This window comes from Lutra lutra, chromosome 8, assembly GCF_902655055.1.
Source record: "Lutra lutra chromosome 8, mLutLut1.2, whole genome shotgun sequence".
In the NCBI taxonomy this organism is placed as follows: Eukaryota; Metazoa; Chordata; class Mammalia; order Carnivora; family Mustelidae; genus Lutra; species Lutra lutra.
The window spans coordinates 133,819,343-133,883,129 of NC_062285.1; the positions used below are offsets into that span (position 1 = coordinate 133,819,343).

Genomic DNA, 63,787 nt, shown 5'->3' on the forward strand with positions numbered 1-63,787 from the left:
TATCCCCCCTGTAAAAGGGCTCTGTCCTGTGCCAGGCCCTGGCCATGCACTGTCTCAGGCAATCCTGACAACGGCCTCTGTCGGACGTGAGCGCCGGGCTCTGACAAGTCAGGAGCTCTTTCCAGGGACCCAAGCCCAGTGTGAGAATCCCCTATGGCTGTAGAGTCCCTTGTTGCTTCTAGACTACAAACCTGCGCTTGGATTTTCCCCTGCTTTTGCTGCAGCTTAGAAGCAATGATTCCTGGGGGGAGAAAGGGAGATGACTGCCTGCTTCCCAGAACCGCCACCACTAATGGTTTGGATTTGCAAATCTGGCCACATGGACAGTTCACTTCCAGATTAGGCATCAGCTCCCTCAACTAAGACTCAAGTTTCTTGTCTGTAAGTGGAGCTATGGGTGCGGGGCAGAAAAGGCATGGTTAGAGAGATGTGACCTAAAGCTCTCAAGGTCCCCTCAGCCTATACCGCCTGGATTTATGAAGGCCAAGTACTCAGCCTGCAATTTAGAGACACTGCCACCAGGGGGCGAGCAGGACCGAGATAATAGCCAAATGAGGTTAGAGCCCCAGGTTGCTTTTTGGTTCCCCCTCTGGCTGGGTATAAGAGAAACTATGAAGATGGTTCTGGTCACTCTGAGCAAATGGGATGGCGTGGATTAGGATGGATAACAGGATGGATAACTTTTCCACCATGTGAATTAATGCTACTTAAGACCTGGTCCCTGAACCTCCTTGAAACTTTAAGAATCACCATGAATTCCACCATCTTGGGGCTTCAGGAGCATGAGGAACAAGGAACAGTGTTGGAAACGGCACCAGTGGGATAAAGGACTTGAGTTTAAAAAAAAAAAATCTGTGCATGTCTTATTTTGCCTGTATAATGGCTTCTCTCTCTCTAGAATATTCGATGTTTAATCTTAATGTTCTGGGGTCAAATCTTAAGCGGAGGCAATCATGACACCTGTTACCTTCGCTCGCTTCTGTCAGAAGTGAGGAGGATTGAAATCGTCGGCTTGGCGCTCAGTCAGCTCCCCTTCGGGCAACTTTCTTGTGATTACAGAAAGCAAGGCATCTGAAGAGAGCTAAATAAATACAACATGAAGCTGAACGTCTGCCTCCTTCCAACCCGCCTCCGCTACTCGTCACGGCTCCTGACAGCGATGGAGTGGCTCTGTGCGTGCCTTTTGAAGGTGGCCCAAATGGTGCTGTTTCATACAGCAGGGCTCGTGCTGTAGATTGTCCTTTCCAGACCCCACACTGCAGTGTGTCGTGAGATCGCTCTAGGCTGGCATCTGGTGACCTGGGTCATTCCTTTCCCCTGCTGTAGATGACCCGTTTGCCCAGTCTCCTGCTGGCAGACACATACGTGCACACAGCATGGCAGTGGGTGTCTTTGCGCAGGGCTCCTCGTGTTTATGTAAGGGTTTCTCCAGGGTACACAGAAGTGCAGATTCTAGGTTCTGAGACTTCAGTTTTGCTTAATTCTTCCTTGTTGTCCTGCATTCACAGTTCACAGAGCGTATGAGAGGTCCCACTTCCCACCTCACCTACCCTTGCCTTTTCACGTTTGCCAACCCAAGGAATTTGTTTTAGTTTGTGTCTCTCTGATCATTGGGGCATCTTCTTGATGCCTGAGCATCAAGGCTGAGCATCTTCTTGATTCTTCTGTTTGGCTTCTCCGGTCATTATGAACCCTTCTGCTCTGGCTAAGCTGGGAGGTTCTGGAGGAAGGGGCTGGGTCTCACCTGTAAGGCTCTCCCAGGGCACAACCCCATCCAGGCACAGATTTTTCCATGTGTATTTCCCACCTGATCTCTGTGCTTTACCCTTCAAACTTAACAAGAGCCCTGGGCTGTATGGGGGGCCAACTATGGCATGCTGGCTTTTTATTCACATTGTGTCCTGTCTCAAATGCTGTGCCCCTTCCAGTCCACCTGAATTTACCTATTGATGTGTCAAGACTCAAGAGCTGCCTTCTCCTTGAAGGCCTCCATGACCACCAGCCCCAGACCATCCCAGGTTCACCTTTGTGCTTTCTCTGTCTTGAACTTCTCGTTGCACGCGCAAAACCTCTGAGCGTCCGAATAGGGATGTATCTGTCTCTCCACCAGACTCTGGGCTCCTTGAGGATATGCCTTGTCCTGTTCACCTCTCAACTCCCAGTCCATTGGGCAGTGCTGGTCAGAGGGTGGCAGCACAGTACGTGTTGGTCTGATGGACAGATGAGCCCCAACGCCAGCCTTGTCCACATCAGTCCTCTGCACACTGGAACATCCTTGAAGACTAGGACTGTATTGGATTCACATCCCTGTCCTTCATGGTGCCTGACAGGGCTGAGTGTTTGTGCCCCTCAGTATCCATTTGTTGACAGGACAGTATGACTGTCTGGTGGAGTAGAAAATGGCTTTGGTCAGAAATTTCTGGACTTCTGATCCCAACTTCCTAATGGCATGAATTTGGGCATTTACTTGGTTTCTCCAAGCCTTGGTTTTCCCATCTTCAGAAAGATATAAGCTCTGAGGACTGGTGTTGGGGAGAAAGAAGACTGGTGTGTAAAGCATTTTGGCATTTAATCATAGGCACCCGGCATATTATAATTTCTAGGTCAGAAGAGTATGAGGTCGTTATTGCTACAACACTCAGGATGGGTTTTTTTTTAGCTGTAAGTTTTGATGAGCGGATAATAGCTACTCAGTAAAAGTGAAGTCCAGTTTCCCAGCCCAAGAACAGTGCCTTGTAGAAATTACGAACCCAGTAAAGAAGTTGAGCTGAACTTAGCCCCTCACACATAATTAGGTACCCGATCAATATTAAATGAAGCCAAACTCACTTCCCCCAGCTGCATCCTGCTCCAATCCTATCTTAAAGAAGTCTCTCCCTTTTGTGATTCCCCTCTTCCTGACAGCAATCTGCTTTCAGTTTTTCCAAAGCATGATGGTGTGCTAGACTGTTATTGAACTTGAACTTGAAGTTGTCCTGCCTATAGTAATACTCTGGTGCAGTCTCTTGCTATGAGTCTGGGCTGGACCATATGTCCCTTTGACCACAGAGACATTAACAAGCCAGTGCAAGGTGTGATAAGCTCTTCCACACTAGAGCCTTGTCCCTTTGGAAAGCTGCTTCTTAGGATGTGATCACCATGTCAAGAGGAAGCCCAAGCTAGTCACGAGGGAAGGGAGTGATGCCCAAGCAGTCCCCGGCTACGGTACTCATCCCCACTGGGTACCAGGCGTGGGAGGGCAGCAGTCCCTCTCACAGCAGATTCCACATGGGGCGGAAATGAGCCACACTGAGCCAAATCACATCACCACCAGCAAATAAATGATCACTGTTGTTTCAAGCGTCTGGGATCAAGGGCGGTTTGGAACATCAGGGGTAATAACGTCATGGGTGGGACTTGTTTGGAGGACGCTGTCAGTAACCTAAGGGGTGGGGTGTGCTGCTGGCTTGGAGACTCACCAGGTAAAGCCCTTCAGGATCAGCTGGTAGACTTGAGGGTCTAAAAACAGGAACCCCATCTCTGGGGGACTCCTCCCTGGGAACCCAATTCCCAGGTACCTCCCCTGTTGTTACTAGGAATCTTGCCTGGCTAACGATGACTATCTTCAACAGTGAAAAGTTGCCCAGGCTTGCATTATACGAAGTCCAGCGGTGGTGGCTTCTGGCCAGGTGGATGGAGCGGCTCAGTGAGGCCAAGAACCCAGATTGTGCCCCAGCGTCTGAAATTCCACCGGTCCCAGATTTTCTGCCAGGAGCCGTCTTCACTGCATCATCCTCACTCAACACAATAGGAGAGGAGGATGCTTCCCAGCTCCCCCAGAGGAGAAAAGAATTTCCCAGAAGGTTCCACACACCCGCACCTCTCCTTGCAAGTCATTGGCCCAAATTGAGTCATACGCCCATTTCTGAACCAATCAGTTTGTGTGCACTGGGAGAGAGATGAGAATTACCCCAAGACCAATCAAACCCACTCTTGTATGGGGGGGTGGGGTGCCTGATTCCTCTGAAGTCCATGGGCTCCGTGGAGGGGGGCAGGGAGGAATTATGTCTAGAAGTAATTGGGGTTCAGCTAGAGAGGTCATGCAAGGTAAGCTCCACCGTGAGACCCCTCCCATGGGACGTGATGGGGAAGCCAAGCAGCGCTCAGCTCCCACATCCTGTCCTGGGATTGTGAGGGAAGGGGTGTAGGTCTAGGAGGAAGATCTGGGGAGGGTTTGGGCTCTTGGGGCTTCTCTCCTCCCCCAGCTGGTCTTTCCAGCACCACACATCCACCCCCACCCCAACAGGAAGGGAGGCAACAAGAAGAGGAGAACATTCTGATGTGTTTTTCTTTATTATTGGCGCTCTCTCTGAGTGGAGGGCGACTCTTCCCAGTCATATCTAGGACTTCGAGCTCCTGCTTTTGCTCTTTTCTCCAAATTTCTCATCCAGTGCTTTCTGTAAGTTCATATTCATCGCGTTTTTCTGGTGCCACCGTCCTGCAGAGAGCAGGGAAGGAGCCATCCCAGATTACCCAGAGGACTTCTGGAGTGTCTGGTTCCCAGTGGTGACCCATGTCTCTCCCAGGCCCAGCCCAGAGCTCTACCTGCTGCTCTGGTTTCTCTCTGCACCTTGGAGCCAACACATTCAGCCCGGGTAGGGGAGCACCCGCCTCCCACAGCCCAGCATCCCCACGTACCTAGATCGTCCGTCTTCCTGCCATGCCAGTGCTCTATGTCCCTCACTGATTTCTCAATCACCTCGGGAGTGTAGGAGGCCTTCATGAGGCTCTTTGTCTCCTCGGGGGCCCCTGTGGAACCCCATGAAGAAATCCCCAGAAGCCCCAAGTCAACGGAGGTCAGACACTCAAGGATTCATACCTGGGTGTCAGTTTCCCCGAGGGATGGTGGCTTGTGGGAGGGCAGGGCTGTGGCGAGGTGGGCCTGGGTTCAATCACCAGCTCTGGCATTTGTGAACAGTGTGGCCTCGGGCAAGTATTTAACCTCTCAGAGCTTTGGTCTGTTCATCTATTCAAAGGAATAAAATTTCCTTGCAAGATTGGGAAGATTACGTTACTGGAAATTTGCTGGAGCATCTGGCCCAGAACAAATAATATCTTTTATTTTCAAGAAAATTTATTTCTAGGGACACCTGGGTGGCTCAGTCAGTTAGGAGTCTGCCTTTGGCTCAGGTCGTGATCTCAGGGTCCTGGGATCAAGCTCCGCGTTGGGTTCTCTGCTCAGCGGAGAACCTGCCTGCTCATGCTCTCTCGCTATCTCTGTCTCTCTCTCTCAATTAAATAAATAAAATCTTTTTTAAAAAAAGAACATTTATTTCTATATTGCATTGTATGTTGACTAAAATTTAAATTCAAAAAGGAAAATGTATTTCTATGTGTACAGTTAAAATACACACACAAAGAAATAAGTTATCAAGGTCAAGAGTCAGCAGAAATATCAGAGAACCAAATCCCAAAAGAGAGTAAGGATTCAAATGATCAGCTATGGAATATAAGTGTATTTAGTGTATGAAGTGACGAAAGAGAGAATAAAAGTATCAGTAAAGAATAAGAAGTTACCCAGGGGTGCCTGGGTGGTTCAGTGGGTTAAGCCTCTGCCTTCGGCTTGGGTCATGATCTCGGGGTCCTGGGATCGAGCCCCATATCGGGCTCTCTGCTCAGCAGGGAGCCTGCTTCCTCCTCTCTCTCTGCCTGCCTCTCTGCCTACTTGTGATCTCTGTCTGTCAAGTAAATAAAATCTTTAAAAAAGAAAAGAAAAAAATGGCATCGGAATGTTTAAAAGCAAATTTAGGGGACAAGGAAAATAGCAGATTAGATGCAACTAAGAAAAAGGTGGTCAAATGGAAAATATAGCTAAAGTAACTAGCTGCGGGTCAGGGGGGGACACCTGGATGGCTGATTAAACATCCGATTCTTGATCTCAGCTCAGGTCTTGATCTCAGGGTCATGAGTTCAAGGCCTTCACTGGGCTACACACTAGGCGTGGAGTCTGCTTAAGAAAAAAAAATATGAAAACGCTAAGATGAAGTTCTGAGACATGTGTAAGTGGAGTTCTGAAGGTGAGACTGGAGAAACCAGAGAGACGGCATTTGAAACGATAATCATAGTGGGAATTTTTCCAGAATTGGTGTAATATATGAATTCTCAGATTCAATAATCAGCTTCCCAATCAGCATATGTAAAAAGAATTCTTTAGCTAGGTACATCCAAGTAAAACTTAAAATACCAGAAACAAAGAAATCTTTAAAGTGGCCATACCTTGATGTATATTTACATCAATACATATCTATATACAGAAATTATACATAATACACGTGGGTTATAATTTATGGGGCAAAATAATGACAATGATCTCTAACCATCTTTGAAGATTTACTATGCACCAAGCACATTCTCAGAGCCTGATAGAACTTGCTCATGGGAACTTCTCAACAACCCTGAGAAGTATGATTATTATCCCCCTCTTACTGTTGAAGTCATGGAAACACAGAAAGGTTGAGTCACTTGTCTAAAATCACACAGCTTGTAAGTGAAAGATCGAGGGCCCAAAGCCAGACCCTGTGTACCCAGAATCCACAGCTTAAATTACTTTGTTGCTGTAGAATTAAAATTCTGTAAAATAATAACATGTAAGCTGAGATGGTGGCAGAGAGAATAAAGCTGACGCTTGTTAGTGATCTCACATTATTCAGGAAAGCCTAAATATCTTGTTCAACTTTAGAATGTATTAGCTATGCGTGTGAAAATGTCAAAGGTAACCACTAAAAAATAGAAAGATTAAAGACACAAATTGGGGAAAAAAAAAAAGAAACTTCACTCAAATGCAAAACAAGGAAGGAGGAAAAAAGCAGCACCAACAGAAAACAAAATAAAGTCACAGAAGTAATTCCAAATGTATCAGGGGGGTTTGTGTGAATATAAATAGACTAAGCCCTCTTGATGAAAAGCACATGATCAGGCTACAGAAGACATTTTCTAAATATACAGCATGTAAAGCATACTTAAAACAAAAAGACACAGAGAAAGGATAAACATGGAAGTATAGAAAAAGATGTGCCAAGCCCATACTGACCAAAAGCACTCTGATCGCGTTTTATTGATATCAGGCAAATAGACTATAAGGCAAAGGCATTACGAGATAAAAATATGAGATAAATAAAAACTACTGTAATTCATTCAGGCGATGTAATAGTTCTGAACTTGCCGCATTAGAAAAATCTTATTATTAAATGTAAATGGCTTAAAACAGATAAAGCAAAATTTCCAGAGCTCAAGGAGAAATTGACAAAGCTACTGTCTTCGGGAAAGATCTAAAGGTACATCTTTAGTAATTAATAGATCAAGCAAGGAAAATTAACAAGACCTTAGAAGACGTGCATAGGAATACTTAACAAGCCTCTAATAGACAAACATGGAACTCTGAATGCAAGAGATTACTTTCAAATACATATTGAATATCTACAAAAATTTTCCGCTGGGCTATAAAGCAAGTCTCTAGCAATTTCAAAGGAGAGAAGCCATGACAAGCCACTTTCACTAATGAAAACACCATCCAGCTATAAATCCACCATTGTAGAGCAGTTTTCATTGTTTGGAATATATGGCTTTAAGTGCTTACATGACAGAATGTTAAGTTAGAAATTTGACGGGTGCCTGAGTGGCTCAGTTGGTTAAGCGTTTGCCTTTGGCTCAGGTCATGATCCTGGGGTCCTGGGATCATGCCGTATGTTAGGCTCCCTACCTGGCAGGGAGTCTGCTTCTTCCTCTGCCCCTCCCCCTGTTTGTGCTTGCTCTCTCTCTCAAATAAAATCTTAAAAGGAAAGAAAGAAAGAAAGAAAAAGAGAGAGAGAAAGAAAGAAAGAAAGAAAGAAAGAAAGAAAGAAAGGGAGAAGAAAAGAAATTTAGACTGAGGGGGCACCTGGGTGGCTCAGTCAGTAGAATGTGCGACTCTTGATCTCCGGGTTGTGAGTTAGAGCCCCATGTTGGGTGTAGAGATTATTTTTAAATAATATCTTTAAAAAAAAAAAAAAGTGTTTATCCAAGGGAGTATTACTCAGTCATCAAAAAGGATGAAATCTTGCCATTTGCAATGACGTGGATGGAACTAGAGGGTAGTATGCTAAGTGAAATAAGTCAGAGAAAAACAAGTACCATACAATTTCATTCATATGTGGAATGTAAGAATAAAATGGATGAATACAGGGGAAGGGAAGGAAAAATAAAATAAGATGAAAATTGAGAGGAAGCCAAACCATAAGCGATGCCAAACTCTAGGAAACAAACTGGGGGTTGCTGGAGGGAAGGTGGTGATGGGGTAACTGGGTGATGGGAATTCAGGGGGGCACACGATGTGATGAGCGCTGGGTATTCTATGCAACTGATGAATCACTAAATTTTACCCTTGAAACTAAAACTATATGTTAACTCACTAGAATTTAAATAAGGAAAGAAGAAAGAAAGGAAAAGAAAAGAATAGAAAAGAAAAGGAACTTGGAGTGAAAGCCTAAGCATAACAGAGATCTGAAAGCAAGCTGTGAAGCCCACTCCTCTAGATTTCTCCATGGAAATTCCAAGTAGGCTTCCAAAAATCTGAGGAAGGATTCACCAGCATTGAGGTATCAGCTGGTCTGATTTGGGAAACTGGTTAGGATATTTCTGAGAGGACTTCTTTGGCTGAGTCATTGCTCCCCACCACTAAAGCCAAGATGAGACCCACCTCTTATGTTAAATCTAATTAGAGGCTCCACAGTGGGGTTACCTGGGAGCTTGACGTAGAGCCTAGGAGTTTGGGTGGGTGCCAAGGCTTGGAGCAAAAGGCACTGGCCCAAGATGGCAGGGCAGAGAGAATGCACAGGTCAGCCCTCCTTCTACAAAGTACAAAGGTGTTGCAAAGCCCAGGTGTGGACTGGTGGAGAGAGGACCAGCCTGGAGCCATTTACATGAAAATCCTACCTTCATCTGGTCTCCCTGCTACACTAATCATGCCCACTGTGTTCTTCTGTCCAGCCTCACAACATAACAGCCAGATGGATCCTTTGAAACGTATGAAACTCCACAATGGCTCCCAGTAAAAATCCCAGGAAGAGCCAGTGTACCCAGCATGGTCATGGTCCCTCTGCCTGACCACTCTTCCCTAGCAATCCACTGGCTGACCTGCTCCCCGCCTATAGGTCTTCACTCAAATGTCACCTTCTCTGTGAGGTCCACCCAGATTGGTCTATTTAACATTGCTTAGGGGTTCACATGTAGGGGCTCCCACTATAAAGACAAGCAGAGGATCTGTTAGCAAAAGGCAGGTACTACAGCAGGAGAAGTGCCCGAGGGGCTGTGAAACCTGACCTGAACCTGGCAGGGGGCAGGAGAGGGAGCTATTACTATTATGCTTTAAATAGCACACGTAGTTGGGGACACCTGGATGGCTCAGTTGGTTGAGCATCCAACCCTTGACTTTGGCTCAGGTCATGAGATCGAATCCCACTTGGGGCTCCAAGCTCAGTGGGAAGTCTGCTTGAGATTCTCTCCCTCGCTCTCCTTCTGCCCCTCCCTCCACTTGTGCATGCATGCTGTCAAAATAAGTAAATCTTTTAAAAAAATAAACTGCACACATGGATTATACATACTCTTCTACATGGATGATAGTTTTCACAATTAATTTTTTTAAGATTTTTATTTATTTTAGAGAGAGAGTGAGCACGACTGGGAGAAGAAGAGGGAGAGGGAGAGAAAATCTCAAGCAGACTCTGCACTGAGCGTGGAACCTGACATGGGGCTCGATCTCATGACCCTGAGCTGATGACCCGAGCTGAAACCAAGAGCCAAAGGCTCAACGGATTGCACCACCCAGGCACCCCAACAGTTTTCACAATTTAAAAAGAGAATGCATCTACATTTGTTTAAATGCAGGTTGATAAATTTGGTGTTATTAGAAAATTGGCTAATATAAATTTACCACATCAACAGATCAAAGGAAAAAAATCATTAAAATGTCATTTTTAAAAATACACCATTTGTAAGAAGCAGCAAAAACAAAACAAAAAACAAAACAAACAAACAACAAAAAAACTAACATAGGAGTTTAAGACCGCCAGAGAGTAGGAGGACCCTAAGCTTAGCTCCTCCCTCCAACCCCGCTCGATGGTCACCCAATCATTCTGAGCACCGGAGAAGTCAATCCGAAGTCTGAGAACAGAAACTGCAAGTCTACAAGTAGAAAAGCGATCGCGCTTTGGAAGGAGGATCGTTGACTGGGAGGAGACAAGCTGAAGACTATCGTGGGCGGGGAGCCCGCCCCCCCCCCCCACACGAGGCTACCACAAAGTATTATCAGTAGTATAAGCCTCAGAGGTCAAAATTGGAACTTTGAAGGCGCCTGGGTGGCTCAGTGGGTTAAGCCTCTGCCTTCGGTTCAGGTCATGCTCTCAGGGTTCTCGGATCGAGTCCCACATCGGGCTCTCGGCTCCGCAGGGACCCTGCTTCCTCCTCTCTCTCTCTGCCTGCCTCTCTGCCTACTTGTGATCTCTGTCTGTCAAATAAATAAATAAAATCTTTAAAAAAAAATCGGAACTTTGAGAAGTCTGCTACTGTGGGTGACGAGCTTGGCTTAAAGAGGCTCAGGCGGTGATGTGGGGCAGAGTCCCAGCAGTGACAGGGTGGTCTGGGGATCCCTGGGGTCACAGGAAGAATGAGTCGTGCCTACGCGCTGTAATGAACCCCGGGCACAGGAGCAGGAAGCCAGGGAGCAGCAGTTTAGGCTCTGCCCTTCTGCTCCATGTTGCCATAAAGTTGCAGCTCTGTGCGGTCTTGCAACGGCTTTCCTGGGATGGGTCAGCAAATGGCAAAGGCCCATGAGGACCGGCCCACTGGGGACCACTGAGGGTCTGCTCTGCAGGAGTCCCTAAAATTTGGAGTTCTGAAACCCATCTCTTGCCTGACATGAAACAGCTCAGACAGAAGCAGGATGAACACAGAGTTCTGATGGAAACGGGGGAGCCAAGAGTGATTGACCGCTCTTTGGTGAGGGCTCCGTGAAGGATAGGGCTGCAAAGTTTCAGCTCGGGGACTAGCGAGCTGGGGGACATATTCATCCCATCCCACCTTGAGGGCTCAAAGCCTTCAGGGAGCCAAACAGCGCCACCTGGTGAAGACTGGAACTGTTTACATTGAGCCCTGGGCTCCCGAGTTGCACTTCCTCCAAAACAAGCCTGAGAGTCAGCGGGCCCCTCCCCCAGAAGACAGGCACAAACAACTCCTTGGCACCAAGTCACCTGCTGATAGGCGGCTGCAAAACTTCAGCTCTAGGGGAAAGAGGATCTAGCTGCCTTTTTATTTTTGTTCTTTATTTTTTATCATTATTTTTTCATTTGCTTTCTTATTTTTTCAATTCCTTTTTAAATTTTATTATTTTTTTAAATTGTTAGTGATTTTATTTTATTTACTTTTGGATCTAGATCCTTTTAACAAGCAGACCAAAACACCTAGGATCTAGGGGTTCTTTTGCTTTTTTGTTTTGTTGTTGTTGTTGTTGTTGTTGTTTCTCCTTTTCTTTTCTGGACAAAATGACAAGATGGAGACATTAACTCCCTTGAAAAAAGAATAGGAAGTAGTACTCATGGCCAGGGATTTAATGCAGATATAAGTAAGATGCCTGAACCAGAATTTAAAACAATGATTATAAGGATATTAGTCAGGCTTGAAAAAATTGTAGAAGACACTAGAGAATCCCTACTGCAGAGATAAAGGAACTAAAATGCAGTCAGGCTGAAATTAGAAATGCTATAACCGAGATGCATTTTATGGATGCCATAAAAACGAGGATGGATGAAGCAGACGAATGAGTCAGACAAATGAGTCAGTGATATAGAAGATGAAATTATGGAAAATAATGAAGCTGAAAAGAAGAGGAAAAGAAAGGTAATGGACCACGAAGTCAGACTTATGGAACTCAGTGACTTATTAAAATGTAATAACATTCATATCATAAGAGTTGCAGAAGATGGAGAGAGAGAAAAAGGGGCAGAAGGTTTATTCTAACAAATTAGAGTTGAAAACTTTCCTAATCAGGGGATGGACACAGACATTAAAATCCAAGAAGCACAGAGAACTCCCATTAAATTCAACAAAAGTTGACCACTGCCAAGGCATGTCATAATCAAATTCACAAAATACACAGACAAGGGAGGAATCCTGAAAGCAGCTAGGAAAAAAAAAAAAAATCCTTAACCTACAAGGAAAGACAGATCAGGTTCACAGCAGATCTGTCCACAGAAACTTCTCAGGTCAGAAGGCAGTGGTAGGATATATTCAAAGTGCTGCATGGGAAAGATATGCAGCCAAGAATTCTTTATCCAGCAAGGCTGTCATTCGTAATAGAAGGAGAGAAAAAGAGTCTTCCAGACAAATAAAAACTAAAGGAGTTCATGACCATTAAGCCACCCTGCAAGAAATTTTAAGGGGGACTCTTTGAATGGAGAAAAAAAGACCAAAAGCAACAAAGACTAGAAAGGACCAGGGAACATCACCAAAACCACCAACCCTACAGGTAACACAATGGCACTAAATTCATATCTTTTGAATGTAAGTGGCACTAAATTCATATGTTTTGAATGTAAATGGACTAAATGCTCCAATCAAAAGACACAGAGTATTAGAATGGGTCAAAAAAACAAGATCCATGTATATGCTGCCTATAAGGGACTCGTTTAGGACCTAAAGACACCTGCAGATTGAAAGTGAATCTTTGGAGAACCATCCATCATGCTAATGGACATCAAAATAAAGCCAGAGTAGCCACACTTATATCGGACAAACTAGATTTTATTTTTTAAATTTATTTGAGAGAGAGAGAGAGAGAGAGAGAGCGAGTATATGTGGGAGAAAGGGAGAGAATCTTAAGCAGACTCCACACTGAGTGTATAACCTGATGCAGGGGTTGATCTTATGACCCTGAGATCATGACTTGCACTGAAACCAAGAGTTGGACACTTAACCAACTGAGCCATCTAGGTGCCCCACAAACTAGATTTTAAAACAAAGACTGTAATAAGAGATGAAAAAGGGCATTACATCATAGTTAATGGGTCTATCCATCAAGAAGATTTAACAATTGTAAATATTTATGCCCCAAACTTGGGAGCATCCAAATATATAAATCAATTAATAATAAACATAAAGAAACTCATTGATAATCATGCAATAATAGTAGGGGACTTTAAGCCCCACTTGCAACAATGGACAGATCATCTAAGCAGAAAATCAACAAGGAAATCAACAAGGAATGACACACTGGACCAGATGGACTTAACAGATACATTCAGAACATTTTATCCTAAAACAGCAGAGCACACATTCTTTTTAAGTGCACATGGAACATTCTCCAGAATAGATCTCATACTGGGTCACAAATCCGCCCTCAACAACTACAAAAAGATTGAGTTCATACTATGCATATTTTCAGACAATGCTATGAAACTTGAAGTCAACCACAAGAAAAAATTAAAATACATGGAGGTTAAAAAACATCCTACTAAAGAATGAATGTGTTAACTAGGAAAGTAAAGAATAAAAAGAAAATACATGGAAGCACATGAAAATGAAAACATGACAGTCCAAAACCTTTGAGATGCAGCAAAGGAAGTCCTAAGAGGGTAGTATATTGTAATAGAGGCCTTCCTCAAGAAGAAAGAAAAGTCTCAAAGAAGAAGAAGAAGAAGAAGAAGAAGAAGAAGGAGAAGGAGAAGGAGAAGGAGAAGGAGAAGGAGAAGGAGAAGGAGAAGGAGAAAGAAAGAAAGAAAGAAAGAAAGAAAGAAAGAAAGAAAGAAAGAAAGAAAGAAAGAAAATTTTCTCAATACACAACCTTACACCTAAGGGAGCTAGAAAAGGAACAGCAAATAAAACCTAAAATCAATAGAAGAGGGGATTAGAGCAGAAATAAAGGATATAGAAACAACAAAACAGTAGAACTGATCAATGAAACTAGAAGCTGGTTCTTTGAAAGAATTAATAAAATTGATAAACCCCTAGCCAGACTTATCAAAAAGAAAAGAGAAAGTACCAAATACAAGATTATGAATGAAAGAGGAAAGATCACAGCTGATGCCTCGGAAATATGAACAATTACAAGAGAATACTATGAAAAATTATATGTCAACAAACTGGGTAATCTGGAAGAAATGGACAAACTCTTAGAAACTTCCGAACTACCAAAACTGAAACAAGAAGAAGCAGAAAATTTGAACAAACCTATACCAGCAAAGAAATTGAATCAGTAATGAAAAATCTCCCAACAAGCAAAAGTCCTGGGCCAGATAGCTTCCCAGGGGAATTCTGCCAGACATTTAAAGAAGAGTTCTTCTTCTCAAACTGTTCCAAAAAATAGAAATGGAAGGAAAACTTCCAAACTCTTCTACAAAGCCGGCATTATCTTGATTCCAAAACTAGACAGACTCTACTAAAAATAGAATTACAGGCTAATATCCTTGATGAACATGGATGCAAAATTCTCAGTAAAATTCTAGCAAATAGAATTCAACAGGACGTTAAAATAATTATTCATGATGATCATGGAATTTACTCCTGAGCTACAGGGTTGGTTCAATATTCGCAAATCAATCAACGAGATACACCACATTAATAAGATAAAAATAATAAGAAACATATGATACTGTCAATAGGTGCAGAAAAAGCATTTGACAAAATACAGCATCCATTCTTGATAAAAACCCTCAACTACTTGGGGAACCTGGGTGGCTCAGTGGGTTAAGCCTCTGCTTCAGCTCAGGTCATGATCTTAGGGTCCTCGGATCAAGCCCCACATCTGGCTCTCTGCTCAGCAGGGAGCCTGCTTCCCACCACCCCCAGTCTGCCTCTCTGCCTACTTGTGATCTCTGTCAAATAAATAAATATTTTTTTAAAAACACCCTCGACAACTCAACAAAGTAGGCCTAGATGGAACATACCTCAACATCATAAAGGCCATATACAAAAGACCCAAAGTTAATATTATTCTCAATGGGAAAAAACTGAGAGCCTTTCCCCTATAGTCAGGAACAAGACAGGATATCCATTCCCACCATTACCATTTAACTTAGTACTGGAAGTCTTAGCTTCAGCAATCAGACAACAAAAAGAAATAGAAGACATCCAAATCAGCAAGGAAGAAGTCAAACTTTCACTATTTGTAGACAACATCATACTCTAGAAAAGCCAAAGGAGTCCACAAAAATATTGCTAGAGCTAGTTCAAGAATTCGGCAAAGTCACAGCATATAAAATCAATGTGCTGACATCTGTTGCATTTCTATATACCAGTAATGAAGCAGCAGAAAAAGAAATCAAGGAATTGATCCCATTTGCAATTGCACCAAAAACAATAAGATACCTAGGAATAAACCTAACTAAAGAGGTAAAAGATCTGTACTCTGAAAACTACAAAACAGTTATGAAATTGAAGAGGGCACAAAGAAATGGAAAAGCATCCCGTGCTCATGGATTGGAAGAACATTGTTAAAACATCTATCCTACCCAAAGCAATCTACACTTTTAATGAAATCCCTATCAAAATACCACCAACATTTTTCACAGAGCTAGACCAAACAATCTCAAAATTTACATGGTATGAAAAAAGACCCTGAATAGCTCAAACAATTCTGAAAAAGAAAAATAAAACTGGAAACATCACGATTCTGGACCTCAACCTCTATTACAAAGCTGTAGTCATCAAGACAGTGTGGTACTGGCACAAAATCGAACACATGAACCAATGGAACAAAATAGAGAACCCAGAAATGGTCCCAAAACTGTACGGTCAACTAACCTTCAACAAAGCAGGAAAGAATGTCCAGTGGAAAAAAGATAGTCTCTTCAACAGATGGTGTTGGGAAACCTGGACTGCAACGTGCAGAAGAATGAAACTGGACCACTTACTTACACTATACCCAAAAATTAATTCTAAGTGGATGAAAGACCTAAATGTGAGGCTGAAAACCATCAAAATCCTAGAGGAAAATCCAGGCAACAACCTCTTTGACCTCAGCTGTAGCAACCTCTTACTGACATCACCAGAGGCAATGGAAACAAAAGCAAAAAATGAACTATTGGGACTTCCATCAAGATAAAAAGTTTTTGCACAGTAGAGGAAATAATCAGCAAGACTATAAGCCAGCCTACAGAATGGGAGAAAATATTCCCAAATGACATGTCCGATAAAGGGTTAGTATCCTAAATCTATAAAGAATTTATCAAACTCAACACCCCAAAACCAAATAACCCAGTTAAGAAATGGGCAGAAGAAATGAATAGACACTTTTCTAAAGAAGACATCAGATGGCTAATAGATACAAGAAGAGAGCTCAACATCGGTCAGCATCAGGGAAATACAAGTCAAAACCACGATGGGATATCACCTTACTATGTCAGAGTGGCTAAAATTAACAATACAAGAGACACCAGGTGTTGGCAGGGATGTGTAGAAAGGGGAACCCTCTTACAATGTTGGTGGGAATGCAAATGGTGCAGCCACTCTGGAAAACAGTATGGAGGTTCCTCAAAAAACTAGTAATAGAACTAACCTACAACCTAACAAATGCACTACCAGGTATTTACCCAAAGAATGCAAAAAATACAGATTTGAAGGGGTACATGCACCTTGATGTTTATAGCAGCATTATCAACAATAGCCAGATTATGGGGGGAGCCCAAATGTCCATTGACTGATGAGTGGATCAGGAAGATGTGGTGTATGTATAATGGAATATTACTCAGCCACCCAAAAAGAATGAAATCCTGCCATTTGCAGTGATGTGGATGGAGCTAGAGGGTATTATGCTAAGCAAAATAAGTCAGTCAGAGAAAGACAGATACCATGTGATTTCATTCATGTATGGAATTTAAGAAACAAGACAGATGAACACATGGGAAGCGGGGGGGAAGGAGAGGGGAAACAAACCATAAGAGACTCTCAGTGATAGAGAGTAAATGAAAGATTGGTGGAGGGAGGAGGTGGAGGATGAGTCAGATGGGTGATGGGTATTAAAGAGGGTACTTGTTGTGATGAGCACTGGCTAGGGTATGTAAGTGACAATACACTGGATTCTACTCCTGACACCAATATTTCACTGTATGTTCACTAAAATTTAGACAAAAAATTAAAGAAACAGAACAAAGAAAAATTGCATAGTCCTTATAGAAAAAAAAATGATAAAGTGTAATTTGCAGATACTGAAGGAAGATTTAAATTAATGGGTCTACCCATCATATTTGTGGATTGGAAAATTCCTTATCATAAAGCCGACCATTGCCCCTCATTTGAGCTGTAGATTCAACAGACTTCCAATTAAAATCTCTACAGGGTTTTTGTTTTGTTTGGTAGATATTGACAAGCAGTTCTAAAATCTCTACGGAAAAGGGGCACCTGGGTGGCTCAGTCAGGTAAGTGTCTGCCTTCTTCTCAGATCATGATCTCTGGGTGCTTGGACCCAGCCCAGCATCCAGCAGGGAGTCTGCCTCTTTCTGTCTCTCTCTCTCAAATAAAGAAAAAATAAAATAAAATCTGTATGGAAGAGTCAGGTACCTCAAACAGTCAAACATTAGCCAGTGGTGGACAGGTGGGTGGATATCTGCCCAACCAGACACTAGACCACCTCTCCTACTTGGTCACTAAAAGCATAATAGTCGACCAATGGGCAGAAGGGAGAGCCTGGAAACTGACCCCTGCACACGTGGGAACTGGGTGAACACCAGTGATCCCACTGTGGGTCCCTGGGGGAAGGGTTGAAACTACCCAGTAAAAAAGGTTCTGAGATCATCAGTAATCCACATAGAGGAGGAATTATCCAGGAATCCCTGCTTCTCACTGAGAACAGAAATTGACTCCAGGTGGATTAAAGGCTTAAATGTGAAAAGCAAAACTAAATACTTCAGAAGACTATATAAAAGATGTTCTTCATGACTCAGTGTGGAATCGGGATTTCTTCAACCCACTCTCCCTGGAACCTTCTTGCAGTGGAAAGAGCAACTCCATCCTCCCTGTCTTTCAGGCCAAAAACCTTGAAATCGACCTTAATTCCTCTCTCATACACCCCAAACCCATTTACTAGCGTATTCTGTCCTCCAGCTTACACAAATACCCAGAATCCTACTGCACCATTACCTCCCTGGGCCGCCATATTGCCCAATGATGCCTCCAGAGTTGTGCAGGGTCCCCTCCCTGCTGCCTAGACAAGCCACCATCATCTCTCCCACCTACATTTTTGCAGTCCACTCCTCACTGTTCTCCCCATTTCTACCCCAGCCCCCCCACAGCTATACCCTACGGCAACTAGAATGGGTCTTTTCACCAACAGTGCCCTTCTCCCACTTGAGACGCTCCCCTGGCTTCCCCACTCCGCCAAGGAAGGAGACTCTCTGCCACCTTCCCCACTGAGCCCATCTCCTGTCTGATTTCCTCTCTGGTTCAGCCACAGCCTGGATCAGCAAGGGCAAGGCTGAGGGGGTGAGTGGAAACAAGAGGGAGGCCTGGGTGAAGCCCAGCGGAGCTAAGGCTGAATGCAGCCCGAATTCACAGTGCTTATCAATGTCTCGGGTATAAATGCTACCATGGCCAATGCCATGCCCATCCGTCAGGGCAAATTTCACAAAGGGTTCTTGTAAGCTGGTGGGTGCAGGCCGGTTTGTGCTGGTTCCAGCACCACCCCAGGCCCAGCTGCCAAGGTTGTGCTTCTCAGACTGGCAAACCGTGCACAGATGACTTTTAGATAATTCTTTTATGTTCGGGTAGATGTTACCGTACGAGGCTGTGCGCACCCTCAGGTGATAATTATTACGGAGGCCAGTGGAAGGCAGGAACCACGAGGACCGGAACAAAAGACAATCTGAACTGTCTTCTCTCTCCCTCTCCAGCACCTCCCCTTCTCCAGGCTCAAAGAAAGAGCCAGAAAGGCTTCCCGTGGCTGTCTGGTTCCTTGGGTGACGGGGATCTGAGCCCGGCAAGGAGGTCTGCCAGGCCCTGGGGTCACGGGAGAGGGCCTGGCGGGATGGAGGGAAGAAAGAAGGGGACCAGAAGAAAGTCATGTTTGGCAATGAGGAGAGCCTTGAACGTGGGGGCCGAGAGAAGTCCCTGGGAGTGGGCTGTGGACCTCCAGCTGAGCCGGCCAGTAAACCACTTTGGGAACGGGGTCATAGCTGGGGAGGTGACCTGAAGCCAAGGAAAAACTCTGGGGCTGTGGAGGCAGGAGAAAAACGGATTTGAGCTCTGATAAACTTCCTGGTACCTAGAGGTCTTGAGCAAACTGTTTCCGATGAGCCCGTGAAATGGAGCTAATAGCCTCGAAGAAACAGGATGATGGCTGACCCTCAGGAAACGCTGTACACTGACGTCCGGAGCTCCAACCCTCCCTTCTCCCCAGGCCGTGCCAGCACGGCTCCGGGCAAGCCAAGTACCCTCAAGTGGCATTTCAGAGTCCTGTCAATGACCCAGTGAGGGCCACACCGTCGTTACTATCCCCACGGTGCCAGGAAGGTGACCGAGGCCCTGAGAGGTGAAGGATCCTGCCCAAGGCCACACCCAGGAAGCAGGACAGCTGAACTTTGAACCTAGGAAGACCGATACTATCACTGTGACCAGAGGCGCCCAGGTCAGGGGTGCCCGGGGCCTCCATCTGGCAGCCTAGGACACCAGAGGTACCTGGGGAGTGAGGAGCCATTTGCCAGCTGGGATCGATCATCTGCACAGTGGGAACGGATTTGCCCAGGGCCTGGACAGTCCCGGCACTAGGCACAGGGCCCAGACAGTGCCCTTGGTGGCCACACAATGAGTGTTCCCTGTCACCAGGAATGTGTCCTGGGTCTCAGACGCCATAGGGGTCTAGGAACGGATGGTTTGGGGACCGCAGGTGCTGACAGCCTCCACTCTTGCCCTTTGGCCTGACCTTGAAACAGGTTTGATCGCATGTTGTAGCCCAGGTCATAGTAGTCTGAGAAGATGGAGGTGATTTCCACGGGACTCTGGGTCCTGCTAGGCCATGAGTTTGCCCTCTGCTGGCCCTCAAAGACCTCACTGATGGCCCTTCGAGCCTGCGCAGCCAACCAGGGAGAAGAGACAAGGGATAGAGAAGCAGGATCAGCCCCCTATCTCCCCTCCAACTCCTCCTCCCTCTCACCCGCTCTCACCACCCCCTACCCCACCTCTACCCTGCAGCCTTGAGCCAGGCCCAGGGCTGGGGAGCTGGGAGAGCTGAAGACCCTCCACCCCTCACACCACCCCACCTCCCGCACAGGCACTGAGGAGGATAACCATCATAGAACCTCCTCCCTGCTTTGAGTGCCTACTGTATACCATCAGAAGAGGTCTTCATAAGGTAATACTATCCCTGCCATTTTATAAATGAGGAAGCTGGGCCTTGGGGCAGGATGCACGTGTGGCCATAGCTGGTGAACCGCAGAGCCCCGCTTGCCTCTAGAACAGAGTCATCCCCCAAGTCAGCTCTGGGCTCCTGAGATTTCACTGGGGCCTACTCCTTCCTGTACCAACGAGGGACCTGGGAGGCTCAGAGTGACTGAGGCCAGGACTAGGAGCCAGGAAACCAGGGTTCAAGTCCCAGTTCTACAATAACGCAGTGGCTAACATTGGGCAAGTCTCTGGGCCTCTCTGGGCCTCAGTTTCCCTACTTGGAAAATGGGGATGAGGGCAGAACTGGATGGTCTTTGAAGTAGCTTCCTGCTCTGATAGTCACTGGCTCAGGGACACCTGTGATGTGTCAAAGCTAGATAGAAAAACCAAATCTCGGGGCACCTGGGTGGCTCAGTCATTAAGCATCTGCCTTCGACTCAGGTCATGATCCCCAGGTCCTGGGATCGAGCCCTGCATCGGGCTCTCTACTCAGCAGGAAGCCTGCTTCTCCCTCTCCCACTCCCCCTACTTGTGTTCCTCTCTCACTGTGTCTCTGTCAAATCAATAAATAAAATTTAAAAAAATAAAATAAAACAAAGAAAAAACAGATCTCGGGGTGCCTGGGTGGCTCAGTGGGTTAAAGCCTCTGCCTTCGGCTCGGGTCATAATCCCAGGGTCCTGGGATTGAGCCCCGCATCGGGCTCTCTGCTCGGTGGGGAGCCTGCTTCCTCCTCTCTCTCTGCCTGCCTCTCTGCCTCCTTGTGATTTCTGTCTGTCAAATAAATAAATAAATATTAAGAAAAAACAGATCTCTCGATTCAAGCCCAGGACAGCACAGGCCAGAGAGAGAAATGACAGCTGTCAAAGCTGAGATGGCAAGGGGAGATTGTGACCACAGAGCCAAACTCAAACTGGGATAAGATCTTCCAAGTAGGACAGGACATTCAGGATGGTGACCTCCCAAATTAGCAGGTGGGTGTGGTCACCACACCTTAAAATGACAAAGTCGAGGGGGACCCTGCCCACAGCCTTTGTGATCCTGGAAATTCCACTTGCTCAGGGTGACCCCAAGCTGCTCACATCCCCTCTCTGAACCTCTGTTGTACTGTATGTTCAAAAAGAAGCTCTATCTCGGGCCTGGCCTAGTGTAAAACATAGTCACTGTGGGGTTGAGATGATGACTTTGACAGAATGTCTCAAAATGCCAGAGCAGGAAGACCTCCTAGCATTTGACCAGAAATAGGAATTTTATTTCAACTTTCAGGTGATCAGTAGTAACTCTGTGGAATCACGCATCAGGTGGGGGGAAAGATGCTGGCATCGACTAGTGATGTCTGCCATGCACACAGTCTAGGAAAGCTGGGATATGCATGCCATCGATTTGTCAGCCTGATCTAGTCCAAAGGCTTCATTTACATAGATAGAGACAAGATCCCAGAGAGGGGAAGTGAATTACCCAAAGTCGCCCAGCATCCAGGGGGCAGAGCCAGGATTCAAACCCAAGTCTTCTGATCCCCAGTCATCAGCGTCTCCTTTAGGAGACTTGCTCAAGTAAAAAGCATCTAATCCAACAGCAAACTTATAACTGGAAAGTCAGTAAGGGCCAGGCACCCAGAATATGTTGGCCCACCTTGGATCCTTATCCCATAGAACTGGATGTGTTTAATTCACTGAACCCCTCTAAGCCTTGGGCTCCTTATCCATAGGATGGTGTTAATAATACCTTCCTCATGGGGAAGATCAAATGAATCATTTTCTGTGAAGACTTGCTCTGCCTTGCACCTAGCAAGGACATAATCAATGTTCCTCTCTAATGATACTATTGTAGAGCTCTGTGCTCAAGAGCAGGCTTCTTGGCAGGGGCGGAGGCGGGGGGGTCCCTGTAAGTCTCCATGTATAACCCTCCTTCTGCTCCCAGCCCCTGTGCCAGCACAGATACCTGCTCCTCTGAGACAAGGTCATCCACCACATTGCTCCCAAACTTGTGACGAATGTTGTCAGGAATGATGCTGCTTCTCGGACCCTGGGCTCCTGTGTTGGGGCCTTCCTTCAGCCCCTGGTTCGGCTGAGCCCCCTCTCGGAAGGAAGCCCTGCTCTCCCTCGAGGAGGGTCTGTAGCCTCCCTTCCTTGGGGACCCACGCTGTGGGTCCATCGCCGGGGACAGACAGCTGCTGCTGATGACTGATGGGGGTGGAGTCCGGACCTCCTCCGGGTGGACCTGCCTTAGGGGGCTCCCTCCCCCGTGCAGGGTCTGCTGTGGGGAGACTGGGGCCTGGTACTTGAACTTGGAGGTATCCAAAGGGCTGGGGGCAGCTCTCCAGGGTTCCGTGTCCTGCTGGTCTTCCTTGCTATTCAGATGGGCCCTGGGCAAAGTGGTTGTACCTGAACCGGGGCAGAGAGAGAGGGAGGGAGACAGACAAGTGCACAGTGGGGGGTGGGAAGGGAGACAGGGAGACAGTGATGGGGGTGGGGAGGAGAAAGAGACAGCCCCAGAGCCCCAGAGCAGCAAAAGAAGGTGAGGGAAACAAGGGACCCTGCGAGAAACTGCTTTCTCTGCTCCTTTTGCTGCCTCTACTCTTGCTAGGACCTGGAGCCCTTCCATCCCCCCACTCCCCTGCCCCGCACATGCAGATGGGCCTCACAGAACAGACAGTGCATGTTGTCCTTAAAAAGGTCAAGGATTTAATGATTTTTTTGGGGGGCGGGGGGAGTCTTCCAACACAATAGATAGTATCTAAGGAGTGACATGAACATTTTCCAAGACCACCGACTCACCAAGACCCCCTGGCTCCAGGTGTAAATGACTTAGGGGGAAACCTAAACATGCATCTTTGTTCCTGGATGCCTAAGAAGATAGGCACTGGACCACCGTCCTCAGTACAAACCCCAGGCCCCGTGCAGAGACAGGACTCACTCTCCTTTCCTTTCTGAGCCTCCCAGACACTCCGTATCTGCGCACTCTCTTTCTGTCTTCAGTAAACTCTGCTCTCACTTTCTCTTGGCTTGCACTTGACTTCTATACTGTGCAAAGCCAAAGACCATCTTGGCTGGTCCTGGAGGAACCCCTCTGGGTCCTCGGACCCAGCCAGTCTGCATCAAAGAGAAGGGGACAGAGAGAAGTCACAGATTCCAGAAGCACAGGTGAGAAATCAAGAGAGACAGAGGAACAAGATAGTTCAGTCTGCCAAACCTCCCAGCAGACGGGATCATCCCACATTGTTTTAGACAATAGGAGCGGCAACCTTGAGGTCTACCTGTGTGACCTTGATGTCTCTGAGCCTTAGTGGACCTAGCTCCATCTGATTCATTCCCTTCCCCTCTTTGAACCCCCCAGCCACCCAGTGAAGGGAACCACAGCCGTGGGAGCTGGCAGACGGGCATCTTGGCTTTTGGCCAAGTCATGGAGCAGGGTAGCCAGGTCTTTCTCTGCCTTCAGAGCTGCCGCCCAGCCCCCACTTCCCTCTGCTATTGTCACTATTCAGGTGGTGTCACCCCAGCCACTTCCCCGCTCTCACACCGCCACAGGTCTCCCCTTCTGGCCCCAACTCCCAGCCCCAGAGGGCTCTTGCTCCCAGCCCACCGGCCTCCTCCCTCTCTTCACCCAACCCTGGCTCCCACCAAACCGGCTGTTCCTTCTCCCCACCCGTGTGGCCACCTCCCATGTCTGCCCAGGCTAGTTTTGCTACCTGAGGGTACACCTTTCCTTCTCATGAGCCAAAATCCTACCCTCTTCAACTCGTTCTAACGCCATCTTTCAGGAAGTCCTCCCTGACACCACACCACGCTGGCCTGGCCGAGGACTCCACACCCCTCTCACGATCCTGGGCTTTCCCTTTCTCTGTCCCTGTGGGCTACAGACCTCCTCATGTCCCTTCCAGGATGGGAGGTGGCGGGTGGCGGTCTCACTGAGGCAGTTCCACGGGTGAGTGGATCCTGGATCCACCTCAGCGCCCACCAGACAGCCCTGTGCATTGGAGCTGCGGGTGGAAGCCGTCGGCCAGCTGGGGAGCGGGAGGGTGGCCATTGGTGGGGGGGGGCGAACCCAGAGGAGCACTGCCTCATCAGGGTAAGACGCCATTTCTTTTCATGATCACACCTTTGACATCAGGCAGCCTCTGACAGCGGGTGACCCTTTGTCTAACCCAAAAGGTTTTCTCTTTGTGGTGACTAAATCCCATAAGTAACAATGTATCTGACAACCAGCCTCAGGAGACTCAATTTATGTACCTCGTTACTCGTGATCATACCCGGGGGAGGGGGGGGTATAAATTTTTCCTTACTTATTCTTTCTGGTATTTTCTGTGCGAAAAACAGAAAAGGAGCCCTTCCCCCGCCCCCATCCCCTACCCCCACCGCACACACAGCCTTGGCCTCACCCCCTGCTCCTCCATCTTCAAACCCAGGCGACAGCACTAAACACATTTGGTGAGCTGCCCTCCAAAATGTTCTAGATGGTTCCTCCAGGCCTCTTGAAGGGTTCATGGTTTTGCTTTGCTTTTGTTTCTAGATGAGATTGGATTCTACGGATTGCTTTGTAACTTGCCGTTAAAAAGCGTCCCACTGAGGTGCCTGGGTGGCTCATTCGGTTGGGCATCTGACTTCGGCTCAGGTCATGATCCCGGAGTACTGGGATGGAGTCCCCTGTCGGGCTCCCTGCTCAGCGGGGAGTCTGCTTCTCTGCCCTTACCCTGGCTTGTGCTCTCATTCTCTCTCTCTTTCCCAAATAAATAAATAAAATCTTAAAAACAAACAAAAGTCCCACTGGGCCTTGGGGATTGACCTGTTGCAGAAGACACAGACCCGACTTCCCTTTCAAACGGGCAGGGCTCCCTTTCAAACAGGGCAGTCCCACTGTTGAGCATTCTGATTGCCCCAGGCTGCCTTTCCAGAACAGGCTGCTGGAAAGCACCAGGTCCTGCCGGCCTTTGGGGGTTTTAGTTCCCTCTCACCAGACCCTGCACTGCCGTCACCAACTGGTGGTGGGAATCTGCAGAAAAACCCTTCCCAGGGGCCCTGGAGACAGAGGAAGCTGATATCCAAGCCCGCCTACCTCCCCCTTTCCTTCCCTCCTCGCTCTCCCCCACCGGGGAAATCAGATGCCCTTTCATTCTTCCTCCTTTGTCATCGACACAAAAGGCATAGGGAAAAACCTGTTCAGCTGACCAAAAAGCCTCCTGTCCTTCCAGTCCTGGTGCTGCCCCAGAAAGCAGGCAGCCAAGCAAACGGGAGCCCCTGGGCACACCCGAGGCTTCCAGGATGGGGGGCGGGGCAGGCATGAAACACGCTTGGCACACTCAGCATCCACCAGCTCTGCCATGGTCCCTCCACCTGCTTCTGGGGGCCCTGCGGCCCAGCACCGTGAGGGGCTCCCCCTGGAGTCCCACAGGATGTGGAGCTCAGGACTCCAGCGGCAGAGCTGCCGGTTTCCCCCAGGCCGTGCTCCCGACTGCCTCATCCATGAGCACATTATAGCAGAATTCCCTGCTCCCCCTGCCCACCCTCCGGGGTGATGAGTGCCTCACTGGCCGGGTCCTGGCTTCGAAGACTGATACTGACCCAATTCACGCACTGAGGGAGCACCTACGTCAGGTGCTGTGCCCAGCACTGGGGACATGAAAGGGAACTAAAGGGCCAAACCCTGTCTTCTTGGAGCTCAGGATTTGAATGAATGAGTGTAGCCCAGGAGCCTCATTGCAGCTCTGCCCCATGCCTTCCGCAGGAAAAAGGGCAAAGCGAATCTAGCTTCACTTGTTAGTGTGAGGTTCAAATGGTCCGTGGTCAGTTTTCTGGGCTTGGCCCTTAATCAGAATCTGCCCCCCAAATCCCCCACCCATTACATTTGCAGGTCCTTGTGCCCCTCCCAGCGCCTGCCTCCAAACCTCCTTGGGAAAGGCTGGGATCCGAGGGTTTAACAAGCCTGGGTCCTTGGGTTGTTGGAGACAGCTTCCAGCAGCCATTTCCCCCCAGTCTCACTGGATGGCCACTCACCATGGGGCCCCCGTCAGAGCTGACCTGACTCAGTCACCCCTGCACTGAAAGCAGAGCCCCCACCTCGGGGATCAGGCCCCAGCTGCCTCTCCTGCCTTCTAGCCATATTCCCTAGGCTACACTAAAGCACCAGACCTCTCACTACCAGTCTTTTGCTCACACTGTTCCCTGTGCCCAGAACACTCCCTTCATCCCTCCTTGGGCCACACCACTCCCCGGGCCGGGCTCACTCAGGACCGACATGCACCTTCTACCCCCGACCCCCCGAAGCCAGCCCCGGCCCCCACTGGGTTCTCCCTCACCCCTGCCCTCTGGGTGCATACTTCCCCTCTGAGTCTCACAGAGGGACACAGCACTGGGGCCACAGTCCCTGGCTGGATGGGGTGGGGGGTGGGCAGCAATATTCCCCTCCCTTTGATTTCTGTCTTCAAATAGAATGAAGAGGAAGTCAGGGCCCCTGCAGTGGGTCTAGAGGCCCAGGTGAGACTGAGGGAGGAGGAGAAGGGCCTGTTCCCTGCTACCCACAGGGCACCCATCCAGAAGCTCTGGTCCCTGGTCAGTCTGTCCTACCTGCTCGGTGGCCCAGCTCCATCGACTCTTGCTCTGGGATAGGTAATTCCAAGCTTAGCCCTGTAGACAAAGAAACACATTTGGTCATCTCAGATAACACACAGTCTACAGGGAGGCTTGTGGCCATCTGTCCAGCCCCTGACCAGAGGGCCCTCCAAGCTGTTTCCAGTCCTCTCTGGTACTCAGCAAGCCCCCCTGCCACCATGCCCCATCCTCCCTGGCCTGCCTTCTGAACCCCTGCAGACTCTGCCCTCTTGGAAAAGCCCAGGTCACTTTCAATGCCAGTGCCTCGAAGAACTTTCTCGAACAGCCTGGGGGCCCTGAGCTCCTCTTGCCCTTTGCACCCTCTTGCTTCCATCTTGTCCCCCCTCTGCACCGCCCAATGCTTCCCTGGGATCCCCCAGTAGGCCTCTGGCTGTGGGAGGCCTTGTCCCAAGCCCCCTATCCTGGTAGCTGTTTGCCTCCCTAGAAGGAGGACTGTGTCCATTCTAATAGCTGGTCTTTCAAGCTCCGGGGAAAGGAACCAGCTTGGCCAAGATAGGAGAGCTGAGATCAGGAGCCACGCTGTTGGGACCTCAGTCTTTGCTCCACAAAACAGGCCTTTGGACCAATTTTGAAGAGCAGTTCTGGCATCTCCAATAGCCCCTGGGGCATTCAGGTTTGTGTTCCTTTTCCTAGTGACCCTCTTCTTATTCAAAATATCTGATTTTATTGCAGTGTCTTTAAGATTTTTGTGAATCTCATAATATGAAAAAGTGAAATGTTGTGTCGCATACAGTGGATGCTTAGTTCCTAGGCCTAAGCAGAAAGTATCTTTGGAATAAGGAAAACATAGAAGTAGCAAGTCAGAGCCGGAAGGGGTCTTTGGGATCAACTAATCCAATCCCTTCACTTTATGGATAAAGGAACCAAGGCCCAGAGAGGGTGAATGACTTTTGTTGGGTCACCCAGTAAGCTGGTCTGCTGGTAAGCTCAGAGCAGACTAAGAACCAGATCAATTTTAGGGATGATTGGGTGTCTCCGTCAGTTAAGTCTCTAACTTTGGATCAGGTCAGGATCTCAGGGTCCTGGGATGGAGCCCCAGGTCAGCCTCCCTGCTTGGTGGGGAGTCTGCTTCTCCCTCTCCCTCTGAATCTCCTCCCACTTGTGCTCTCTGCCTCTTTCAAATACATAAATAAAATCTTTAAAAAAAAAACGATCGATTTTATTCTTTTGAAAAATCACAAAGCAAAACACCCTATTAGTGTTGACACTTAATAATTATATAGTGGTAACTGTGTGATTGTGAAGCTTCTGACAGGACTCTCTGTGATCCCATGCCCCCCCCATTCTTACACAGCATTAGTACCCCCACCCCATCCCCCTGAGGGTGGGCTGGACTTAGCAGCTTGCTTTTGATCAAAAGAACATGACAAAAAAAAGGGGGAGGATGTCACTTTGAGATTAGATTAGTGACTTCTGTCTTATTCACACTCTTTCTCTGGCTCTTCTTGGCTTGTTTGCCCTGGTGGAAGCAGCCACCACGTTTTGAACTGTCCCATGGAGAAGCCAACAGCTCATGAGGAACAGAGACCCTCGGTCCAATAGTCCTCAAAGAACCACATGAATCTTACCCTGCAAAGGAGCATGGGAGTGGATCCTTCCCGGGTTGAGCCTTCATATGAGAACACAGCCCAGCTGACATATTAATTACAGCTTGTGGGGGACCCTGAGCCAGAAGACCCAGCCAGGCTACACCCAGGATCCTGACCCATAGAAACTGGGAGAAAACAGATTTGTACTTTTTTTAAGCACGTAGTTTGAAGTTGCTAAGCTTTGTCATGCAGCAGTAGCTCACTAACATATATTTTGGGACCAAGAATGGGTTGCAGCTGTGACAAATACCTAAAATGCAGGTGTTTGTTTGGAACTGGGCAGTGGTTGGAGCCTAGGTGGATTTTGAAGAAAAAAGGCTTAAATTGCCTTAAACAGATAATGAGTAGAAATCTGGACTTGGAGGATGCTGCCATAGCTAGCATAGAAGGACATGAGGAACATGTTCTTAGAACCTGGAGGAAGATGTGTCCTTGACTCTGTCATTGACAGTTACGTGGAAAGCAGAACCTGTGACTAATGGGTATCTAGCAAGGGAGATTTTCCAAGCAAAGCAGGGAAGTTGCCTCCTGGTTTCTTCCTGTTTGTAGTGAAATGTTAGAGAAGAAAGAAGCATTGAAGGAAGGACCATTAAACATAAAAGAGGCAGGACTTACTAGTTCCGGAAATTCTCATCCTCTCCGAGTGCCAAAAGATGCTATCATTAAGAAATGGCTTCAGAGCACTGTCAGGAAAAGGTAGCCAAGGGTGTGACTGTACCACCTTTTGTTAAAAGCTTATAAAGATAGGGCACCTGGGTGGCTCAGTCAGTTGGGCATCTGCTTTACATTCAGGTCATGATCCCCAGGCCCTGGGATTGAGCCCCACGTCGGGCTCCCTGCTCAGTGGGGAGCCTGCTTCTCCCTCACCTCCCTCCCCCGACTTGTGCCCTCCCTCTCTTTTTCTCAAATAAATAAAATCTTAAAAAAAAAAAGGGAAACCTTATAAAGAGGAAAAGCATGTTATTCAGTCACACAGTGGACCCTTTAAAGAGATAAGGATGCACCTGACAGACCCCCAGTGGGGTAATAGGGCCCCTAGGAAGCTTAAGTGTGCTGTCTCTCTGCAGGAGCCCCAGGAGAGAGTAGCGTGGTTGTTGTCTAGCGGGGCGAGCCCCTGCAGGCTTCAGTTATTGAGAAAACCATATCGGCAAAAGCACTAGCAGCTTGGAGCAAAGAGAGCAGAGACAGTACAAAATGGGAGAGACTAGTGGACTCTCAAATTCTACCAGTAGAAGCATATGTTACTCAGCATACACACATACTTTTATTCTATTTACTTATATATTATATTATATTATATTATATTATATTATATTATATTATATTATATTATATTATATTATTTTTAAAAGGATAGTTAGGAAGTGGAAACCAGTACCTGTAGGGCAGAGCTGAGAACCATGGAGAATAACTCCCAGGCCTTGAAACCCAATCAGAAAAAGTTCAACATTTCCTTGGCTGGATTTCAGAACTGCTACGGGCCAGTGACTCCTTTGTGTCTCCAGCGTCCTCATTTTTGAATAGGGGTGTCTATCATTTTTATCCCGGGTCTGCCACACCATTTCATGTTGTGTGTGCTCAGAATAGGCAGCTTAGTTTCAAAACAGGTAGCTTAGTTTCATAAGATCTACTGCTGGGGAGGGACTGAGCTCAAGAAATCACACCCAAGGAGTCTCATCCCTGCCAGGGCCTGATTTGTAGAACCAGGTTCTAGATTTAGAGCTGATGCTGTAATGGAATGAACCCTCCCGAGATCTCAGGTGGAAATGAAATGTATTTGGCATATGGAAGGGCTGTATATTACTGGGGCCTAGAGGGGGGACCTAGATGGCAGTTGACATGGCTTACAAGGATCCTGTTCTTGCTATGCACACCTTTGTATCATCCCTCCCCTTGAGTGGGGACTGGACCTGTTGACTTGGCTTCTAGTCCAACAGGATATGTGATGGGATGCTGCTTCCAGGGTCACTGAAGATCGAATATAGAGATTGTGACTCTGGCTCATTCACACTCTCTCAGGCTTTCCTTGGCTCACTCACTCTGATAGAAGAAGGGTCCATGTCATGAGCTGGCCTCTGGAGAAGCCCACCTCCAGGATCTGAGGGAGGCTCCTGGTCCACAGCTCCTGGGTAACTGAGGCTCCCAGGTCAACAATCCATGAGGAACGGAGTCCTAGCATATGCATGGCCCTGGAAAGGGGTCCTTTTCTAGTTGCACTTTGATTATAGTCTGTGGAAGACCCTGAGACAGGGGATCCGCTGGAGTTGCTCTGTATTTCTGACCCAAAGAAACTGTGAGATTAAAAAAAAAAAAAAAAAATCTTACAGGAACTTGGGTGGCTCTGTAGGCTAGACATTTGGTTCTTGATTTTCGGCTCAGGTCATGATCTCAGGCTTGTGAGATTGAGCCCCACATCCAGGCTTCACGCTGAGCATGGAGTCTGCTTGGGATTCTCTCTCTCCCTCTCCCTCTGCCCACACCCCAAATTAACTAACTAACTAATTAATTAATTAATTTTTAAAAATGTTCTTTTTTTTAAGATTTTATTTATTTGACAGATAGAGATCACAAGTAGGCAGAGAGGCAGGCAGAGAGAGAGAGGGAAGCAGGCTCCCCGCTAAGCAGAGCGCCCGATGTGGGGCTTGATCCCAGGACCCTGGGATCATGACCTGAGCCGAAGACAGAGGCTTTTTAAAAATGTTCTTAAAGCCACCAAGTTTTGGGGTGATTTGTTACATGGCAAAAGATAACTGATACAGCTCATATGTTACACCTTCTCACATCTGGTAGATGAGTCTATCTTCCTAAGGACTCAGGTGTTTGGAGATATTAACTCCCCCTCCTTCATAGATGGAGAAACTGAGGCTCAGAAAAGACACAGGACCCCAGCCAGACGGCACCAAAACCAAGCCCGACATCTTCTGTCTCCTTCAAGCGAGCTGTCTGCTCCTGTCCCCATTCCCCATCCCCAGCGCCCATGGCTGTGTCCCATCGGCCCTAATGCTACCCACGGCCTCCAGCAGCCTGTACTGGCTTGAGCAGAAGTGCTGACTCACTGCCAGTCTCTGGTCTGGAGAGAAAGGTCCCAAGAGACGTCAGTCAAGGAGAATGGAGGAGGAGGTCCAGTTGCTTCTGGGTACTCTTCCCTCACGAGCAGCCTTGAATGGAGAGAGGGAAGATGAAATCCTTGGTCCCAGGAGACCCCTGCCCACCTCACAGGTCTCTGCCTCACCTCTCCACTCTATCTCATAACGTCAGAAAACACATGAACCACTCTGGTGTGTGCTGCAGCCCAGGAGTGCAGATCCACACTGCTGAAGCTCTAGTTAAGACCCCTGAGTGGTTGCTAGGGAGGAGCCGTTCTCTGCTCCTGGAGTTGCCAAGGTGAGCACTGTTCATGGGGTTCTGTTACCTCACAGGGCTCCTAGGCCCACCCTAGGGAACTGAGGCCATGGAAAGCCGGTACTGGGGGGCGGGGGGCGGAGGGGATGAGGGAGAGTCTTCAGACATCATTCACTCTCTCATCCACTCAAAATGTTTCCTGGGCCCCCTACGTGTGTCAGGTTGTGTGTCAGGCAGTGAGGGCTTCAGTGCCATCAGATGGAAAGGAAGATCTTGGGACAACAAAGGACTGAGTTGAGAGCATGATGAGTTTTGTCTGGGGAAAAAAGGGCTCTCCGAAGGGCCATTTGAACTGGGCTTTGAAGGATGCATAGGAGTTTAACAGCTTAGAAGGGACTTGAATATTAAAGGTGTAGACGTGTTTATGACCATAGATACAGATCAAGAGGAGTGGGGAGGAGAGGGAAAGGTGCACCTGGAGCTCTCTGAGCTGGATCAGAGACTGAGCAGTAAAATGAGAACAGGATGGGTCAGAGAGAGTCTGCTCTCCCCCGTTTAAACCACGAAGGCTACTGAAGATGAAGAGCTCAGTGGCTTCTGCAGCTGGTGCCAGCAGCAACTCAGTCCTGTCTGGCTGTTGCTCAGCAGGGGCAGGGCTCTAGAGGCTGCCTCCTCATGCCAGCCTTCCAGGCGCTCCCCGGGAGGCAGAGACTGTGGTGACACTCAGGGCCCTTGAGTCTGGGCCTGCCACTTAAAAAAAGGGTGACTTCAGCTGGATTCTTTGGCTAATCTTTCCTTGCATGTGAAACAGACACAGCTCACCGCCAAAGGTAAGAATGAGGACAGAGCAAAGTCACTTCGCATTGCTTGCCACAGAGAGATGTCACCTGTAACTCACAGCTAACTCCGTAAGCGACTCATCAGCAAGGCATTCAGAGTACACCAGGCTCGCACCCCTTCAGCCATCTCCACCTGCCGCCCCGGTGCCCCAGCCCCCAGTCCAGACCACTGCCACCTCTTGCCTCCTCACTGGTCTCCTGGGATTGCTCGCACTCCCATATTATCTATTGCTGAGTGACATTACAGCAAACCTAGCAGCTTCACACATTCCCTAGGGCAGTTGCTGGGATCAGGGGTCTGGGCTGGATTCTCTGGCCCCTCGAGGCTAAAGCTGGCATGACAAAGACCTTATGGAGGCAGGAGGGGTCAGCTCTAGCTCTCTTCCATGCAGACCCCGCAGGCTTTCAGCCTGACCCAGTCTGACACCCAGTCTCTACAGCATTTACTGAGCACCTGCCCTCCCCAACGCCGGGCTGGGGACTGGAGCATGTCATCAACGGACTTGGTCCCTGGCCCTCAGTGGCCTTGTCTTGGCCCAGGAAGGCCGCCCAGTGGAAGCAGGGGACCCCCATTAGGTGAGGCCAGTGGGAAAACAGCCCTCCTAAGGCATGCCCAGACATTTGACAATGGGATGACCCTCTTTGTGCCCAGACTCGACGTAGACAAGGGCCCGAGCTTAGGATTTCATCTTAAATTCCAGCTTTGTCTTTCCCAGGGCGCCCAGTAAAATAAGCACTTTGAGCTGAGCCTGTGGAAAGCCAGTGCCCTCGGTCCTAACCACCTTATGAGTAATAGGCTCCCTGTTCGTCTCTCCTGCTCACGCGTGACCTGGGACAGAGGACTGCCCTCCCCTTGCTCATCACCCCCCACCCACGTCTGGGATCTATAAGTGATAAATCTTGTGACTTACCTTCTTTTGTGCCGTTCTATTGAAACTGCATCTTCCGTCAGAATAAACCCAGGGTTTTCACATTCCCAAGTGGGAACTCGGATGCTGAGGGGGCTACCTGCCCACCCTGTGGGGTGGGGGGTGGCTTGTGCCCCCTCATTCAGCAGATCGTAACCTGATGCTTCTTAATTCAGTACACCAGCTATGGGCCCCCCCAACACGTGGACCCAAAGGAAGGCTCAGAAAGCCTGTTTTTCCAGCCACGTGGGTCCTGTCTTCTACCATAGCTTCCCAGTGCCAGGGCTCTGGAACCTTCTCCCAGGGCTAAGGCTGCTTCTCCGGGCTCTCTTCATGTGTTCCCTGGAGGGTCAGGTGTGAGCCAGGAAGGACACCCCAGGAGGAGGTCATCTTCCTCAGGCCTGCTTCTGAGCATCGCCTCTTCCGAGAGGCCCCAGGGCCTGTACTGGGGGACACTGCTTTGGAAGCCCGGATGTCCCCCACCCTATTTCTCCTCCACCTACAGCAGGAACGGCTGGCACCCCAGCCAGCCTGTTTCAATTTTCTCCACCTTCTCCATCCCCCTTTCAGGTAGGTCCTAGTATGCTGTACCAGACATGGGACAACAAGTGGTTTCCTTTGCCAGAATAAAATAATAGGGTGGCATGCTCAGTGTGGCCTCCACAGCTAGGGGCCGCTCTGGAGGTTTGTGGCCTTAGCGGGTTCTAAGGAACATGAAGGAGCTGGGCGTATGGGGCACTGTTGTGAAACCCAGGGAGAGGCAGGCAAACACAGCTACTCAGAAAAGGCAGTTTATTCCAGTGTTTCAGGGGGAAAGGAAAGCTCTACATAGCGATTCTAAAACCCGGTCAGTGTCCTTTGCTAAAGAGGTACACACGACATGTCAGGCTGCGGTCACTAAACAGATGGGGGCTGCCTGCCAGGGAGGAGGCCCACCACTCAGGCTTTCTCCCGCTTCCACTGGGACACACGGGTCTCCGGGGGTGCCCGGCGGAACCACTCGGACCAGGAGCCATCGTAGACAGCCACATCCGGCTTGCCGCAGAGGTAGGCGGCCAGGGCGATGTGGCAGGCAGTGACTCCCTTCCGGCACGTGGCAATGAGGGGCTGCGCTAGGTTCACCTTCTTGGCCTCGAACATAGCACGCAGCTCCTCTGGGGTCTTCTCGAAGCCGTCCGCGGTCAAGAAGTCCATGAACGGCATGTTGACTGAGCCGCGGATGTGGCCCGGGTCCAGTCCTGGGCGCGGCAGAGGACAGAGGGAAGGACAGGTTTAGGAGCAGGAAAGGGGGTGGGGGCAAAGGGGGTGGGAACCACTGGGGCCATGGCCATAAGGATAGGGAGCTTCACACACAAAAGAACATCTTTGCCCTTCTCAGAGTTCAATTGAATCCTGGCCCAGCCCCCACGGAATGCTGGAGACTCAAGGCGAAGGGCTCCCTCCCCCAAAACCTGCCGTGAGGTTGGGATGTCCAACATCATCCCTGCTTGAGGGGACAGGGATGAGTCTCAGCTCTGCCATTTACCTGCTTTTTTATTAACATCTATCTTGGGCAAATGCTTCCCTTCTCTGAATCGGTTTTCTCATCTGTAGAATGGGCTCAATGGTACATACCTATCTCATAGGGTTATTGAGAAGCAAATGCTTCGTGCCGGGGCCAATTGCTAAGAACACAGCGGTGGACATGGTCCAGGTTCTCAGGAAGATTACGGTCTAGCAAGGAAGGCAGATGCTAGATGGATAACCACACGATTCATTAATATAATATAAATGCATAAAATAGAATGTCCATTTTACAGATGTAGACACCAAGGTTTGGCAGCATGAAATGGCTCACCTAAGGCCACATGGGGAGGCAAAGGCAGACCCAGGATTACACCAAGTCCTCTGATGTTCCTGTTAAAGAAAATGTGACCTGCTGCTAGACATAAGTTCGAATCCCAGCTCGGCTACTTACCAGAAGGGTGATCTTAAGCAAGCCATGTCACCTCTCTGAGCCTCAGTTTCCCCAGGGGTAAAATGGGAATGAGAGTCTCCATGGGCCTAGAGTCTCCGCGGGCCCAGGCTATTTTAAGGAGCAAAGCACCAGCTGCTGACCCTGGTCCATCCATGCTCAGATGCTGATGCTCCTGTCACTTCACGACCCACCCCGTGGGAGGGAAGGGGTGGGGGCAGTGTGGTCCTTTCAGGCCTTCCTAACTGAAAGTCTTGGAGAGAAGTAGAGTGGGGGTCTGAGCTGGCTCCAGGGTCAATTCTGGAATGGTCTTTCCTCTGCCAAATCTGGTTTCATAACAGTCTGCAGGGGTGGGGAGCAAAGAGTTCTGGGCCAAGGCCAGAGCTGGAGCTGCCTGCAAGACCAAGGTCTCAGTCTCACCCTGAGCATGCCAAAGGTCGCTCCTCTCTCCCTCAAGCACCCCACACCCTGGCAGACTTTGGATATGGGGAGTGGGGCCCAAGACAGATTTGAGCATCTCTTTGGGCTCCCCTTCCTCCAAAATTCCCCACTACGCCCCTTAAACCTGGACCATGGGACAGGGCAGGACCAGGGTGGGCAGCAGTGGGAGGGAGAGGACAGGACCAAGGCACACATTGGGGCAGGGTGTAGCCAGGAGGCCCTGAATCCCTGAGCCTCAGTCTTCTCATCTGTGAAATGGGACAGATAACCCCATCTACCTCTCAGCCTTATGGAGAAGACTAGCTACGGTAGGTAGAAGCCCCTAGTAACCCCGGGCACAGTCGGGGTACAACATGCCAGCAACATCCCAGTCCCGGGACCCTGAAGCCAAAGAGGCTTGCCAAATTCATGGACATGAGTCAAGAGATCCTTTAATTAAACAGATGTCCTAACTTAGAAACTACAGTGATTTCTTCCTGCTGTCATTTCATCTTTTGTGTCTGGAAATTTTAATCTGAGCCTGGATGTGTGCTGACCCTACCAATGAGGAACAACAGATCTGTTGGCTTCAAAGGCATCCTTTGCCAAGACACCCAACTTAAAAATCTTTCGGCATCTGGGCAGTGGACTGAATTTAAGTGCATTTGAAAGTGCAAGCGTTTGTTAAGTTCTGAATGTTGTTTTGTTTCTTTCCTCCCATCCTTGATGAAAATAGCTTCACTGCTTTCTTCTGACTACATAAAAGGCACCTCTTGGGAGCAAAGAAGTCAGGGTGGGGGGTTTCTGTGATGCGGGCTTCCCAAAACTGGGCCAGCCTCAGGAGGAGGGGGTCCTCCTCTCACCTCTGCCAGAGAGGGCTCAGGGCCTGCCTGAGGAATTTCAATGAGCAGGCTTTGACCGCCCGTGCGTGACAAGGGCCAAGATGAACCTAGCCCAGAGAACCTTGGAGAACAGCCAGCCGAAGGCAAGGCATGCGGGCCCAGAAGTGGGGGTTCCCGCTGCTTTTCCCACAACTCTGACCTCCACTGCAATTTCAAGGCTTTCTGCCACCCCCTCACCCCTACCAGCAGGCAGGCCACCATGCTCAGACCTCTGGCACCAGGCACCAGACAAAGGGTTAGCTCAAGAGCTTTGTCTTCCCAAATCCTCACAAAGCCGGATGATCCAGCTGATGGATCAAAAGGATGGAACAAAAGGAAACTTGGCTTAGGACACACAGGAGTGTGAAGTGAAGTCAGGTCTGTCTGACCCTAAAACCTGTGTTCTTGGGCTACCCTGAGCCTGTCTAGAAAAAGGAACTGAGGCAGAGAAATGGATAAGGTGAACTCTCAGGTTCCTCCCGTTCAGGGACCTGGGAATTTGTACTCCAGCTTTGGCCAAGAAGATGCCAGTGGTGGGGGATGGTCATCGAGAGGACGTGACCGCTGGTTCACCCAGGAGCTGGACCAGGGCCACTGGAGGTTCCTCTTCCACTTCCTTGCTCTTGGAGTGCACATTCTGCTTTCCTTCCCCGCGCCCAGAGGCTGCCCAAGGATTTGGCCTTGCGATAGTGATGTGGTGTTGAGACCAGCTGGACAGTGTGTATGGGACCAACCCCAGTTAAGGCGTCTGTATAAACTGTTGGGATCCGGTGGGTGGGTGTGGCAATCTCATGGTATGGCCAGCCAAAACAAGGCTTGTAAGTTCCCTTGCTTATGAAACCTGCCACCCAGTGATCTGGAGTGGCCTGCCCCTTTCTTCAGCCTCTGCCTGCCCTCTGCCTCTGGAGCTGGTTTCAGATTACCCCAGAGAGGCTGGGAACTAAAAGTTGACCAACCAGCCAGGAGACTAAAAAAGTGAGGCTTGGGAAAGAGGCATCCGTGAAGGAAACCTTACATCGGCCAGCGACCCCTATGTGGGGAGGGGTGGCTCATATGTTAGGGGATTATGGACCCCTGCGTGAGTCCAGGGACGCCTCCCAAGATTCTGGCTGCTTTCCTGTGCTTGTTTGAAACACTGTGCACAGCACTGCGGCAGAGAAATGAAATGAACGGTTGTCACAGGGCACTGGCCTCTACTGGGAGTGGTTCAGCAGGACACTGATGCCCAGCCAGAGGCTCAAAGTCAAGTTAGAAAGTTGGAAGAAGGGGCGCCTGGGTGGCTCAGTGGGTTAAAGCCTCTGCCTTCGGCTCAGGTCATGATCCCGGGGTCCTGGGATCGAGCCCCACATCGGGCTCTCTGCTCAGCCGGGAGCCTGCTTCCTCCTTTCTCTCTGCCTGCCTCTCTGCCTACTGGGATCTCTCTCTGTCAAATAAATAAATAAAATCTTAGAAAAGAAAAAAAAAAATTTGGAAGAAGAGCTGAGGTTAGAGAAGGCCATGCAGGTGTCCACTACTCTGCTGGCTTCGAGCAGGAGAGTAGAAATCGGCTGAAAACCTTGGCACACCTTTTTTTTTTTTTTTTCCCCCAAGGTGAAGAAGGCATGAGATGCTGTGGATTAAGACACAGGAACTTGTGACAAAAGCTGATTAGGGCACTGAGAGGTGGATTGCCAGGCAAGCAGCAACGGGAATGAAGAGGATGCTATGGGTGAGGGAAGTGGAGATCCCTCATGTCTTCCCGCCCCTAATACAAAGGAACATTTTTAATAGTAATTGCCCCTAAACCTAGGGAAAATTAAACCCAAAGTTGCAAATCTTATGTCTTTGAAATGTAAACACCCAGGAGATAACCAAAACAGTACTCAGAGACTGTAGCAAAAAATCTGGGGGTTGAGGGAGTACAGACTGTTCTAGAAGGTCCCTTGTCCAAAGACTAGCCCACATCTCCCCAGGATGACTTATTGAGGGCTAAGTTATGGGATCTCTGCCTGTATGTTTACATAGGCCTATATGTTAATATATGCTTTTTCTACCTCCTGAAGTTATTACCAAAATTAATCTGTAAAAGGGCACTATTTAATTAGCTTTAAAATAAACTGTGTATCAAAGTGAACTCATGTGAAACTGAAATTTAATTTTCTCTCATCTGCTATAATGGATAAAGTTTTCTTGGATGATTGGTCTGTTCTTGATGGGATCGTGAAAGTTTTTTCCTTGCCTTTTAGGTAACCTACCTAGAAAACAAAGATTCTGTGTTTTATCAAAGTAAGTTCTAAGTTTCATGCAGTCTTTACCAGGTCTTTGAATACCTAAGAAAACAAAGTCTTCTCTCTTAAAAGAGCTAAGTGTTCGGTTTTGTTTTGTTTTGTTTTGTTTTGTTTTTACAACTATGCAATTTCCCTATTTGCCTTTGAAGCCTTTAATTGTCATTTTGGTTAAATGGATAACTGAATGTTGCTTCACAACCATCCGTGATCCTACAAGAGCATGTATTTTAAAATCTTTTGGTATTTTTGACAAACTTCCCCCAAATCAAACTCTAAATGAAGCCTTACTGATCTTGAACTAACTTGGAGATCTTCCTGGATAGGCTCGAAAGATTCGTTTTTTTTCTTCTTGTAAGAGAGAAGTATTAAACTAATCAGACATTTCATACGTTAAATTACATGGGGAGTATCGTCAGTTGGAAGTAATGCTCATCCTTCCTTAGGAACTATTTATATGGAAGTTACTAATAGGAGTGCTCCAGAAAGTATATAAAATTCCTAAAAATCTGATATGTCCTGGTATCATGTTACCAACCATAATCTTGGTTTTTACTTTAAAATATCTATCACAAAAATAACCACATTCCCTTGTCAATTGCATGAGAATGAATTCTCGTTGGAGCATTTCCTGCAAAAGGAGATTCACAGGCAAGACGGACGAATAAAGATCATACCAGTGACCTGAGTAAGGATTAATTACATGGGATGGTATTCCGAGAACTGTCCCTACTCTCCTTCCTCACATCAGTAAAATGCACCCATTACATTGACGCTGTAATATTAACGTAAGCAAACTTTTATCTGCGGCGGGACATGCTGTAGGCTTTGCTGAACATCTGTGTGGGAAGAATGGTGGTGAACTTGCAGAAGATTCAAGGCCCAGGCACTGTGATCAAGTTTTTGGGAATCATTTGCTCAGGGAAGACACAGTTCTTCCTCGATGTTGTGACTGGTAAGATACGGATCCTTCCAACCCTCGAGAAGACGAAAGATCTATAGGCCTTTGTAGGGATGGTAGGGTTTTTGAGGACAGCGCTGCTGTCCCTTCTGCCACCTGGTAAAGAAATGGTGACTGGGGATCAGGGAGAAGGTAAAAATACTAATGACATGGTCAGTCTCTGGGCATTTCCAAAGCAAGGCTCTCATTGGAGTGAATGAGTCTGGGACTCTGGGAGACAGGGGTCAGGCACTGCGGCAGAGACAACAGGAGGGAGTACCCCTAAGATTTTGGTCCTAGCTCTGGATGGGGGCCAGACCTCTGTGTGCCCCCATAGACCACAGGCTCCTAACAGTGCCCACAGCGCACCTCCAGATGGAGACGCTCAGAGAGGAAGTGGTCATGGCAGCCAGTGGGCTGAACTCGTAGTCACTCCTGAGCCCTGGTCTTCAACCACATTAATGCTATAGTTTGGGCAATGGGGAGCTGAGGGGTGGATGACCATGAGTGGGCCCTTATGGGGTCAGGATAGATGAGGGATATTTGGGCTTGCCTGCAGGAGTCTGAGACAGTCTTCACGTTTCCAATTCCCAGCTCGTGAGGCACTGACACCCACCCCCTGGCAGTCAAGAAACTGATGCCCCAGCCCAGGTACGATCCCTATTGACTGGCTTCTCAGGACATAGAACAGGTTGGACGCATGGAACGATGCATCGCGTCCAGGTGGGTTGGCTTATAGCCAAGGATGCTGGCTTGACCCTGACATAGAGTGACTTGGTTAACGCAGTGACAGCATGTCCTGTGTCTTGTAAATGACACACAAGGCAACTGGCAAAGGGGCCTGGGGCCATTCACCAGAATTCCCAACTGGTGACCGATTGGCAGATCGGTTATGCTGCTCCCTCTCCCCTATGCCCGGTTTGCGTAGATACCACATCTGGTCTACCCCCAGCCTTCCCTGGTGACTACGAACCAGGCTGCCACCACGAGGGGATTAGAGAAACGGAACGTGGTGTTTAGCTACCCTCGTTGACTAGACAGCGACTGGGGGTCTTATTGCAAAACTGGGCAAAAGAACATGACCTAGAATGGAGGTCCCCATCTCTCCTATAACCTGCCAGCATGTTGGCTGATAAAAAGGAAAAATGAATATTAAAGCAGCAGATTCAATTATTCCTGGGTAAAACCACCTGGGCTGGGGGTCATTTAAAGCCGTGTCCCAGGCTTTCCTACATATGAACAATTAACTAGCAGGGACTGTTGCCCCATTACCCAGACTGGGGACCCTCGCCCAGACACCCAGCGCTATAAATGCATGGAAGTGGAGGGACATGTCCATTGTCCTGCTCCCTGCAGATCGACGTGCTGTACTGCTGAGAACAGAGCCCAGCACACATGGGCGAGGTGTCATCTGCTGGAATTTGCAATGAGACGCCCCACCAGGACAGGCGAGTGACTTCACGGGCCTGGGTGAGGGGGGAAGTGCTCCCTCTTCTTGGGGATCTCACGGTCTTGCCAGAAGGCGGACCTGCTAAAATGCATTACACCTGGAAGAGAATAGCACCATTGGAAAAGGGGAAGAGGTGGGGGGCCTGGGCTGTCCATCCTGCCCAAACGAGATTCACCCAGCAAGCCTCGAATGATGGCCAACAACACCTGTCCTTACTGAACACCAAACTATCCTCAGCAGGAAAAGCTGTCCTCCAAAGCAGGATGGTCTTAGACAACATCACTGCCGGGTAAGGAGCCACCTGTGCCGTTATCCAAACAGAATGCTGCTGTGTTCATATCTGATGAGTCTATTATATCACCTTTACTGAGCCATATGAGAGGGGCACATGGGTGGCTCAGTGGGTTAAGCGTCTGCCTTCAGCTCGAGTCATGGTCCCGGAGTCCTGGGATCGAGCCCGTCAGGCTTCCTGCTCTCTGCTCAGGGAGGCTACCTTTCCCTCTGTACTCTCTCTCTCTCTTACTTTCTCTGAGATAAATAAAATCTTTAAAAAATAATGATAATAAGTCACTTGAGAAAATAAGGGAAGGCCATGAATGATCCGACTCCCAGGTCAGGGGACTTCATAAATCAATGGTTTGGATCATGGGGCTCTTGATGGAAAATGTAACCTCTGATGGCGGCAGCACTGTCTGACTCTGTGTTTTCTCTTGTATGTGCCCGTATTTTCTCTTGCTGTGGCCTCTGCCTCCAACATAGAGAGCCACCATGGGAGCCACCAGCATGCTCATAAAGCCTCTTGCTGACTGTTCAGGGCACAGTGCAGAAGTGGGGAGGGGGTGACAGGTGTGACAGGTCCCCTAGGAGCCGACATGAGGGGTAGAATTTGGGGGGAGAGGTCGTGGAGAGGACATAACCACCAGTTGACCCATGAGCTGGACTGGGGCAACTGGAGATTCCTCTCCCCCTCCCATCCTTGGAATGTGCCTTCTGCTTGCCTTCCCCGCTCCCAGAGGCTGCCCCAAGGACACAGCCTTGAATGTGGTTCTGAGACCAGCTGGACAGCGTGTATGGGACTGACCCCAGTTAAGGCCTCCGTATAAGCTTTCAAGATCTGGCAGGCGGGTGTGGAAATCTCATCTTGCAGCCGGCCACCCAAGACCAGCCCTTAAGTTCCCTTATTAAACCTGCCACCAACCGACCTGGGGCGGCCTGCTCTTTCCTTGGTCTTTCCCTGCCCTCGGCATCTTGGGGCCAGTTCAGATTACCCCAGGAAGCTCCCAGCTCCTGAGGAGGCTGTGAACTATCCTCAGTAGGGGGTGGCGGGGTGAGCTGACATCTCTCAGGCCGCTGATCGGTGTGAGTTTTCCAGGCCAGGAAAACCCGTTTGGCTCTTTCTTGCTTTCCTCCTATAGATACAAAGCAATCCAGGGCGGGATGCCCCAGTGGGCAGCTCTGGGCCACTGGGAGGCAGCTCAGCACGCTTCCTGCCCCCATCCTACACCAGCCCTCAGCTCCGGGGAGGGAGGGACACAGGCAGAGGGGCCCCAGGATCCCAGGAAGCAACACTGCACTGTGAGGCTGTGACCTTTCCCCGCCAGGCCCTGTGTTCGCTTACACAGCAGTGGCCTTGGGAAACGGCCTCACTTTGAGGCCTGCCGACTGGGGTCAAATCTTGGCCACTCTGCCTCCTTAGAGAACCTTCTCCTCCCCTTTCCCACCTGCAAAGTGAGATCGGTCCTAACTCCCACGTTCCTCCCAGCACAGGGTGGCATCAAGGAATGAATATACAAAACAAAAACATTCTGCAGATGCAAGTGCCCATGAGGGGGTCAGTCTCCTCCCCCTTCACCCTCCTTGCCCTCGAGGCAGAGGCGGGAGGAAAAGAGAACAGGGCTTATACATACCCCGGTTGCATTTGCCGGCCACCTGCTCTGCTGGCTTCCCCCAGCGTTCTAGAAGGTGAGCATGCTCCTTTCATTAAGGAGGAAAGGGCCTGCCCTCAGCTGCCCAGGATGCAACTCAGATCTGTCTGACTCTTACCTTGGGCTTCTCACAAGCAGGACCAAAGGCACTGGGGCATAAAGCTGGGGTTGGGGAAGGTGCTTGTCTCGGTGTCAGCAGGGAGCAGCCATCGGGAGTCCAAGGCTCACTCCCAGCTCCTCTACCAGGACGTTCTGCCAACCACACAGCCCCTGGGGCTTCCGTCTGGACCGCTGACCCCACGCCAAGCTGGGCACCATGAAGTCAGAGAGCCCCACGTGCCTCCGTGCTCCCAAAACGTGTTGTTCTGTTCGGGAGGCCGGCAAAGCCTTTTAGGGAAGAAGTGCCACGCCCCAACGTTCTAGACGGCCCAGCCCTCCGCACGGCTTCTACCTTTCTCAAAACACCCTTCCAGCCACTGCTGCATTTAAATAAATACACAGCCAGGTGGGCAAGGCTGGCATTCCTCTTCTTGTTTTAAAATAAGGGAACGCAGAGAGGTCAAGGAATTGACTGAGGTCTCACCACAGAAGAGGGGCTGACCTCCCAGGAAGAAGCATCCATGCTCCCTGGGACCCAGGATCTGGAGGCGGTAGGAGGTAGGGAGAAGGGCGATGGGGAGGGACCCCTCTCTGAGCCTCAATGCCCTCATCCTAAAATAGGAGTGAGGAGATGGGATCTGACCTCTTGGCTTATTTTCAGCTTGCTCAGGGCAAGCCAAGTAGGAGCTAAGGGAAACAACTCTACCATTCCTCCCCATGATGGCAGCGTAAGTTCCAACGAGGGAAGGCATCTTGGACCAAGGCCAGGAGGGGGTCTGTAGGAGGTCCGTGCTGGAAGTCTCTGATTCTTCAACTCCAGGCCTCCAGAGAGCAACATGGGCAGGAAACACATGGGGCCTGGGGAGAGCCATAGCTGTGCCATGAACTAGCCACAGGGCCTTGACCTGCCACTTCCTCTGTGTGCCTCAGTTTCCCTTCTGTCCGATGAGGTGACCTCTCAGGACCTCCAGCTCTAAGAATGTCCAGAACTGTTTTCACAGCATCCTCACCCTCAGAGGCACAGACAGGAAGAGTAATTTTTCAACAAGTTAGGAAAAATGTTGCACTGGACTTAGGTTCTGCAGACCGTGCCCAAGGACAGAGCACAGAGCTAGGAGGTGTTGGCCACTCCCAGGGCTCGGGTCAGCCTGGAGTGGCTCCCACAGCAGTGAAGCAGGAAACCCAGCCAGAGTGATGGTGAGACTTCTAAGGTTCTCTGTTAGGAGATTCTAGAACTCAGCACTTCCTCTCCTGAGACTCCACCCACCCCCAGCAATGTGGAACCCTCCCCACCTCTCCTTTGTGCGCTGGACAGGAAGAGTCATCTCCCTGTGGATGCCTGGTTTGGAGTACTAGTATGAAACTTGTCAGCACTGGGTTAAATCTCAACTCTGCCACTTAACTGAGCAAGTAACTGAAGGTCCTCCCATCTTTGTTTCCTCCTCTCTAACATGGTGTATTATAAGCTTTCTTGGATGAGTTAATGCGGTGTTGAGGGCTTAGCATGAAATAGTAGCTAATTTTATAGCTCTGCAAACAGGCTGCAGCTGTTTGGAAAGGTCAGGGGGTCGAGGGAGCTGGAAGCAGGGTGGGGGGTGCTGCCGGCAGGGCATTGTTGATGTCTACGCGGGTTTTCTGGGAAACTAAGGGAGGCCCCTAGGAAGCTAGGTGTCCTTGAGAGCCTCTGTACAGAGACACATGTGTAAGCTCATGGACACACCTTTGGGCATGTCCAGGAGCCATGCCTGGGCATGGATGTGGGTGGAGATGTCACCGGTCACCTCTGCTGATGCCACCCCATAGGGATGCTAGGTTGCTTGTTAGCACGCGGCTATGGGAACACAGAGGTAGGTCCTTGAGCATCAAAGCAGAAATAGCTCTTAGCTTTGGCTCTGCTCTCTCATTTCACAGATGCAGACCGGGACTTACCTATGGGGTGGGGGGGGGACTGAAGTCAACCCCTGGAGAGGTCCCAGACAACCTTATTCCCCATCATTGCATGGGGGCATCACTCCCCGGGAGCCACCCACCCCCCAGGACACCTACCTACTGCGTCGGGCTCTGGCTCAGTGCCCAGGTACCGTCCTTGGGACCGTGAATCCACCAGCTGGAACCTCTTAGACTCGAGGTTCTCCAGCACCTGCTCGTAGGTTTTGAGCAGGGAGCGGTCCAGGGTGGCTTTGAAGACGGCAGGCTCTGGGCGTGAGGGCTCCGATGTCACTGGGAGGCCCTCCTTCATCCAGTTTCGGAAGCCGCCGTTGAGCACCGACACGGTGCGGTGGCCAAACACACGGAACATCCACCAGACCCGGGGCGCGTAGAAGCAGCCCAGGTTGTCACCGTCATACACCACCACGTGCGTCTGGTTGCTGATGCCCAGGCGGCCCACGTAGTCGGCGAAGTGGGCCTCGCTGGGCAGCATCATCTCGTAGGGCGACTCTGTGTTCCGGCACTCCTCTATATCAAAGAAGGAGGCGCCGGGCACATGACGCTCGAGGTACTCCTTGCGGGCCTCGCGGGTGCCCGGCGAGTACCAGGATGCGTCCAGCACCCGTAGGCCCGGCCCCAGCTTGCCAGCCCGAACCGACTCCGCCAGCCACTTGGTGGAGACCAGCGCCCGGTAGAGCACCTGATGAACCATGGTTTCAGCTCTGCGCATCACCTGGCGCGGGTGGAAACCAGGAAAGAGAGCGGCATGAGGTCCGGGTGTACAGCGGGGCGGGGTCTGGGAGGAGCTTTTTCCCAGCGCACTCCCCGGGGGTGGTGTGTTCGCTGCAGCCCAGCAACCCAGCCGCGGCGCTCGAGGCACGCTGCGGGAGAGGTCTGCCTATTCGGCCCAGGAAAGGCCGCTCCGCCCCTCCCTGGGGCCCCGCCCCGCGCAGAAGGGGGCGGGGCGCGAGCCTCGGAGCGCCCCAGAAGGGGGAGCTGGCGGGGAGGGCGCCGGGTCCCGGGAGCTAGGGTTCTCGTCCTCGGGATCCTGCCAGAAAAGAGCGGCGAAAAGATGCCCAGGACAGGGGAGAGGGGACCTGTTGAATTTGGAACCCCCTTGGCTGGGAGGGGAGAGGAGAGGGAGCCCGGGGGAGGGGTCGCTGCGGCTCGCACACGCGCTCGCCCGAACCTCTGGCGAGCCCCCCACGGCCAAGCTCGCCCGCCTCCAGAACGCCCGCGCCCAGCCCCAGCTCGGTGCCCTCTGCCCCTGCTGGGTCCGAGGTTCCCCGGGCACCCTGCCCCGCTTTCGCCGGGGGGACCCTTCCCGAGGTCGCAGGGGCCAGACCGGTGGCCCAATCCCGAGCGGCCCGGGCGCCTGGCCGCCGCCCCACCCGGCCGCACTCACTCGCCCTCGCCGCCGCCCTGGCGCTCGTCCCTGACCGCTGGAGAAGTTGGCTGGTTCGAACCCGGAGCCCACACCTCCCTGGCCGGCCTGCACCATCGCGCGGCCGCCGGAGGGGGGTACGGCGCGCCGTCCGGCAGATCCCCAGCCTCGCGCCGCGCCGCCCCGCCGCGCCCGCCACCTGCCGCCCCCTCACAGTGCATCGCACCCCTCCGACCCCGGGGACCCTCCAGGGGGGCGCGGGGCCGACGCGGGGCGGGGCGCGGCGGCACGGGTGTCCCCCCCGGGCCGGCGAGTGGAAGGCGCGGGCAGCGGCGGCTCCAAGTGGCCGCGGCGGTGGGCTGTGCCCGAGTCTCCTCCCTTTGGCCGGTCGCAGGTTGGTGGCGGGAGGAGGGGACGGCCTCGGGAACGGGGAGGGGGCGCCCTGTGCTGGGGCCATGACCGATCCCGGAAGCCCGGAGCCCGAGACCCGGGTAACTGCTGCGGCATCGCACTTGCCTTTCTTTAGGGGGAGGTCGATCATTGGGGTGCGCGGCGCGGAGCTCCCCCGCGGGGTCTGAGCGGAGTAGAGGGCTGCAGTCTAGGAGGGAAGGCGCGCCCCTGGGTTCGCCCTAAGCATGGCTGTCCGCAGGCCGCTCCGGGTGGCCTGTTCCGTGGCCTAGGCGTGAGCGGCAGGTGGGAAGCTGGGGTAGGGGGGTGGGGTGGGGGTGTCGGGTCAGCTGGTGTCACCCGAGAGAGCAAGAGGGAGGGGGGAGGACTAATAAAACCCCACAGAGAGGCCAGGGAGACAATGCCAAGTGACCCAGAGGCTCCAAGGGAAGTAGCTGGAAAAGAACTCTCTGGAGTGAAACGAAACTAGCCTTGGTCAAGGCCTGCTCCGTGAGCACGTTGCTTCTAAGGTTTTACTGACTTCTCACAACAACTTTGCCGTGCAGGCCAGAAACTTATTTAAAGACCAGAAAGACAGGCCTAGTGAGTTACCCCAGGGGCTCACAGTGGGGTTGAGACCCCCACCCCCTCGCAGTTGTTAATCTCAGATCTGAAGCCCAGTGGCCTGCCTGCTGCCTTTGTTTACCTGGCTCACCCCCAAAGCCTCATAATTTAAAAAAAAAAAAAAGCCTTTCTTTTTAATGAATCTATTTGATCGTAAGTTTGTATCATTACATTTTTTAACAATGGCTGTGTTTTACAACCACTTCACATCATTCCTGAAAAGGGAACCACTGTTTCCTCCAAGCTGGTGGGCCACCCCTGCTCCCTGCTCAGCGTTTTGCATACAGATGTGTGACATATGCCTGGAATGCTTTTCTCATCCCCCCTCTTTAAAAATTCTTTTTACTCTGAAGTCATCATATCCTCACATTGGCAAATGCAAACTTTGACAAGCATTTCCATGGAGAATCTTCTCGTGTTTGGCCCTGCCCAGGCTTCCCCTAGTGTAGGTGTGTGTGCTCTTGAGATGGGCCTGGGGCTGTCCCGTGTGTCCTGGATTCCTTCAATCCCAGAGCATCTGCAGGGGGTCAGGCCTGGCCAGCACCCAAAGGCCCTGATCTGCGCCCTTCAGTGACACACAGCCCGCTCTTCCAGACCCTCCTCTGCCTCCTTCAGGCCTATGGGACAACTGCCAATCAAGGGGGGAGGGGCTGCGGGATAACCTCAGACCTCTGAAGTCCCACCCAATCCTGAAACTAAGATTCTAGACATGCTGCTGTTGTTCAAAGTCTACCAGTGAGAGTAACTTCTCAGAAATAATAGGATTTTTATTAAGCCATTTTAAAATATTTTTTAATTATCTTTTTTATTAAGCCATTTTAAACGATGATTAAAACCAGCCAGTGCAATGGCTTATGATGGCTCTCAACACTCATTGTTTAATCTCCACTGTAAGGGCTGAAGGTTGGGCACCCACAGATGCTGGAATCACCCCTTAGCCAAAGCCCCCTTGGCGGCCTCCTTATCCTGAAAGTCTAGCGATAGTTTCCTGGGTCCCTGAAACCGTCCTCCAGGAAGACTTCCCATCCCTTCTGCTTCCGCCCTAGGCTTGAGGTTGTGGCCCCTCCGTGTTCACTCTGAACTCCAGACTTTCCTCGATGATGCTGTCCTCTGAGCAGGCCTGTGGCCTGTCTTTACACCAGGCCCGGCAAAATCGAGAGTTTCTCAGTGTCCAGCACAGGGCCTGGCCATGTGGGTAGAGTGACTTCCTAAAAGCCAGAGGAGTGTGGGAGGGGCTGGGGCACAAGGTGGAAGTCCAGCCTCCAGAGCCCAGCTCTGGCATCAGATCCCGAGGCTGCCCGTGACCAGCTGTGTGAGCAAGGGCAAGGCACTCCCATCTCTAGTCGCCTCCTGCAGAAAACAGGCGTCCTCACAGACCTACTCTAAAGGCTGCGGTGCTGAGCCTGGGCCGGGGCCCACAAAGCATCTGTTCTTTACCGCCCCCCCCACCGTGGCAGGACTGCTGGGTATGGATCTTAAGGTGGTGCCCTGCTGAAAGGGGAAGGGGGGCCAACCTGCCGCTCACCTGGTCACATACCCCGGCGGAGGGGGCACCTTTCTCGGACCTGCAGGAAGCCATCTAATGGACCAGGGGCTGTTGGACAGGGACTCAACATGTTCAGAGCATCCTGACCCCAGAAGGCAGTGACTTGGCTTGTCTTGGGCTGGTGTACTCTTAGCTGCTGGCCCAGCAGGGGAGCGGCGGGAAAAGGGGGTGAGGCAGGACCACTGTTGTAGCTGCTGTATGAACGTTCAGAGACAAAGTTCAGGCTCAAGGGGCCAAATCTGCCCTTGCAGGGCCCCCGGAGCCTGCACAGTGCTTGCCTGTGAACATGTGGAGTCCGGGGTCCGACTGCCTGGTGTGAGGTCTTTAGCCGCCAACCTTGGCCAACTCAGTGCACTTACGTGACCCTCAGTGTCACCCTCTGTGAAACAGAATGTTGCTAGCCTTCTTGGGGCCACTTGTTCCACTAATTAATTGAGAGCCTACGCTGTGTCCTGTGTGTTCTGAGGTATTGTGAGATTAAATGAGGCTCAGGAGTCCGTAAATCCCAGCCACTATCCCCATGAAGCTGCTTGTATAAACGTTTGATGAATGAACGAGAGAATGAATCCCACCAGGGACCTTGGGTGGCAGGCGAAGCAGAGCTGCATCTTGGGGAGGGGCTGAAAATTGGCCCCTACCTGCCCCTTCCTACCCCTACCTACCTGTCTTGAGCCCAGGCAGGTAGGGGCTCCTCCCCACCTCACCTCCAGCCAGCAGCGGTGAAGGGCAGGCGGTGCCCTGGAAGGGGTCAGGGTCATTCTGTTGCTCTGTGCTGTGTCTGTGTCCTCACGGGGGGAGGGGAGGAGAGGCCCCGGGATCGAAGTCTGCACCTGGGTTCACCTGGGCTCACCACCGCGGCTTTTCTGTGTTCCCTGGACTCTGCCCTCCCCGGGGCTCCACCGCCCCTGCGGGCTAGGGCCGGCCCCAGCGGTGCAGGCGGTTTCCAGCCATCCAGCCGGCCTCTTCCTCAGTTCCCTCCTGACATTCTCCCTCTCTCCCAGGCCTGCAGCCCCCGTGTCGCCACCGCCACCATGGCCCCACAGCAGCTGTTCCGCGCGCTCGTGTCAGCGCAGTGGGTGGCCGAGGCACTGAGGGCCCCTCGCGCGGGGCAGCCCCTGCAGCTGCTCGACGCCTCCTGGTACCTGCCCAAGCTGGGTCGCGACGCGCGACGCGAGTTCGAGGAGCGCCACATCCCCGGCGCCGCCTTCTTTGACATCGACCAGTGCAGCGACCGCACGTCGCCCTACGACCACATGCTGCCCAGCGCCGCGCACTTCGCTGAGTACGCTGGCCGCCTGGGCGTGGGCGCCGCCACCCACGTCGTGATCTACGACGCCAGCGACCAGGGCCTCTACTCGGCACCGCGCGTCTGGTGGATGTTCCGCGCCTTCCGCCACCAGGCCGTGTCGCTGCTGGATGGCGGCCTCCGCCACTGGCTGCGCCTGGGCCTCCCGCTGAGCTCGGGCAAAACTCGCCCCGAGCCCGCCGAGTTCCGCGCCACGCTCGACCCCGCTTTCATCAAGACGTATGAGGACATCAAGGAGAACCTCGAATCCCGACGCTTCCAGGTGGTAGACGCCCGTGCCGCGGGTCGGTTCAGGGGCACCGAGCCCGAGCCTCGAGACGGTAACAAACCTGCGCGAAGGGGCGGGTGATCAGCTCTGGCGCGGGCCCAGGTGTGCCCAGAGCTCTGCCTCTTCCTTGCCTTTAAGGACATCGCGTGGGGTGGAGTCCTGAGATTAGGGTTCTAGTTGCCTCCCTCCATAAGCTTCAGTGGCTTTATTCCTGAAGAGTGCACAGTAGTACTCGCCCCATCCCCACCCTCACCCGTGTTGTGGGCAGTGACTACCCCAAACTCACCAGGAACCCAGGGCTCCCTGGATAAGAGGAAGAAACCAAACAGCCCTACCCCAATTCTGCGGAAGTAGGGGCGTCTCTGCGGAATCGGAGGGGTGGCAGGCCCAGTTTCGGAAAAGCCCAAAGGGATGGGGTTTGATGGGGTGTATGCCATCCTGCTGGAGACGAAGGCAGACAGGAAGGGGAGGAGTCTGGGGCGGGGAAGTGAGTGGAACGTCCCTGGGAGGGACCAAGGCTTGCAGAGGGCAGGAAGGAGGGGGCACTAAAGAGAGAGAGGGAGGGATTGCTGCCCCAGGCTGGAAAGAAACTGAATAGAGGCGGTTGCTGGCCTGAGTGGGGGCCGAGCCTATGAGCTGGTTCCCCAGGAAAGGAGACTGCAAGAAAGCCCTCTATCGGGGGACAGGGGTCCCCACAAACGAGTGGGTCAATGGCCATGTTGGTGTGAACCTTTCCGTGATTCAGAGAGGTGGGTGCTCTCACTGGACAGAGGAGGAAACGGTGTCTCAGGATGGCTACCTTGTTCTAGGTCAGGAGGCGGCCCCGGGTGGGGCGGGGTGGGGGGGATTTGAGGCAGTTCATTTAACTCCCGTGAGCAACCAGTAATCACCCAGCTCTTCCTCTGCCTGTGTTCTTTGGGGAGGATGCAAAGAACTTGCCACTTCCCCTGGGAGCCTGTCCCTGAATTGCCTTCCCCATGCCCCTGAGTCAGGCCTGGGGGACCATGAGGGTCAAATGTCAAATGAGAACAAATGGATGAAATGCTCAGCTCCCCGTCTCACACATAAGGGGCACGAAGAGATGGGAGGTGACAGAGTGACTGTGTGCTTCTGTGGTTATAACTCTTCCCAGAAGTGCTTAACGATGCCTCAGTCCTGCTTGGTCATCCGCAAAGTGGGCTCATCTGTAAAGTGGGCAATGATGGGACGCCCCTAGCAGGCTCGTTGTGGAGCTGGACTGAACCAGCGCATGCAAAGGCTGGATCTAGATCAGTGGCAGACATCCCTTCATGGTCATTGTTCCCGCTACACGGGCTGAGAGCTGGACAAGCATGCCCCTCAGTGAGGGGCCCTGTCGGTCGGATAGTGTAGGGGGAAGCATGCTTTGCTTGGTGGGGATTCAAGGCACAGGGACAGCCCGGCTCTGACAGTGACCAACCCAACTGGAGAGCTTGCTCTTCTTGCTTCCTCGCATTGGTCTCTATGTGATGTCTCCCATTGAGCTGCTTCCGCACCTTCGTGGGGAGGCACGGTGCACTCCCACCTCCCTGTGGACCTGGAGCGCTGCCTGTATGCTAAGTCCTGCCAATAGCTACTCATACGGGTCCGCAGCTCCCTGGAGGAGTGTCTCCCCACTGCAGGGGGAAACCGGGACAGAAGTCACCAGTCTAGAGCCCCACCCCAGTGGCATTCAGTCTTGATTTTTGAATCATGGGCTGTAAGGGTTGATTCTGTTGCAAATCTCAGTTCTTGGCGTGAAAATGGGGATATTAGTGACACCTGCCTCATAGGGGATGGTAAAAGCAAAGTGATTAGGTTTAAGGGGGGGTGACCCTCTCAGTGAACGGCTCTCTAGCCTTGCCCAGATTCCACGTGCTATGATCGAAGTGATCTTTTGAAAATGGAAATCTGGTTTCTGCTTGTAGTCATGGTCAAAGCTCTATGTCTTAATCAAGGTGGTTCCTCTTGGGCCTTAAGCCCCTCTGTGTCTGTGCTTTTGCCCAGTGACCTTGAACCCCTCTAAACACCATGTGATTTCCTGCCTCCTCTGATTCCCTCCCCCTTTCCCTAGTCTGGGGTGCTCTCAGACCCACTGCCCAGACCTGTCCATGTGACAGACCCCTACTCACTCGCAGCGCCTTCTCAGAGAAGCTTCCCTGCCTCCCCGCCCCCATGGCCTGGCGTTAGCAGCACCTGCTCTGGGGCCTCTCTGACCTGGGCAACTGAGTCTGTGTGCCTCAGTCTCCTCTTCTGTGTAAAGGGTGGGGGCGGGGGGCAGGGGTAGTCATTTCTGTCCTGTAGAGTTTGGGGGAGTATTAAAGGAGAAGATACAGTGGAGGGGCTCTGAATAGTGTGTGGCACAAAGTAAGTGTTCAGTTCAAGGATTATTGTTTCTGTTAATATCTTTTATAATATGTCCCATGACATCCTTGGGCCTTTGTAACACTGCTCATCGGTGTAATGGCTCAGCGATGCCTGTCCACCCGGCCCAATCCGTTCCTTTACTGCAAAGGCAAGGAGTCCTAGCCAGGCGGAGGGCTTGTTTATCTTTGTTCCCCTCCACCGTCATGCCCCCAGCACATGGGTGATCAGGAATCCAGGGGAAGAGTGAGACTCTGGTGGGGTCCGAGTCGTAGATCCCCATTCCAGCCAGGCCTGGCACAGTACCAAGCCTCAGCATGCGCATCTGTAAACTGGGGATGCCTGTAAGTGGTATCTGGGTTTTCTGGGGGTGAGGACTGCGTGGGGCAGTGCGTGTAGAGAGGGTTCAGTGCTGTGGCTGCCTGGGAGGCTCTCATACTGCAGTGGCCGTTTCTCATACGCCCTTGTCCTTGTCCCCACCTTCCTGCTGTCCTGCTGCAGGCATCGAACCCGGCCACATCCCCGGCACAGTGAACATCCCCTTCACGGACTTCCTAACCAAGGAGGGCCTGGAGAAGAGCCCCGAGGAGATCCACCGTCTGTTCCAGGACAAGAAGGTGGACTTGTCCCAGGCACTGGTGGCCACATGTGGCTCTGGCGTCACAGCCTGCCATGTGGCTCTGGGGGCCTACCTCTGCGGCAAACCTGACGTGGCCATCTACGATGGCTCCTGGGTAGAGTGGTACATGCGCGCACAGCCAGAGGAAGTCATCTCCGAGGGCCGGGGGAAGACCCACTGAGACTAGGCAGGACACAGGGAGCTCTGCCCAGCCTCCTTGTTGACTCTGCTCTGACCAAGTGTGTGTTTCTTCCTGCGAGCCAGGTGGCACGTTAGGGGGACATCCCCAAGGCCAGGAGTTCCGTTGACTTGTGGGCTCCCAGTGGAGGCAGGAGAGAAGGTGGTGGTGGGCACTGGGGGAGCAGCTGCCCCACACGCCAAGTGGGGGCCCTCCCTTGTTTCACTGTTGAGGAAATAAAATAGCCAAGGGCTAAATCTTTCTAACTGGGGGTCTGCCTGGTGTTCCTGATGAGTCGACGGTTCTAGCATGCCCAGCAAAGGGAGCTCCGCGGAGCCTGAGGGATTTGGGGATCGCTTCCCTGCCTTCCGAGCAGGACAGGAGCCCCAGGACCCTTCCATTCCTGTGACCAGAGTGCCCCCAGCAAACTGTCTTCCACCGCGTAATGCTGGGGGTCTCACTGCTGGCTTCCGGGCCATTTAAGATGAATCTTGCTGTGATATGTCTAGAGTGCCACCCATAGGCCCACCCAGGTCCACAATGCTTCCAATGTCAAGACAGAGATAGGTCTAAACGGGCAGGAGGCTGTACCGCACAGAGGAGGCCTGTCCCAGCCCCACCGGGATGTTCAAGAGAGGGGTTAAGTTCATCCAGGTTGGAGTTCAGCCACCTGGGTTCCCACACTTGGAGGCTATCCTCTGGAGCAATGGGGCAGGGGGGGTGGGGGGGTTGCCAGGGGGTTTGATCCTTTCTGCTCAAAGGAACACCTCTGCCCCCAGGCTTGCCTCCCGTAGAGGCTCTGTCCTCCTCCTTGCATTTGTCCTTTGTGCTGAGATGGACATGGTGTCTGAGAAAGCCCCAGGTGGCCCCTGCCTGAAGTTGGGTCACATCTCCCCATCTCTAAGCCCCCAAGGCACCCCTCAGTAGCAAAGAGGCAACATCGGTTGGTATTGGGGAGAACCCCAGAAGAACAAAACCAGAGAAGACAGTGACTTACCCAAGGGCACATGATGGATTTACCACAGAGCTGGACCAGACCCAGGTTTTCTGACTCTGAATTTACTCTTCTTTGTACCTGCAATCCCCATCCCACGTCCTCTGACGCTGAGTCACCTCCCAAGTCCGCAGCTGTGAGGGAGTCAACAGGACAATATCCTGGTTTTCTGAATGAGAGCTCTAAAGTTGGTCCCAACCTCTCCGAGTCCATTTCCTCACCTGTAAAATGGGAAGGACGCATACTTCAGAAGAAAGGATTTCAGATGAAGATTTAACCAAAAACTCATGGCAGAGTCCCATTTTTTTTTTTTTAAAGATTTTATTTATTTTAGAGACAAGAGCACGCACAAGTGGGGGGAGGGAGAGGGACAAGCAGACTCTGTGCTGAGCACGGAGCCTGACATGGGGATTGATCTCTGGACCCTGAGATCATGACCTGAACTGAGATCAAGGGGCCCGATGCTTGACCGACTGAGCCACCCAGGCGCCCCGGCAGAGTCCCATTTTTCGAGCTCAGGGTTTCTCCACCCCAGTCCTGCTGACGTTTCGGGGTGGGGGGAGCATTCTCTGTTGCCGGGGCCGTCCTGTACCTTGTGGGGTGTTTAGCAGCATTTCTGGCCTCTACTCACTAGACACCAGGAGCACCAGCCAGTTGTGACAACCAAAAGTGTCCCCAGACATGACCAAATGTCCCGGGGGGCGCGGGGGGCAAAAAGCACTCTGTTGAGAACCACAGCTCTAGGGGCAAGTAACAGTTGAGCCCAGCAGTCAGGACAGTGTAGACAGGAATCCCCGTGTGGAGGGGACCTTGTCTCCCCATCACGAGCCCGTTCCTCTAGAGGCTACATTTAGCAGCCCAGAAGCCTCCCTCCTTTGATGCTCAGATAAGCCTCATTTTTCTCTCTCGGGAAAGGAAACATCTCTGCCTCTCCAGGGAGAGGGGTTTGTGTGCAAATGCAGATGAGTTCTGATCTGGCTCCTGTCTCAGCTACCCCGTTCAAGGCTGCCCGACCTCCGACACCGCAGAGCCTCTCTGAACCTCTGTTTCCTCATCTTTAAAATGGGAGGAATCTCACTTCCCTTGAGCACTATGGGGGTTACATGAGAGAATCCCCCGAAACTGTTGAGCTTGCTGCTGGGCACAGTAACTTCAAGTGCTCCTGTTTTTTTTTGTTTGTTTGTTTGTTTTTAAGTACTTTACTTGGGACGCCTGGGTGGCTCAGTCAGTTAAGTGGCTGCCTTCGGCTCCGGTCATAATTCTAGCGTCCTGGGATCGAGCCCCACATTGGGCTCCTTGATCGGCCGAGAGCCTGCTTCTTCCTCTGCCTCTGCCTGCCTCTCTGCCTGCCTGTGCACGCCCTCTCTCTCTCTCTCTCTGACAAATAAATAAAAAATCTTAAAAAAAAAAAAAGGACTGTTACTTAATTCAGCATGTTGAATGCCTCCTGTACTTGTGGTATTGGGGCAGAGGGGGCAACAAATAACCAGAACTGTGTTCCTGTCCTCAAAAAGCTTCCCAGCCAGAGAGTGAATCTGGTCAGTGCTATCATTTCCACAGAGAGGGGAGGACCTCGAAGTGGCAACAGACTCATTCTACAAGTGAGAAAAACAAGCTCAGAGAGGTTGGGTGATTTGCCTGAGGACACACAGCTAGTTTGAGAGAGGGGCCTACCTGGAATTAGAAAGCCCTTCCAGGGGTTCTTGTGTTTGGTGGTTTTCCAGATTTGGAGGATCAAGGAGAGAATGGAGGGTCGCTTGGGGTTTGGAAGCACAAGTGACAAGCTTGGGGAAGATAACCCAGCTCCACAAGGAGGAGACACTCTGAGCTACAAGATTTGAGCTAGGGGTTTGGCTAGGTTCTCTTCCCCCATCCTTGTCCTCCTCCCAGCCAGGAACCCCGGGCAGATCCAAGCTGAGGCTTTTCCTCCCAGGGAAGGTCCCAGATGGGTCTGGACAGGTTTGGAGAATGTCCCAGGGGCGGGAGAAAGGAAATTGAGCCCTGCCTGTCTAGGATTCCGAGCTGCTGTTTAATTTTGAGGCATTGACTGGATTCTGCCCTGCCTCTTGCAAGTCTCAACTCCCAGAATGATTAACCGCAGGGAGGGGGCGTCCTGGCCGCTGCCAGCGCCTGGACTACCCACCCTGTGTATTCCAGGCAGGAATTCGCCACACTGGACGAGGGTGATGAAATTTTTGTCCACCTGGCAAATATTTGCTGAGCACCCCTCTGTCAGGGACAGCTGGACAATTCCCAACCTTGTCGAACCAGCTGCGCAGGAATGTGTGCTCACTCCTTGGATCGTTGCCACGAGGGGTCATGGCCCAAAGCCCGCGCCCCACACTCAGTGGACTGAATAATGAATCAATGTACTGATTTGCTCCTGGTGCTTGGAATCAGTTCTGCACGAAGCCCCAGAAGGCCTGCCTTCCAGATCCTTCTGGGAGGGGCCTCGGTCATCTAGTCTGAGAAATGGGAGCAAACTCTCGGGGTGACGTCAGGTAAGGTCAAGTTTGGAACAGTACAAGGTGTCACTCCTGCTGGAATAACCCAGCTAGCTATATAAGGACAATGGAGTTTTATTTCTGAATTTATGGGGGAATGAGTCATTCAGGAAGAGATGGAATTTTTAGGTTACTGAAGCTTTCTAATTTTAAGCACCGGAAGTTTCAACATATTTACCTGTTGGGGGGAGGGTGGGTGGGTGGAATGTGGTATACTGAGGGTGCCTGGGCCGCCAGTAGACTTGTAGTCTGGTGACTGTCACATTCTTCAGAGTCTCTGCCTGCTTCAAGGTGGGCCCACGCCCTCTGGATAATGAACAAGTTCTTCTAGTGGCTTAATCCACTGTTGAACCCGTCACTCTCATACGTGGGCTGCCAGCAGCTTGCAGGACCCAGATCCCCACTGAATTCAGATCCCTGCTGGAGCCCTAACCCTACCCCTCTGTCCATGTCCCCCCGGCTCAGTGTACACAGCCACCACCAGGGGTCACCTGTGCCCAGACCGGCAGTGAGTCTCCAGATTCTGCCTCTCTCGGCCTGTGGAGCTCTACCCTTCTTCCCACGACCTTGGACCTCTTGCCACCCCACAGCCAGGATACAAAGATGCAGCCTGTCCCATCCACGAACTCCAGCACCCACCTGCAAGACATGCCTTAGACCAGGATCTAGGGGCGTGGAGACTAAAGTCAGACCCTGAGACGGGGAACTGAGCCAGTGGGGAGGGGAGGAGAGACACACAGACCACGATAGGTGTAATGAGGAGCATCTAAGAGGCGGAACACAGAACAGGAGAGGGGGGAGTAGGTAGTTCTGGCTCTGAGAGGCATGGGGCGGGCAGCCCCTTTAGGGACTCCCTGGACCACGCCTCCAGACCTCATGTAGAGAAGTGAGAGTGATCGGGGTTCAAGCCCGGACCTCCTGCTTCCTGGCTGTGAGTTTGGCAAGTACCCCAGATACCAATCTGTGATGTGGGGCTAACCCAGTACCCACCGTATAGGATCAGATTCCTACAAAACACTGGGAACAAAGCCCAGAACAGGAAGCACTACGTACATGCATCATTACTACTTTTTTAAAAAAGATTTTATTTATTTGAGAGAGAGGGAGAGAGGGAGGGCAGATGAGAGGGGCAGAGGGCAAGGGAAAAGGAGACTCCCCTCTGAGCAGGGAGCCCAATGCGGGGCTCGATCCCAGGACTCTGGGATCGTGACCTGAGCCGAAGGCAGACGCTTAACCGCCACACATTGTTACTGTTACTAACATTCTGTCTCACCCCTCACTCCTGCCTCCCTGTGACAGCCTGAACACACGTGAGGGTACCTGCCTTATTCATGGTTCGCTTCCTGCCCCCAGCACAGTGACCGACATGGACAGGTCTTAGTAAATGTTTGACCTATACACATAAATACCCTGGTAGGGCTAGGAGAGACCTTAATAATCCCTCCTGTTTCTCCAGAACCTTCCCCCACATCCTCCAGGGAGGATGCTAAGTGTTTTTGTGTTCCTTTAATCCAACAACCCTGAAAATAGTGTTCTTCTCCATTTTACAGGTAAGGAAGGTGGAGGCTTAGAGAGGTCACAGGAAGGTGAGGGCTAGGATTGCAGTCTTGGTGGGCGTGAGGACCAGGCCCTCATCATTAGTCAGAGGCAGGAGCCCAACTGCAGAATATGGGGCCCAGAATGAGGCAGGAGGGGCCTGTGGAAGCTTCCAGGCCCGCCAGGTAGCTTCTGGGGGCTGGTGCTTGGGGAGTTATGACCCCAGCGAGGCTGGCTGTGTCCAGGCTTCCTTCTTGCCTTCTTCCCCTCCCACAGGGGCCAGCCTCCGCCCCCTCCCACAGCCTCTTCCCATTTTCAAAGGGCTTGAAAATCAGTGGCAAGCCCATGAGAGAAAGCAAGTCAAATAAGAATAAAGGGGCCTGAGTGGGAGCCCAAGGGCTTCAGGGTGCGGGCTCCCGTGCTTGTGTAATCCCCCCAGGGCGAACATTGAAAAGGGGGAGCCTCACTCAAGGAAGGGGCTGTTTCTGGTGCTGCCCAGTTGACTTTTCCAAATTTGAAAGCAAGAAAGCAGGGAGATAATGACTTTTGTCCATCTGGGTTTACTTCTTTCCCCAGGGTTCCAGGAAGCACCCCTTCTCTCCTCCTCCAAGGGGCTGGGGGACAAAGTGTCCGGTAAATGCTCCCTCCCACCTGTGCAGAGCAGGTCAGGGTGGGAATTCACTAGCAGACCCGTGCTTGGTCTTCTGACAGGCGGAGGTGACAAAGGCCCTGCCCGTGGCTGCACAGGATTCTGGGAGAGGCAAGGAGCCTGATGTGATGGGTGGCGACAGACAGCAGCAGCTGGAGAGAGCGGTGGGCCCGCCAAGAGCTCCCAGCCATCAAGACCTGCTCTGGGCACTTCCGTAAGCGGAGCCGGAGACTTACCCTGGGGAAGCAGAGGGCCTCCGGCTTGCCGGCCCTCACACTTCCCACTGGCTCCTCACTCCCTTGGCCCCGAGCTCTTTCTGGCTGCCTAGTTGCCCTTTATGGGCGCTATACTCATGTCCAGCTCCGCCATCTTGACTTGGCCCTTGGCCTGACTCACTGTGGTGTCCACTCTGGCAGCTCCCATAGGAAAACAGAAGACCGCTAAGAAATGTAGAAGAAATGATGGACTAAGGGCGGTGGGGACGGGGATCACAATTTGGCCATCATATAGGTATGGCAAGAATCATCAGTGACTATTCAAATAAGGGATGAGATAAAAGTGTTTGCTGGAAAGCAGGATATTAATAGTCTCCATGTGTCTCCCCACAAGATACCGATGCGTTCACAGGGCAAGACAGAGATGGTACAGATCAGCGACTTGACTGCCACCTCCTTCCTGAGTGACCGGTTGACCTTACCAGCGACGGGATAAACAGACATGAGTCCCTCCTCACCAGGGGCCATGAGGACACAGCTCCACTTCCCAGGGTTCCTGCCCCAAATGCACACAGCGCGTGTAACCATGAAGCAGTATCAGACAAGCCCAAATGGAGGGCATTCTCCAAAATAAACGGTCTATTCCCCTCAAACACGGGAGACAAAGAAAGACTGAGGAACAGTTCCACACCAGAAGAGTAAAGAGACGTGACCATGGAATGTGACGCTTTCTGGATGGATCCTAAAGGACTTTCTGCTCTCTTTTGCTGTAAAGGACATTAGCAGGACAAGGGGAGCTTTGAAGAAATCTGTGGATTAGTTCATGGCATCGTACTGATGCTCCTTTCCTGATGTTGGTAATCTCACCAAGATTGTATAAAAGACGGTCCTGATGTGTGCCTCGCACGGAAGGGTTCAAGTGCGAAAGCACATTAACTCTAGGATTTGCTCTCTGAGAACGGAAGAGCCAGTGTAGTAAAATGTGAGCATTTGGTGAATCTGAGCGGAGGCTCCACCAGAATTTTTGGTATTATTTTTGCAACTTTTCTCCAAGTCTGAAATTGCTTCAAAATGAAATGCTATTTTTTAAACGCAGGCTTTTCTGATCCAGTTTCAGCCAGAGCTGCTAACTGCACCCACATTCTAAAACGAGGTGCTAGACCATCTAAAGCAGTTTTTCCAACCCAGGTGGTTAAGAACTGGTTTTAGAAACCCCAGGAGACGGCTCCCTCCTGCCTAGAGTCGGGAGAGATGCCAGTAGAAGGAACTGAAAGGTAGAGGGGGGACTCTCTCTTCAGGGAACTGTTGGGGTGCTCTGCTTCTCCCCCTCATGGGGGAAAGTGCACGGTGAGAGGGAGCTCCCCTTCTGGAAGGTGGAGGGAGTGGTGCTTAAGGAAACCCATCTGCAGAGCTTGACCTGTGTGTCCTGGATTCCAGGGGTGCTCAGAGGCGGGCTGGGACCCAAGCCTGGGAAAGCTTGCAGGAGGGATGCCGATGTGGCTGCCCGTTCCGTGGTGGAATCAGAGGTGCAGGTTGAACACTGTCCAAGCCTTGGTGGAGCCTTGGCTTTTGGAGAACCAGTCGAGGACCTGGATGAGGAGTGGTGACTTGGAGCTGTCCATAAGGGACATTGTGCACACCAGCTATGGGCTAGGGCAGCAGGATAGTGGGCAGTGGGACCTAAAGGAGGTGGTCCTTGAGTAGGGTGTCCCAGACAACCAATCAGAGGAGACCCTGCCCAGGAAGGAAAGTACAGTGTGAGGCTGTGGGGGAGGGCGCTCCAAAGAGCCCTCAAAACAATCTTCCAGGAAAAAAAAAACAGCTTGAATCTTAGCTCTGGCCACAGGAAAAGGGCACTAGAGGGCATGGGTGCCAGGCAAGGAAAATCTTCCCTTTCTTTTCCCATCTCTATTCCACACCAGTCATGGAGGGGCCAAGGAGAGGAGGGTGGAAGGAGCAGGAGAATCTGGGAGGTCCCGAGGGGTCCAAGATGTAAAATGGCAATTACCATCGCATCTCCCTGTTGGGTTGGGATTAAAAGAGATAATCCATGAACGTGCTTGGCGTGGACCTGGGCCCATGGAAGTGCTCATAAATGTCCCTGCGGCAGCAGGAGCAAGGAGCCCAGGGGCCCAGGGGCTGCGCAGTAGATGCCTGGTTCTGTGTGATTCCTGATTCCAGCTGCAGCAGGACATCAGCCGGACCCAGAAGGGCCTTTGCTGGGCAGAATGAGGTCCCTGCAGGAGGCAGATAAGACTGAGCCGATGGTCAGGGCCTCTGTCCCCTGGAGCTGAGCTAAAAAGAGAACCAGTGCCAGCTGACTGGACTGCGTGGGCTTGGTGGGCCGGGGGGCTGGAGGGGGGCTCGAGGTGGGCTGGAGGGGGGCTCTCCAAAGACCGGAGCGCGCTGGCGCGCCCCCTGGCGGCGAGGCCGAACCGCCCACCCCTCCCGCGGGCTCGGGGACCCCCTGGCTGAAGAGGGCAGCGCGGGGGTTCAGCACCCGGCAGCGTCACCGCCAGCCCCAGCGGCACTTTCGTGCCAACTGGAGAAAGGTGCCCCTTCCTCCAGACATTCCGCTGTCCCTTCGCGGTGCGAATGGCGCCCCCTGGAGCCCGCAGAAATTATGGGCTCTTCCAGGGGAAGGTCTGCGCCTCCTTCATTTCTGAAACTCTAAAGCCCAGCGCTCAGGGCAGGCTTGGTGAAGGTCGACAATCCGAGGAAGTTCTAGGTAAAAGCATCGGGACATATTTTTCTTTTATAAATATCCAAGTCCGCGGGCCAGTTATGCAACGTTCCGAGCCCCGTCTGTAAAATGGGCACAAAAATACTGACCTCGGCTGGAAGGAGAGCCTGTCTGAATATTTCTGGGCGCTCGGGACTCACTCTTACTGACTGAATATGCCCGTTTCTCGCCTCAGGTGACCCGCAAAGGCGACTCAGAACCAACAACCCCCACTCTGGACTAGGAGGCAGAGCTGAGGGCCAAGGCAGTGACAGGATTGGATTGGGTGTAAACACAACAACAGAGTCGAAGCTACTCAGAATGTTCGAACATCGGAACGTGGGAAGAGGAGGACTGAACCCCAAACCCCAGCAGGGCCGAGTGACAGCTTAGTCACGGAGCTGACAGCAGATGTGAAACTGCTCAGACATGGGAGGCACTGCTAACACGAGAAGATTCGAAACAGGCTGCGGCAGTGACCTCAGGTGAGGACTTTGGGATATATCCATGTTCCTTCAGCTCCAGTGGGGGGGTCAGGGGGACTCCTGGGTCACTCTGGGTCTGGGGATTTAACCTGAGGAAATGATAGCTGCTGTGCTCTGGAGGGTGGGTCCTTGGGGGTGGCCTTTCTCTCTACCTGTCCCTGCAAACCTGGCATGGAGGAGAGGGTGAGGTTGGTTCATCCCGGGCAATGGGAATGGATTTGAAGGACCATTAAAGTGCCTTGCCTCAGGCCCCGATCTCGGGTCCAACCAGCAGTAGACAGGGAGGCAGGGCTGGTTCCAGCAAAGCCAACACTCACAAAAGCTTTGCTCAGGAAATGAGCTGCGTGTTCTTCACATGCCTTCCCCTGTTAGCTCATGGAGTCCTGACAACTGCATAATTACCTATAACTATTACTATTCCTCACTGAGGTACAGAGAGGTTAGGTGACTTTGCCAAGGTCACCTGGCTAGCAAGCCATAAAGCCTG

The 63,787-nt window shown here is 51.2% G+C and overlaps 3 protein-coding genes across 7 annotated transcripts; 1 reads left to right on the top strand and 2 right to left on the bottom strand.

Annotated features, from left to right (window-relative positions):
* Window positions 1–4,309: 4,309 nt before the first annotated feature.
* Window positions 4,310–31,724, bottom strand: TEX33 (testis expressed 33). The gene is made up of 6 exons (XM_047739798.1): window positions 31,628–31,724; window positions 26,938–26,997; window positions 22,319–22,761; window positions 19,919–20,063; window positions 4,678–4,788; window positions 4,310–4,477 (listed from the first exon to the last, which is right to left on the bottom strand). Exons 2-6 carry the CDS (start codon window positions 26,957–26,959, stop codon window positions 4,380–4,382), a joined length of 819 nt encoding a protein of 272 aa, XP_047595754.1. The 5' UTR covers window positions 26,960–26,997; window positions 31,628–31,724; the 3' UTR covers window positions 4,310–4,379.
* Window positions 31,725–34,435: 2,711 nt separating this feature from the next.
* TST (thiosulfate sulfurtransferase) lies at window positions 34,436–47,555 on the bottom strand. Of its 2 annotated transcripts, none has more exons than XM_047739793.1 (3): window positions 47,423–47,555; window positions 45,640–46,255; window positions 34,436–34,898 (listed from the first exon to the last, which is right to left on the bottom strand). In XM_047739793.1, exons 2-3 carry the CDS (start codon window positions 46,250–46,252, stop codon window positions 34,600–34,602), a joined length of 912 nt encoding a protein of 303 aa, XP_047595749.1. In that variant the 5' UTR covers window positions 46,253–46,255; window positions 47,423–47,555; the 3' UTR covers window positions 34,436–34,599. The 2 variants fall into 2 exon arrangements, with proteins under 2 accessions (XP_047595749.1, XP_047595748.1); XM_047739792.1 differs by lacking the exon at window positions 47,423–47,555 and adding an exon at window positions 46,928–47,041.
* Window positions 47,169–54,461, top strand: MPST (mercaptopyruvate sulfurtransferase). Of its 4 annotated transcripts, XR_007129248.1 has the most exons (4): window positions 47,347–47,397; window positions 50,465–51,089; window positions 53,900–54,275; window positions 54,307–54,461. XR_007129248.1 is itself a non-coding variant. In XM_047739797.1 (3 exons), the coding sequence occupies exons 2-3, from the start codon at window positions 50,495–50,497 to the stop codon at window positions 54,196–54,198; spliced, it is 894 nt and encodes a 297-aa protein (XP_047595753.1). In that variant the 5' UTR covers window positions 47,169–47,300; window positions 50,465–50,494; the 3' UTR covers window positions 54,199–54,461. The 4 variants fall into 4 exon arrangements, 3 of the variants coding, with proteins under 3 accessions (XP_047595753.1, XP_047595750.1, XP_047595752.1); XM_047739797.1 differs by lacking the exon at window positions 47,347–47,397 and adding an exon at window positions 47,169–47,300 and having other exon boundaries at window positions 53,900–54,461; XM_047739794.1 differs by having other exon boundaries at window positions 47,280–47,397; window positions 53,900–54,461.
* The last annotated feature ends 9,326 nt before the right edge of the window (window positions 54,462–63,787 follow it).

Excerpts from the sequence above, each read along its gene's own strand:
- TST (XM_047739792.1), bottom strand. The coding sequence starts at position 47,023 with ATGGTGCAGGCCGGCCAGGGAGGTGTGGGCTCCGGGTTCGAACCAGCC. Across the intron at positions 46,256-46,927 it reads CAGGGCGGCGGCGAGGGCGA|GTGATGCGCAGAGCTGAAAC; the intron begins GTGAGTGCGGCC and ends CACCCGCGCCAG. Across the intron at positions 34,899-45,639 it reads GCCAGAGCCCGACGCAGTAG|GACTGGACCCGGGCCACATC; the intron begins GTAGGTGTCCTG and ends TGCCGCGCCCAG.
- MPST (XM_047739794.1), top strand. The coding sequence starts at position 47,362 with ATGACCGATCCCGGAAGCCCGGAGCCCGAGACCCGG. Across the intron at positions 47,398-50,464 it reads GCCCGGAGCCCGAGACCCGG|GCCTGCAGCCCCCGTGTCGC; the intron begins GTAACTGCTGCG and ends CCTCTCTCCCAG. Across the intron at positions 51,090-53,899 it reads CGAGCCCGAGCCTCGAGACG|GCATCGAACCCGGCCACATC; the intron begins GTAACAAACCTG and ends GTCCTGCTGCAG.
- TEX33 (XM_047739798.1), bottom strand. The coding sequence starts at position 26,959 with ATGGAGCTGGGCCACCGAGCAG. Across the intron at positions 22,762-26,937 it reads GGAGCTGGGCCACCGAGCAG|GTACAACCACTTTGCCCAGG; the intron begins GTAGGACAGACT and ends GCCCCGGTTCAG. Across the intron at positions 20,064-22,318 it reads ACCTTGTCTCAGAGGAGCAG|GCTCGAAGGGCCATCAGTGA; the intron begins GTATCTGTGCTG and ends TTGGCTGCGCAG.